Genomic DNA, 72,089 nt, shown 5'->3' on the forward strand with positions numbered 1-72,089 from the left:
GTGAAAACTGGGCACCAAAAAATCACCACAGACTATGTAGTAGTCATTTTATATCCGGTAAGATGCATTTAAGATATACTTAGAGGGTTTTGGGCTGACAAATAACCACAATTAAGATCTTTGCTAGGCTAATCGCTGACAACATACACGTATGTATGTAGTGAGAGTGCTATCGCTAAACCATATAAACATTAAAAGCCTTAACTCCATTGACAAACGACATGAAATACATTAGACTTGACAGTGGACGTTAGCAATAACAAAAGATTTTGAATTGAAAATTTCGTAACTCACCTTTCCAAGCACAAGATAGATTCCTGCCGAATTTTCGTGGACGAGGACCTGTTTCACCCAACCAGCAACGAAGTATTTATAAGCCTCCTAGCTCTTGAAGTTTTTCAAATTTTCGTGAGAATAGGCTGATTTTGTGTGGACAAGATAATTGTAAACATCAGCGTAGCAGATGTCAGGCAGACAGGACGAAGACAGTGGGTCGAAAAACATCGATTTGGGCATCAAATATGGATCTGGCGACTGTATAGAACGAAGCTTTTCCACATAACGCCTTTTATGCAACACATTCAGTGAGTTTACGGCATCAGAAAGCACCGGGTCTTCCATGAAATGCATTTTAAATTCCTCGATCAATTGAAACCAATGCTAATACAGAGACAAAATGACGGACAAGTGGGCGGAACCATACAGCGAGCACGTGGTTTTGTGACGTCGGTGGGTAGGGTCTATAGCCCATAGAGAGCACCCATGAATAGACAACAATAGCACTTTCATTAAAGGATGCTGCATTCATTACAAACATTGCCAGTCAGGTCATATTTATATTCACCGCCCTCAATCACAACAATGTTGATTAAAAGTGGGTTCAAATCCAGCATCAACTAACGCACATTGTTGTTATGCATAGCAAAGAAGCTTACACCGCCTGCAGCAAAAATAAAAACTGTCCCTCTGTCCAATGACATTGTCTTTTTTGTTCTATTAATTTTTGTTTGTTCGGTCAAATTGTTTGGCATATTATCGTCATGAGTTAATGTTGCTAATCAATTTGAATTTATTTTTATTTATTGATTTTATTACATTTTATTTTTCAGTATCAAATGGTCAAAAATGTACATTGAGTGTATTTTTACAGTTCAGATGTGTTTTTTTTTTTAAATTCAGGCAAATTAACGCACTTTCCTGTTACAAACAAAACAATGTTAATAAAGTTATAATTTATATATTGTGGTGACCCTTTGTTCACATAATTCACCCACCGCACTTGTGTGTCTGATTGGCCGAGCGCGTTACCGGCTGCGTCAGTCACGTGAGACAGACACTTAAGAGCTGCGCGCGTTCCGGCTCGAGAGAGAGTGCACGAGAGTTCACAGAGAGCATGCACGAGAGTTACATGGCTGGACACAGCACTTGATCAATAAAGACTCTTTAGCAAAGCATCCCGCTACACTGGTGACCCCGACTGCCTCGCTGAAGTCTCAGAGGCATTTTGAACTCTTTCGGCAATGGCGGCTATTAGCTTTTTCGAGCTTCCGATGTTTTCCGAGTCTTCTGCGGCCGCGTGGTTCGCTAACGCGGAGGAGCAGTTCGTCCTCCGTGGTGTTTCCGACGACACCATGCGCTTCTACCACGTGGTGGCCGCGCTCGGGTACTCAACGGCGGTCAGAGCACAGCGCTTCGTGGTCTATCCGCCGAAGGTGGGCAAGTACACGGGGCTCAAGGCGCACCTCCTCAGACTTTTTGAACCGTCGTACAAATCGACTTCAGAGGCGCCCAGGGTGCCCGCCTCGAGAGCCTTGCTGCCCGTGGTACCCGCCATAGATGGCGGCACTTCCGCCCCGGTTCCTCGCAGCCGTACTGCTGTCCCGGTACCCGCGCCACCGCCGCGCGCTTCCGCTCTGGCTCTTGCCGACGCCGAAGTTGCTGTCTCGCCTCCGGCCCCGCTCTCGCTCGCCTCGGCTCCGTCGCCGCTCTCCGTCGACGCCGCTGCGCCCGTCCCTGGCTTTCCCAGCTGCGGCGCCCTTGCGCCCGCCTGCGGCCTACTCGACGACGGTGCGTCCGCCTGCGGCCTAACCGACGACGCCCCGTCCGCCTCGGGCCTACTCGACGACGCCCCGTCCGCCTCGGGCCTACTCGACGACGCCCCGTCCGGCCCTGGTCTACTCGACGGCGTCCCGTCCGGCCCTGGTCTACTCGACGGCGTCCCGTCCGGCCCTGGTCTACTCGACGGCGTCCCGTCCGGCCCTGGTCTACTCGACGGCGTCCCGTCCGGCCCTGGTCTACTCGACGGCGTCCCGTCCGGCCCTGGTCTACTCGACGGCGTCCCGTCCGGCCCTGGTCTACTCGACGGCGTCCCGTCCGGCCCTGGTCTACTCGACGGCGTCCCGTCCGGCCCTGGTCTACTCGACGACACTGCACCTGCTCTTGGCCTTCCTCACGACGTCATTCCTGTGCCTGCGTCTCTGGCCGCTGCTGACGTCGCTCCAGCACCTGCGCCTCTGGAAGTCTCCGAGGTCGCCACTCTTCCGGCGCCGCTGGACGCCGCCGCCACTGTCCTCGCTCCTGCGCCTCCGGGAGTCTCCGAGGTCAGTCCTCTGCCAGCACCGCTGGCCTCTGCCGCTGACCTCGCTGCTGTGCCAGCGCCTCCGGAAGTCTCCGTGGTTGCACCTCGGCCAGCGCCTGCGAACGCCGCCGCCGACGTCTCTCCTCGTCCTCCGCTTCTGGACAGCGATGGCGTCGCTTAGTCTCTGGTTTCGGCGTTTCCACTGCTCCTGCTACGACCGGTCGACATGGTTCGTCTCGCCTGTCGCCCTTGTCCACGGCCGGGCGACTCCGACCGCCACGCCGGTCGCCCTCGTCTCCGGCCTCGACCAGTCAACTCCGGCCGCCGCGCCCGTCGCCCTCGTCTGCAGCCTCGACCGGGTGGTGCTGCTCATCGCTCGTCTCGACCGCTGCTGAGCAACGCGTGCCGCCTCTCTCGACGTCCGCTTCTCCGGCCTCGCCTGGGGGGTGCTGCACGGCGCGCTCCTCGTCATGGGCGTCCTCCAGACCGTTCTGCTCGGACGTCCCGCATCTGGCGTTCTGGACGGCCGCCTGATCGTCGCGTTCCGTCGCCCGCCGCCTGGCATCCTGGGCGTCCTCCTGACTGTTCTGCTTGGGCGTCTCGCGTCTGGCATCCTGGTCGGCCGCCTGACTGTCCGTTCGGTCGTCTTCCACTGACGTCCCAGCCGCGCAACCCTTCCGTTCCGTACTGTTGATTCGGGTTGCGCCTGGCGTCCTGTGTGGGTGAATTCTGGGGGGACCTGTGTGGTGACCCTTTGTTCACATAATTCACCCACCGCACTTGTGTGTCTGATTGGCCGAGCGCGTTACCGGCTGCGTCAGTCACGTGAGACAGACACTTAAGAGCTGCGCGCGTTCCGGCTCGAGAGAGAGTGCACGAGAGTTCACAGAGAGCATGCACGAGAGTTACATGGCTGGACACAGCACTTGATCAATAAAGAAACTTAACAAGCATCCCGCTTAAATATTTTAATTACATTATTATTATTATTTAATACGCTTATTTAAGCTGATCGATATTACCTTTCACTCTTTAAAATTAAAAAGGACACAACGTTATGCAGAGGTGCACTTAAAGTAATAATAATTTCATGAACAAATGATACTATTTGCAGTGGTAGCAGAGAGTTGGGGGGGCGCGAAGCATTTTAGTCATCCTGGAGGAGGGCGTAACAGTAAACAATTGAGAAGCACTTGTCTAAGATAATGTGGAGGAAATTATGAAGAGTTTACATTGAATGGCAGTACTAGCACACAATCTTCAAGTTTCTACGGAGGTAAAAAAAAATTCCAGTGGAAAATTCTTTGAGGATAACGGAATTTTATCTGGAATTATTTAGAGGAAGCCTATATGATTGCAGTTCTGTCTTTCCATTCTACGAGTTAAAATCTCATCGGTTTTTGGCCACATTCACTGGACAGTTATAGGATGTGCACACTTGGGAAACCACAATATTACTACTTTTTTGTTTGTAATTATTTTTTTAACTTCCCCTCTTTTTTTCTTAATTGATTTTGCAGGTTATAGGACATATTAATCGTGAACACTTTTAAATAATTAGTTTCACTTTTTATTTAACAAATACATTTGATCAGACATGGAGGACTTTTTATATCCAGTTTAAAAATACAATGTCAGTAGCAAACTTTTTTCTTTTTTTTACTCATGTTTGGTCAAAAAACAATTCATGTATAATCCAACAAATGACAGATACACCTTTTAATCAGCTAAATTTGAACAATTTGAAGATAAAAAAAAAGTCCCTCAATAAAAGATGATGAATACACCAGGAAAATGGGTATGTTCTTTCTGTTTTTGCGGTAGACCCAATTTTTTGCTCAAGACTGTCAAGTGAGTGAGTGTAGCCTCAGGTTTTTAATAAATTATTTGTGAAACTAATGTTTAATAATAGAAATATAAAACAATTTAAAAAATAACTACTGATTTGCTGCTGTGTGGGAGTCTGGCCTCCTTGGGGCAGTGTGGCGCATATATTATTAAAGTCAAGATTTAATTTTGTTAATTTAACTAATTTTTCAAATATTACGAGGAATATAAGTTTGAAGCAGTGTGGTATCACCTGTCTTTATGCTTTACTACAGCGTTTGTTTGTAAATATTCTTTATTTGAAGGTGAACACCACCATAATTTCTGCTGCTACAGCGTTTTATTTTATTTACTTTTTTTTAGGTGTTGAAATAAAGTTGATGTTTTTTTTACTTTACAAAATGTGCTTTTTTTTTTTTTTTTTTTTTTTACCCTAAGTGTAACCTTTCAGTTTTCTGTCAATTTCAACATTTAGATATGTATTTAAAAAAAAAAAAGACAACCGACATACTAGAAATAACATAGAACCTGTTTATTAAATTCAAAAGTGAGATTAAAGTGAGATAATGCTGAAAAATCAAAATGCCGTTGTGGTAAAAGACTTAACATAACAATGTCAACAATTTTTTATCAAACATTAACAAATGAACAACATTGAATTATTTTTCCATTTCAATGTCCTGGGGTTGCTCTTTTCGTTTGCGGTAGAGGAATATGGCAAGGACAACTATGACAATGAAGAGTGTGGTGATAGTGACAACGATTGCAGCGACTGCAGTGGTTGTCAGCAATCGTGGACTGCTCACACTGTTGTCCTGCAGTGAACAGTCCAGGTGAAGGTCACAGTGTTTGGTGCCCACCATACTTTCCACCGTGCAGCGATAGCTTCCACACTCCCGCTCGGTGATGTTGAAATGCAAGGTGGCTCCTGTGGGGTCCACAGTGGCCTGAGGAGGCAAGACCTTATTTCCACTGGTCTTGGACCAGATGTAATGCAAAGGTGGGGTGCCTTGCAGAGAGCTGCATTTCAGCGTCATACTGTTGTCTTCTTCGTCCACACTGCAGAGAGGCTGACTGGGTGCCTCTATGACTGTCAGGTCTAAGATCTTCTTGTCCAGTTCTGGTAACTTCTTCACCAGACAGCGGTACATCTCCGTGTCTGACGGACGTACATCTTTGATGATGATAGACGCGTCTCCGTTTTGGGGATCGGCTGATGTGAAGTGGACCCTCCCCTCCATTGGTTTGTACAAATCGGAATACAAGCGGCCGCCAGTAAACCAAATGATGGGTTGCTCCTCTCGGTCTGCAGACTCAATACTCCACGAGACCTCCGTGTACTGCTGAGAGTCCACGGTGTGAGTGTACACACAGGGTAGCTGGACACTTGACCCCCTGGCGACGTAGTAGTGGTTCATTTCCTTCTGGATTTCCAGAGGGCATGCTGGACAAATGTTGAAAAACACTCCCAGGAGGACAGAAGGCCAAAGGAAGTGCCACATCATCGCCATGTATACACCTGCAAGTAAAAGACAAAAACATACTGGAATTAATCAAACACATTTTAGGATTTTTTTTTTTCCTATCACTATAAAGCAGGGGTGGGCAAACCGGTCCTCGAGGGCCGCAGTGGGTCCTGGTCTTTGTTCCAACTGATTCAGCACACACAGTATAACCAATGAGGTTTCAGTGGAAACAAGGAGCACCTGACTGCAATCAACTGATTGCACTTGTAAGAAACCAGATTGGTGAAAGGCTGTCCTCATGATGGGTATGAACAAAAACCCGCATCCACTGCGGCCCTTTGTGGAATTAATTGCCCACCCCTGCTATAAAGCATAGACTTCACATCAGCAATCATGTTTTCATTATAAATGTAAAAAACAATGGAAAACAGAATAACACTGACATCAGTTAAATGTATTTTACCTCGATCCAAGTTTAAATGTTTTCAATCAGTCATGTTTACTCTTTAAATAAAAACTATACAATTGAAGACAGCAATTTTTTTTCCCAAGTGTTAAAATAAATGGAAAACACAAACACTGCCAGAATAACATGTTTTTTGCATGATTACAAGTATAAAAGTTATCAGTCATCAATGCTTAGACTATCAAATGAAATTAAAAGAAAAAAAGTTAACACTGCACTATTCAGCTTATGTGGAAACATGATCAATATAAAACACCACAATTCCAATGTCTCTCAAAACAAGTAAATAGGATTTCTTACTTGCTTATCTTTAGGAAGGAAGATGCACACCAACGACAGCAACACTTGTCTGCTTCTTTGGCATTTGGAGTAGTAATTCATCACGAAAAAGCAACTTATATCGGAAAGAGAAGATCAAAGCATCAAAGAGTTGAAAGGGCTCCTCTCATCGTGACGTCATGCTATTTGTTGACACGCCTCCGCCGCCATGACAGACGGCTTCGTGTACCGCGACTTCCGCTTTACTTCCGTACTTGCGCTCGCGTTTTCCGGTTTACACGTGCTCTAAACGTCGACACTAGGACGAATAATGGCCTTGTATCAAAAATTTGTCGCAAAATACCCAGGAGAAAATTATCTGTCCTAGTATAGACGTCAGGGCCATGGGTTTTCCTGTTTACACCACATACACCTCCAACAGACAAACAAAAACGCTTAGAAGAAACATGACAATGCACAAAGTGATCGCATGAAAACTTCAAGTCAAGGTTATTTGTATCATAGCCACTACTTTTCACAATGTCGTACTTTTTAATTCTATACGTATGACAATCAGTCTGTATATTTTTTAAGCAGTTGCATGGTCATGGTCTAATTTAACCAAAGGAGGGCGACATAACGAACTCAAAACTTTCTTTACTCGCGAAATATTTTTATCTTTGCATTCAGCCACCCCAACACACACATACACCGACGCACCCACTGTTTTACAATCACGGGGCTTTTCAAAGAAATGTCAAATCTCTCAATCTGACTCCAAATTAAGGGATTTTTTTTTCTTATTAAACAGCTTCAGAGACCTATACCCAAGAAGAAACTCATTCATCCAATGTTCAAAACAAGATTTAGTTTGAAAGTATCTGCATTTGTGAAGAAAAAAAATCACATTGATCACATAAACAAATATTTATTTGTGCCAAACATTTCAAACTTAATTGAATCTACTGTCCACTTTGAAAGATCAATTTGTTTGGACTGAAACCAGCTCCGCGTATTCCTCCAGAACAATTGCACTATATCACACTGAAAAAACAAATGTTCAAGATTATCAATGTCATTTTCAAAAAACACAAAACAATTGTGCACAAAATTAAAGATTTAAGTTGCCGGGAGTCTATGACCTGTTTGTTGCACACATATAGGCTGATATTTGTTAAATCAGAAAATACGTTTTCTAAAGTTAAGCATTTTAAATTCACTTCTGATGGCACTAATAGCCTATCAGCCCATAGAGAGCACCCATGAATAGACAATAATAGCACTTTCAGTAGTGGATGCTGAATTCCTTACAAACACTGCAAGTCAAGTATTATTTATGTTCATGGCCCTCAATCACAACAGTGTCTTCGTTGGGGCACGGGATGAACTTACTTACCTTTGGCACATAACAGGTGGTGGCAATAGCTAAATCACACTTGCAGCAAGTTAAAATGGACAGAACAGGTGGTGGTAATAGCTAAATCACACTTGCAGCCAGTTAAATGGATTCAAGTTGACTCAACCTCTGTCCTGTGTCCTTGTGTGTACCACATTGAGCATGCAGAGAAGAAAGAAGACCAAAGAACTGTCTGAGAACTTGAGAAGCAAAATTGTGAGGAAGCATGGGCAATCTCAAGGTTACAAGTCAATCTCCAAAGACCTGAATGTTCCTGTGTCTACCGTGTGCAGTGTCATCAATAAGTGTAAAGCCCATTTTTACTAACCTCCCTAGATGTGGACGGAAAAGAAAAATTGATGAGAGATTTCAACCAAAGAGTGTGCGGATGGTGGATAAAGAACCTCGACTAACATCCAAACAAGTTCAAACTGTCCTGCAGTCTGAGGGTACAAAAGTGTCAACCTGTACTATCCGTTGGCGTCTGAATGAAAAGGGACTCTATAGTAGGATACCCAGGAAGACCCCACTTCTGACCCAGAGACCAAAAAAAAAAGCCAGGCTGGAGTTTGCCTAAACATACCTGAGAAAGCCAAAAACATTTAGGAAGAATGTTCTCTGGTCAGATGAGACAAAAGTAGAGCTTATTGGGAAAAGGCATCAACATAGAGTTTACGGGGGGGATGAGGCCTTCAAAGTAAAGAACACGGTCCCCAAAGTCAAACATGGCGGAGGTTCCCTGATGTTTTGGGGTTGCTTGGCTGCCTCTGGCACTGGACTGCTTGACTGTGTGTTGGCATTATGAAGTCTGAAGACAGCCAACACATTTTGCAGCATAATATAGGGCCCAGTGTGAGAAAGCTGGGTCTCCCTCAGAGGTCATGGGTGTTCCGGCAGCAGGACAAGGACCCAAAACACACTTCAAAAAGCACTAGAACATGGTTTGAGAGAAAGCACTGGAGACTTCTAAAGTGGACAGCAATGAGTCCTGACCTGAATCCCATAGAACACATGTGGAGATATCTGAAAATGGCAGTTTGGAGAAGGCACCCTTCAAATCTGAGAGACCTGGAGCAGTTGGCCAAAGAAGAATGGTCTAAAATTTCAGCAGAACAATGCAAGAATCTCATTGATGGATACCGTAAGGGGTTGTTCGCAGTTATTTTGTCTAAAGTTTGTGCTACCAAGTATTAAGCTGAGGGTGCCAATACTTTTGTCAGGCCCATTTTTGGAGTTTTGTATAAAATGATATTGATTAAAAAAAATTTCAGTCTTATTTGTGTTTTTTAATTGCAAGCAAAATAAATGAAGATATTACTATCAAAGCATTTGTAAATGCAATCATTTTCTGGGAGAAATTGAGCATTATCTGACATAATTGCAGGGGTGTCAATACTTTTGGCCAGCACTGTATATAGCAATGGCTGTATTGTGAGATGGTGACCCGGCTGATGTCACATTCGCATTCTTCCTCAATCCAGGAAGTGTGAGATGTGCTTTAATGCTTTTGCACAATAACAGTATTAACAATATTCACAATAATAGTAAATGCAATAATGTGTGTTTAAAACTAGGTGTTATGATTGTTTTCTCTATTCACTTATGCTTTTTAGTGTTTACACAATGGAGTAAAGTTTCTGTTTTCAGTAAATGTCACCATAATGTTTCATTCTGGTTTCTGTTCTCAGTAAATGATACCATCTCGATAAAACAAAACTTACGCATGTGCAATGAATGCTCTCCAACTCCTTAATAAAAGGCTGGCGCTTCTCAGGGGAGGGTTTAGATAAGCTTGTTGCGTCCCCCACGGCACGCATCAATCTTTCTCCTGACGGCCGTCAGTGTTAAAAGCTTTATTTTCGTCTCAAGTCTGATTCTCTCTCCGCCCTCCTCTAGGTCTTTATTATTTTGCTAGATACAAGTAAGTTTAGACCCAACAGAAGTCACTAATTTCCATGGCGCGGGATTAAAAAAATTGAATAAGGCGGAAAACACAGACAAGACTGAAAAAGCAGTTTCTGCTCTTGCACACCTCTTTAAAAGAAACTGCTGTATTTTAAGCCAAAACAAGTGTTGTGTTTGATAGAACTATATGTCTATATGCTGCCATAGCAGATTCATGGCACATTAAGCCCCGGAACCATTTTTAATTTGTCCGTTTTACCCCAGAAGCCCCCGTTTACAGACGTCGCCCAATTGCTTTTGTTTCCACCCAGCAATAAAACGAAGGTAATTAATTATATTTTTATTCAAAATGTCTATCATTTTTAGCTTAGAAACATTAATTGGTGTCTAATATTTTTTTTTTTTTTTTTTTAAACGACTTTAAAAATTATTCACTCGCATATTTCAAACTTTTAAACAAATTACGTCACAATGAAAAAAATGGTGTCTGTAAAAAAAATCACAGATATCTACCTCATAACTGTCGCTTAATTGTATTTTTTTGTTACTGTCACATTTTCTCTGATATGTTAGATGATAATCGATCCAAACAAACAAACAAACAAAAAAAACGTTTAAAAGGGTAAATATATGAAAAAGAACATTTCGACCACTCTTTGATGTTTGCGATTTCTGCATCGCGACCCTTGTTATATTATCATGTTTCACCCATAAAATCCCCCCAAAATCCAGCTGTGGCCATTCACAGCTGTGTCTTGACACTCGTTGATACATGCTACATGGAGTTATTGAATTCAATTCAATTCAATTCAATTTTATTTGTATAGCCCTCAATCACAACAGAAGTCTCAAAGGGCTTTACAGAGGCAATATGATACACAGTTAGAAATGAAGCAACAAAGATATTCATCTTTGTTGCTAGATACAGTTCAAGTCCTGGGTATCCCCTATCCTTAAGACCCTTCATGCCGGCAAGGAAAAACTCCAAAAACTCCAGAGTCGATTGGGAGAAAAATGAGAAACCTTGGGGAGTACCACAGTCAGGAGAGATCCACTCCCAGGACGGATAGACAGGAACCCCAGAACTGCTAATGGGAATTAGCAAGCGAAGTTATAGTCCGTAAAAATACAGTGGAGTAAAGGAGCAAGAAGAGGTCCCTCTAGTTAGATGAGACGGGGGTAGCAGCGAGGACGTCTATCCAGCCAGGGGTCCGGACAGTCAGGAGGCTGTAGCTGAAAAATAGCCCCTCCCCAGAGGGGAGGGGGGAAAGGGGACACCAGGTGACTAGTGATGAAGAGACTAGACAACTAGATATTAACGTTGGAAAATAGAAATAAAGTAAGACAAGTGGTAGGTAGAGTAAGAAAAGGAGATAGAACTCAGTGGCTGTACTGCCCCCAGCATTATAGCTTCTAGTGCAGCTTAGACTAAACTGTGAGTCTACTCCGACTTCAACTAGCCTAACCATAAGCTTTGTCGAAAAGGAACGTTTTTAATCTAATCTTAAATGTGCAGACTGTCTCGGCTTCTTTAATACTAGCTGGAAGCTGATTCCATAAAACAGGGGCTTGGTGGCTAAAGGCTCTAGCTCCGACAGTACTTTTATAAACCCTGGGAACTACCAGTAGACCTGCATTCTGAGATCGGAGTGTTCTGTTGGGGCGGAATGGAACCGGAGCATCGGTGAGATAAGATGGCCCCAACCCATTAATGGTCTTAAATGTAAGAAGGAGTATTTTAAATTTAATTCTAAACTCGACTGGAAGCCAGTGAAGTGCCTGGAGCACAGGGGTGATGTGCTCTCTTGTATTGGTTCCTGTTAAAAGTCTTGCTGCTGCGTTTTGGACTAGCTGAAGACCTTTTAGAGAGGTTTTAGGACAAGCTGCAAGTAGGGAGTTACAGTAATCCAATCTCGATGTAACGAACGCGTGAATTAATTTTTCTGCATCGCTTTTAGATAAAATATTTCTAATTTTGGCGATGTTGCGCAGGTGAAAGAAAGCCGTTCAACAGGTTTGTTTAATGTGTGCTTTAAACGATAAGTCAGGGTCAAATAAAACTCCTAGGTTTTTAACTGTGGCGCTGGAGGCTACACTTACATTGTCCAGAGTGACTATCTGGGCAGCTAAAGAGTCTCTCACACTTTTCGGGCCTATTATAAGGACTTCTGTCTTTTCAGGGTTAAGTAGAAGATAGTGCTCATCCAGGTATTTATATCTCGGACGCAGGCGCTTAGTTTTTCTACTTGCCTGACGTGCTCAGGTTTAATTGATAAATACAGTTGTGTGTCGTCAGCGTAACAATGAAAGTTAATGCTATGTTTTCTGATGATATTACCTAGAGGAAGCATATACAGCGTAAACAAGATGGGCCCGAGGACCGATCCTTGCGGCACACCATAACTAACTCTAGAGTACGATGATGATTGCTGATTTACATTGACAAACTGGTACCTATTAGATAAATATGATTTAAACCAGCAGAGGGCTGCTCCTCTAATGCCTATGTCACATTCTAATCTCTGCAATAAGATATTATGGTCGATTGTGTCAAAGGCTGCACTCAGGTCCAACAGAACCAGGATCAAGACTAATCCAACGTCAGCGGCAAGTAGCAAGTCATTAGTTACTTTAACTAATGCGGTTTCAGTGCTATGATGAGCTCGAAAGCCAGACTGGAAATGTTCAAATAAACTATTGTCCTGTAAGTGCTGACAGAGCTGTTTAATTGCCACTCTTTCAAGGACTTTGGAGAGAAATGGTAAGTTAGAAATAGGTTTATAATTGGCCAAAATATCAGGATCAAGAGTAGGTTTTTTCAAGAGCGGTTTAATAACTGCATATTTAAAGGACTGTGGCACGTAGCCAGTAACTAATGAGGTATTTATTATATTTAAGATAGTGTCAATAGTTAGAGGCAGGGTCTCTTTAAAAAGTTTGGTTGGGATTGGGTCGAGGAGGCACGTTGATGGTTTGGAGGACATTATAATTGAAATTACATCGATTTGGTCTACAGTGGTAAAGTTATTTAATATTTTAGAGGGGTTTATAGGAGATTCCGAATTCTTTGTCTGCACTTTATCAGACCTAATAACTGGAAGTGATTCATTTATTTTATTTCTAATAGTTGCGATTTTATTGTTAAAAAATTTTAGGAAGTCATCACAGCTAAGGGTGGTTGGGATATGAGGTTCTATTGAGCTGTGACTGTTTGTCAGCCTTGCTACAGTGCTGAACAGAAACCTAGGATTATTTTTGTTTTCATCTATTAAGGATGAGTAATATCTGGTTTTAGCCGTACGCAAGGCCTGCTTATATGTCACTAAGCTGTGTTTCCAGGCAGAGAGGGTGTGCTCTGTGTTGGAACGGCGCCAAAGTCTTTCTAATTTACGTGTCGATTGTTTAAGAGAGCGTGTTTCAGCATTATACCAGGGAGAGGCTCGTCTCGGCTTGACAAACTTTAATTTGGAGGGGGCGACGACATCGAGGGTAGTACGAAACGTAAACATAACACGATCAACAAACTCGTCATTAACAGCAAGGCCGGACATTATTGCTTCATAATTAGATGACATGGAGGCAAATATAGGCTGAATTATCTGTTTATACTCTGAAACAGAGCGATCACCTAATGTCCTTTTCATCTGACTTCTAGTCACTAGTGGCGGATTATCTTGAAGCACAAACTGAAAGGTAATTAGAAAATGATCAGACAGTACGGGGTTGTGGGGATGGACACTAAGATCACTAATCTCCGTACCATAGGTTAAAATCAAGTCCAGGGTGTGCTTGTGACTATGAGTTGGTTTATTTACATTTTGAATGAAGCCAGTCCCATCTAGTAGGTCATTAAAGGCCTTACCAAGGGAGTCACCTTCATCATCAACATGTATATTAAAATCCCCTACAATTATAATTCTATCCCAGCTTAGCAAAATACTAGATAAAAAGTCAGAGAAATCTAACAAAAACTGTGAGTAGGGACCAGGGGGACGGTAAACCACTATGAAAAGAACTGGTTTTTGGTTCTTCCAGTTAGCATCTATAATTGATAGTGCTAGACTTTCAAAGGAGTTATAAATGTAATTAGCTTTACTTTTTGGGCTAATACCTAAACAAGAGTGTGATATTACTGCCACCCCCCCTCCACGGCCCGTGCTTCTAGCTGTGTGAAAATTCACGTGACTTGGGGGTGTGGATTCATTACGTCTAACAAAGTCATCCTGCTGAAGCCAAGTTTCAGTCAGGGCCAAAATATGAATATTATAATCCCCAATTAAGTCATTAACTAACAGAGATTTGGGCGAGATTGACCTGATGTTTAATAATCCGCATCTTATATATTTATTACGAGCTATTTTATTTTCACTGCTATCAGGGACTATATGTATTAAATTCTTTGGTCTCGTTCCTATAGTACTCTGTTTTCCCCTGTTCACTATATGAGGCACGGACACAGTCTCTATCTTCTGTCCTGAATTTTGGATTTGTGACAGCTCGGAAAGAGGCGAGTGGTCACTACTAACAGAGTTGTTTTACACTACAACACTGCGCCCGGGCCCCCACTCTGAAGTGTCACTTTGGGAGACTTAGTTTGGCGGCCAAATTTCGAGTTAAGAGAGCAGCACCGTCCCAAGTCGGATGAATGCCGTCTCGGCGCATGAGCCCGGGCTTGCCCCAAAACGCGTGCCAGTTATCAACAAAGACTATATCGTTTTCTGGGCACCATCTAGACAACCAGCGGTTAAATGATGAGAATCTAGAGTACATCTCATCATTGACCAAATTAGGCAGAGGACCAGAGAAAACTACAGTGTCCGCCATCGACTTAGCAAGTTCACACACCGAGGCTACGTTTAATTTAAGCACCTCAGACTGTCTCCGCCGGGCGTCGTTACCGCCTGCGTGAATCACGATACGGCGGAACCTCTTCCTACTCTGCTTTAAGAGCCTGAGGTTTCCTTCGATGTCACCGACTCTGGCCCCTGGGTAACACCTGACAGACACCGCCGGGTGCTTCACGTCTCTAACTATGGAGCTTCCAATTACGAGAGTGTCTGGTTCAGCCGGTGTGTCGCTGAGGGGGGCAAACCTATTGCTGACGTGAAGCTGCTGGTGCACTAAGGTTGTGCGTTTACCACTGCGCTTCCCCCGTACAGTCACAAATCCGTCCTTAATTTCCCCCGGCTGCACGGGGCTCGCTGGGGGGCTAACGGCGCTAGCAATCCTACTACCGCAAGCACGACCTGCGGGCCCTGCCACTACCTGGCTATAGCTAGGACTAGCTTTCGTCTCTAGGGTGCAGAGCCGTGCTTCTAGCTCAGAAACCCTGGTCTCCAACCCTGAGACCAAGCTACACTTCCTACAGCTACTACTGCCCTCGACGAAGGAGCCAGGGTGCTCGCTATACATACAGCACACTGAGCAGAAAAGACGGGAGGAAGAAGGCAGAGGGCTAGCCATAGCTCGGATAAGCTAGGCTAGCAAGATAGAGCTAAAGAGGAGAGTAGAGTAGTTTTAATCCACGACCTGTTAAATCGTGGGATAAAACAAATTAAGGAGCACTAGGAGAGCCGAACCAGCCTAGGATCGATTCTCCGATGTGTCCGTGGGATAAAACAAATTGAGGAGCACTAGGAGATTAGCGACTAGTAGCAGCGCTAACAAACAAACGATACACTCACCGGATGTGTGTATTCGAAACAAGGTAAGTACGTGATAATATCTCGTTAAAGTCATGGCGTCTGTAATTCTGCTCTCGCATGCTCTCACCTCCAGTTCGGGTTTTGCTGTTTAAATTTTTTTTTTCTTTTTTTTTTTTTTTTAAATGCCCTGCTGTTAAAAATTTTCTTCCCCCAGAAAATTAAGATTTTAAGCATTCCAATGATGTATCACACAGATGTAACACTGATAAAAGTACAGCTCATGGTTTTTTATTAAGAACTGTATTTTAGATGACTGTTGTGAACTGAAATATCCACTAGATGGCACTACATGATTAGGCATTACACTAAAAGTGGGGGTATGAGCATTGCATTTTGGGAAATGGAGATGCTATTGTAACGGTTAAATGTGTCTCATGTTGATGACGTGGGCAAGCGCGGGAGTCGAGTGCAAAAAGAGAGGGAAAAAGTGGTTGTTATTGAGTGGTTGGCGGTGCAATAAAGAGTCGGGACGGCTTCGCCCAAAAGAGCACAAGTCTACTGAGTTTTGTCTACCACGAAGAGTGTGCCCACAGCAACCCACACGGTCCGCTACATTGGTGGCAGCGGTGTTTTTGTGTGTTTCCGGATAGTGGATACTTTTTGCCTCTTCGGACTTTTGCTGGACTTTTCTAGTCGGCTGCTACCTGGCTAGCTGTGCTCCTGTTTTGGGCGGAATGTTCGGCGCTTTGAAACGCGGCAGCATGGATTGCGACATCGATGAGGATTATTGTGCTCCGTGGACGGATGCCTCGAGTGGCGTGAGAGTCGAACTCCCTGCGCCTTTTCGCGGGGACGGCGCCAAGCCTTTTGCTACTTGGGTGAAGCAGTTTGAGGCCGCCGTGCGCGCGCAGGCGAGGCCCGGGAGTTACGCTGCCGCTCTGGTGAGTCTTCTACCCACGAGGCTGGATGGCGCGGCTTTCCTGCTGTGGAACAGTTTGGGTCCGGACGTTCAATGTGACTATGGGCGAGTGAAAGAAAAATTGAAGGAGGCTTTCGGCCAACAACAATTCCTGTTGTATTTCCAAACTTGCGTCGGTGCGCGGCCTCGTCAGCCTAATGAGAGTTTGGACGTTTACGCGGCTGATATCTCCAGGCTTGTGGCCGAAGCTTTCCCGGACTATGACAAAGTTGCCAGGAGTGGTGAGACCTTTCGGCGTTTTCTTGCCGGTCTCGATCCTGCCCTGCAGGCTAAGTGCCACGAGCAAGGGGCCACTGACGTTGAGGAGGCGTTGATAATTGCGGGCCGTTGTGAACGGGCCAGGTTGGCTCTGAAGTCGAGCACACCTCCTGTTGCGCTCTCCATCCAGCAACCTGCTGTTGTGGCAACCCTCGGTTCATCTTCTCAGAGGGCGGAGGACGGAAAAGTGGACTCGACGGAGAAGCTGGTTCATATGCTGGGGCAGCTCAATTCAAGGATGGATGACTTGCAGTTGGAGGTGAGAGAGCTGAGATCGCAGTCTCGTGACGTCGGGCGTGGTGGTCGGCGTTCCCCTTTTCCGGAGGTCCGTCAACAGAGCCCGGGAGAGCGTCGCGAACATCGTCGTGCCTGTCGCTGTGATTGTGGTGGAGTTGGCTGCAGATCGACTTCCAGGGGCTTCCGAGCGGAGGACGACGTGAGGGGACGGTCCCCTGAACGTGGATCTCAACGAGGATTGGACAGGCGGTGGTCTCCACGCGCCCGCGACGCCGAGTTGGGTTCTGCTGGATACCAGCACGCCAGTGGGAGCCTTTCGCGCACTACGGAGGAGCAACGTGCAAGGCGCGGTGTCAGGTTTTTGTCACCCTCTCGACGCTCACCTTCCCCACATGGACATGGACAGGGAAACTTCCTGTAGCTGGTATCGGGACCCAGATGCCAGCGTTGTCGTCGCAGGGTCAAAGTGAGATTACTACAGCTACGCCTCCTCGTTCGGTGGGTGAGTCTGAGCCTACAGCTTATATCAAGGGACTGGTCGAAAACATTGACGTGACTGTGCTAATTGATTCGGGGTCTACTGTTTCATTGATTTCTGAGGAATTTAAGATGTCCATTCCAACCCTGCGTAAACGTGTGTTGAATACACTGTTCCCGTTGGCACGGGCGGTAAATGGGCAACCGTGGTCCTTCACATATCTTTGGGTGGTAGACCTTATGAACAAACAGTGCATGTTGTGCGGGGAGCTACACAAGCTGTATTGTTAGGTTTTGATTTCATGCGCCAAACCAACGCTATTATTGATGTTGGTCGGGGACATGTTATCCTTGGGGATGTTCAAATTCCTCTCTTGCTAGCTACTGACATCATCCCAAACTGTTGTAACATTTCTGTGTGTTCTAGCGTCACTGTTCCCCCCTGTTGCGAAATACTTGTGCCCGTCCAAGTGGAACGCTCTCACGTTATGGGGCCACCTTGTGACTCTTATTTGGGGTGTTTAGAACCGGAGGTGCGTGACAATATGGGTTTGGTGGTTGCGCGGTCAGTGGCTCCTGTGATTAATGGGTGCACTGTGGCACGGCTGCTCAACCCAACGGACCAAGAATTTGAATTACATCCTGGCACCCACCTAGGCATATGCCACCACGTCAAAACGGGTGACATACTTTCCCCTGATGAAGACGTAACTGTTAGGCAGCTAAATGCCCCCCTGCCAGACGTGTCTGATTGCCAGTTATCTGACATTGAGAAGCATCAGTTAGAGGCCTTATTGGTTAAACATCGGGGGGTCTTCAGCCAGACACGTAATGGCAGGAGCAATCCCGATTTGATCAAACATCAAATTCGAACGGGTGACCACCCTCCAATTAAACAGCGTGCGTATCGCACCTCTCCTGATAAGCGTAAGGAAATAAATAGACAGGTACAAAAACTTTTGGAGAGTGGTGTTATTGAGGAGAGCTGCAGCCCATGGTCCTCACCTGTAGTTCTCGTCCGCAAGAAGAATGATACGTGGCGTTTTTGTGTTGACTACAGAGGCCTGAATGCAGTGACTATTAAAGATTCTCATCCATTACCCAGGGTGGATGATTCGCTAGATGCCCTCGCGGGTGCCACCTGGTTCAGTACCCTAGACTTTTCGGATGGGTATTGGCAAATCGAGGTGGCACAGCAGGATCGGGAAAAAACTGCCTTTACAACAGGCCAGGGTCTATACCAATTTAAATCGATGCCAATGGGGCTCACGAATGCCCCAGCAACATTCCAGCGCGTTATGGAATTGGTGTTGAAGGGGCTGCCTTGGCACATTTGCATGGTGTATCTTGACGACATTCTCATTTTCAGTAGGTCATTTGAAGAACATCTTGCCGCGCTGGATGAAGTATTTTCTCGGGTTGGAGCTGCTGGCCTGCGGTTAAACGCGAAAAAGTGCTTTGTAGCTCGCGATCATGTCGTCTTCCTGGGTCATGTGGTGTCGGCAGAAGGTCTTCGCCCGGATCCCAGAAATACGGATAAAGTGAGGTTTTGGCCCGTGCCTCGATCGGCTACGGAGGTCCGCGCGTTCTTAGGACTCTGTTCCTACTATCGGAGATTCGTGAAAGGTTTTGCCCAGCACGCTTTTCCCCTCAGTCAGCTCACAGGTAAACATGTCCCATTTAATTGGACCACGGAGTATCAAGAGGCGTTTGAGTTCCTCCGAGCCGCTCTCTGTGCTGAGCCCATTATGAGGCACCCCGACTTTTCACATCGTTTCCTCCTGTATACGGATGCGTCTCTGGTGGCTGTTGGGGCTGTGTTAGCACAAAATACAGATGGTGGTGAGAGAGTAGTGGCGTACGCTAGCCGCTCTCTCACGGCCGTCGAACGGCGGTGGTCTACGTATGACCGAGAGTTGTGGGCGATAGTCTGGGCAGTGCGTAATTTCAGGCATTATCTTGGCTTTAGTCCTTTCACCATTATAACAGACCATCAGCCACTTGTGGGCCTTCGGCGACTGCCTATTGATCATGACCAAACTGGGCGTCGCAGTCGTTGGGCCCTCGAACTTGATCCCTATGACTGGGTAGTTGTGCACAAAGTGGGCGCTCAACATACTAATGCTGACAGTCTCTCACGTAGACCCATCCCTGGTTCAGAATTGATGAATGAAAATACTCATGCTGCGACCCACATTCTTGTCGATTCAGGTACCCAGACGGAGAGTGTAAACACCCGTGGGTCGGTGTGCGGTGTGGAGTCTCCTACCACTGCTTCTGGTGCGGATCCCTGTTTGAGTCCCGGTCTTTGTCCAAATTCAATCTCCCCGTCTTCTGGGGATCAGTCTCTAATTTATACTTTGTCCCATGATGGCTCGAATATCAAGGAGCTCCAACAGGGTGACGCTGACATTGGCCAGGTTTTGGGCTGGCTGGCAGAGGGCCGGAGACCCCCTCGGTGGAAGTTGAAGGCTGCCTCGCAGTCTTTGAGGAGGCTGTGGCGTGAATTCCACCGTTTGGCTTCCATCGACGGGCTTTTGTGCAGGTGCGTGTGGCTATCTGAGGTGGGTCAGACTTCTCAGGTAGTTGTCCCCACTGTGTTAGTTCCCGAGGTCCTCAAGCATTTACATGGCACTCCGTTAACCGCTCACCTTGCCTATGAACGTGTAGTGTCGCGTGCCAGAAGTGTTTGTTATTGGCCCACCATGTCTCAGGATATCAAAGCGTGGTGTGAGCAGTGTTATGCTTGTCAGCGGAGAAAATCACCTGTTCCCAAACATCATGCTCCTATTAGATCTTCACAGGCTGAACGGCCTTTCCAACGAGTGGCGGCCGATATACTCGAGTTGCCAATAACATCCAGGGGTAATCGATATGTGCTGGTTGTTGAGGACTACTTCACTAAATTTGTCAACCTCTATGCCATGTGTGATCAAAAGGCCACCACAGTTGCTGACTGTCTTTTCCAAAATTATATCTTGGAACATGGGGTGATGGAAACATTACACACGGATATGGGGAGACAATTTGAGTCAGATGTGGTGAGGAATTTGTGTTGTAGGCTCGGGGTGAAGAAAACGCATACCACACCCTACAACCCAAAATCTGACGGCATGGTTGAGAGGTTCAATAGGACACTGATTGATCAATTGGCAAAAATCCTTTTGTCCTGTGAAGGGGAGTGGGACTCGTTCCTGCTACAAGTAGCGTTTGCTTACAATACGAGCGTGCACTCGAGCACAGGTTTCACACCCTACTTCCTTACGCATGGCAGGGAGGCCCGTACACCGGTTGATGTGGTGCTTGGGGCGTCAGGGCATAGCGGACTAGGTGATGGGCCCCATGGAGACTTTGTTGAACATCTCCTCTTGCGTTTAGAGACTGCTTTTTGCCGAGCTAAAGATAACAATATTGTTGCGAGCGAGAAGCAAAAGGCCTTTTACGACGCCAAGTTGAGACATGAACCTTATGAGGTTGGGGATCTCGTTTGGCTAAATGACCCTCCAGAATTCCGACGTAAGCTGGCTCCTCATTGGAAGGGACCTTTCGTGATTAAGCGTCGTATGGATAAGAATGATGAGGTTGGAGTCACTTATGTAATTGGTAGTCCATTTGGGGAGGACAAATCGTTGCAAACAATTCATTATGACCGGTTGCGGCGTTACAGCCTGCCGGTGGCCGTCCCCGCAGGGATTTCAGAGGCACTGGTACCACCAGGGGGTACTACTGCACCAGGTAGTCCTACTGGCGGTCACCTATCTGGTGGGGACTCCTACAGCATTTTCAATCCCGATTCGACTTCCGATGTCGCTCCTGCCTCAGCGGACTCAGGTCCGAGTCAATCGCGGACCGGTAGGCTGCTAAGACCCCCCGTCTGGTCGAAGGATTATTTGTGGGGCTAATTTGTGCCTTTGCTGGGCCTTGTGTTTGTTTAGACTGTGTTATATAAAAAACAAAACAAAACAAACAAAAAAAACAAAAAAACAAAAAAAATTCTGTTGGTCTGTTTTCACATGTTCTTTTGTGTGTGATTTGTTGTTGTTTATGTACCAATGTTTTATTGTATTTGTTATCTGAGTGGGGGAAAAAAAAAAAAAAAAAAACGTATTCTGCATCGAAATGTGGACATTTCTTTTTGTGAGGGGAGACTCCTGTAACGGTTAAATGTGTCTCATGTTGATGACGTGGGCAAGCGCGGGAGTCGAGTGCAAAAAGAGAGGGAAAAAGTGGTTGTTATTGAGTGGTTGGCGGTGCAATAAAGAGTCGGGACGGCTTCGCCCAAAAGAGCACAAGTCTACTGAGTTTTGTCTACCACGAAGAGTGTGCCCACAGCAACCCACACGGTCCGCTACACTATGAATGCTAATGGAGAAACTGCTAATGCTAGCGCGAGCAAGACTCAGACAAAAGAGAAACTGGTAATAGTTTAGTAAATAAATAAATAATTTGTTCAATTTTATGTACGTGAAACCATAAAAGGTTGATTTTGTTGCAGACGAGTTCCAGACTGCACTAATGGGCGAATTACTTTGAGTTATTCTGTGTGATACAAGACTCCAGTGAGTTGCTATGCTGTATGCTACTATGCTAACAGCTATGTGATAGACACGTTTTCCTGTAGAGTTGAGTTACAAAATACTGTGTCTTTTCTTTGTCTAAAAAAAACCAATCGGAGGAAATTGGAAATATAGTAAGGTGTCAGGGTGCACCCTGCCTACTGCCCGAAGTTAGCTGGGATAGGCTCCAGCACCTCCGCGACCCTCGTGAGGAATAAGCGGCATGGAAAATGAATGAATGAATGAATGTTATTTTTTCATATACAAATATGTTAATGTTGTATGTAGATCCAATCTGGAAAGAAATTGCTACATGTGAGCTAGTATCTGTCACTGTATACTTTATGAACAAACTGTTTGATTTCAGAAACGACGTATTTTGACCAGTATTAGAAGTTATATGTGATGGATATAAAAGGGAGATGACATGCTATACATTATATGGTTGGTTGAAAATTAATTTAAGTCCTTAATATGCAGATTGTTTTTTTTTTATTGCTGGATCTACATCGGAGTGACAGCGCTGATGTCAAGGAGGATTCGGCCTGATTCAAGGCAGGATTGAAGACGACCATTTTTCTTCAACTTCAACGAACTTTTGGAGCATCACCCTGGGAGCAGATAAGCTCACCTTCACTACAAAATCTTTCATACATTATACAGTCACACTACCTGGGTAGTACACACACATACGCTGAATAGGAGAACGGACATTGAAGGACGGCAGCAATAGGCTGTGAAGGGACTATTCAACCAAGTAATATTTTTGATTTACATGGTTCAGGTGTTGTTATATATTGTTCTATAATAGTTTAATAAATGTTGTTTTTGTATATTTTTCTTAGTTGCTCTTGCTCCTTGAGTCGAACCTAACTATAATAAGGTGTTCCATTCTTAGCAGCACCAAAAGAGAACTACTGTGTTACACATGCATATCAGACAATTTTGAAATTTGGCCAAAATGGAGGTCTAAGAGCAGAACTTCAAGTCACCTGAGTGTTTTCCGCCATAAATAAATCGATCGCGTCCACACACATCCAAATGGTCCATTTCATTCAGGGGCATAAAATATCATGTGGAATATGATATAAAAATGCTTTTTTCTGTCATAGGCACTTTAGGCCTTTTCTGTTACACACAAAACAATGTTAATAAAGTTATACTTTATTTATTTTAATTATATTGTTATTATTTCGTGATACAATTATATAAGTTGATCGATATTAGCGTTTTCTCTTTAATATTAAAAGGACAAAACATTATGCAGAGGTGTACTTATAATAATAAAAAAAAATATCAAAAAATGATACTATTTGTTGCTGCTGAGAGTTGGGGGGCGCGAAACATTGTCGTCTTCCGGGGGGAGGGCGTAACAGAAAATAATTGAGAAGCACTGGCCTAAGACAAGATGGAGGAAATTATGAACAGTTTACATTGAATGGCAGTATTAGCACACAATCCTCAAGAAATTCCAGTAAAAATTCTCTTAAAATAACGGATATTTATTTGGAAGTATTTAGAGGCTGCTTACAGGTATATGGCTGCAGGTCTGTCTGTACGTCTAGGATGCTTTTTAGTCTTAATTGAGGTTGCAGGTTATAGGACACATTAAACGTAGAAACTTTTAAATGATTTGTTATACTTTATAATTAACAAATACATCTGATCGGTAATGCGACGACTTTTTATACCCATGGTATAATGATAAAATGCCAAGACCAAACTTTTTTTTTTTTTTTAAACTCATGTGCGGTCAAAACACAGTTTATGTATAATCCAACACTTAACACATAAACCTTTCAAATCACTAAATCTGAACAATTTGGAGATTTAAAAAACAAAAAAAAGTCCCTCAAAAATAGATAATAAATACATCTAGCTGTTTTTTCAAAGATAGCCCACCCAATTTTTTTTGCTCATGAGTGTCATATGAGTGAGTGTTGCCTCGGGTTTTCAATAAATTACTTATGAAACTAATGTTTAATAATTGCAATAAAAAACAATTTAAAAAATAACTACTGATTTGCTGCTGCGTGGGAGTCTGGCCTCTTAGGGGCAGTGTAGCGCACATATTATTAAAGTCAAGATTTAATTTTATTAATTTAACAAATTTTTCTAATATTAGGAGGAATATAAGCTTGAAGTAGTGTGGTATCACCTGTCTTTATAGTTTACTACAGCGTTTGTTTGTAAATATTCTTTATTTGAAGGTGGACCCCTCCATAATTTCTACTGCTACCGAGTTTTTTTTTTTTTTTTTTTTTACGTATTTATTTATTTTACATTAACTCATGATCAGTCCAGTTCAGTTTCCCATTAGGTGTTAAAATAAAGTTGATGTTTTACTTTTAAAAAATGTGTTTTTTTTCCCCCAAGTGTAACCTTACAGTTTTCTGTCAATTTCTACATTTATATATATATATATATATATATATATATATATATATATACATATACATATATATATATATATATATATATATATATATATATATATAAACACAACCGACATACTAGAAATAACATAGAACTTGTTTAATAGATTCAAAAGTGAGATAAAAATCAAAATGCCATTGCGGTAAAAGATTTAACATAACAAACAATGTCAACAATTTGTTATCAAACATTAACAAATGAACAACATCAAATTATTTTTCCATTTCAACGTCCTGGTGTTGCTCTTTTCGTTTGCGGTAGAGGAATACGGCAAGGACAACTGTGACAATGAAGAGTGTGGTGATAGTGACAACGATTGCAGCGACTGCCGTGGTTGTCAGCAATCGTGGACTGCTCACATTGTTGGCCAGGGGCAGCGAACAGTCTAGGTGAAGGTCACAGTGTTTGGTGCCCACCATACTTTCCACCGTGCAGCGATAGCTTCCACACTCCCGCCTGTTGAAATGCAAGGTGGCTCCTGTGGGGTCGACAATGGCCTGTGTAGGCAAGACCTTATTTCCGCTGGTCTTGGACCAGATGTAATGCAAAGGTGGGGTGCCTTGCAGAGAGCTGCATTTCAGCGTCATACTGTTGTCTTCTTCGTCCACACTGCACAGAGCCTGACTGGGTGCCTCAATGACTGTCAGGTCTAAGATCTTCTGGTCCAGTTCTGGTAACTTCTTCACCAGACAGCGGTACATCGCCGTGTCAGACGGACGTACATCTTTGATGATGATAGACGCGTCTCCATTTTGGGGATCGGCTGATGTGAAGTGGACCCTCCCCTCCATTGGTTTGTACAAATCGGTATACAAGCGGCCGCCAGTAAACCAAATGATGGGTTGCTCCTCTTGGTCTGCAGACTCGATACTCCACGAGACCTCCGTGTACCGCTGAGAGTCCACGGTGTGAGTGTACGCTCAGGGTAGCTGGACACTTGACCCCCTGGCGACGTAGTAGTGGTTCATTTCCTTCTGGATTTCCAGAGGGCATGCTGGACAAATGTTGAAAAACACTCCCAGGAGGACAGAAGGCCAAAGGAAGTGCCACATCATCGCCATGTATACACCTGCAAGTAAAAGACAAAATCATACTGGAATTAATCAAATGTATTTCATGTTTTTTTTCCTATCACTATAAAGCAGGAGGACATCTTTTTTTTCCCATTACAAGTGTTAAAAAAAAAAAAAGATAATAATGAAAAACACATCAACACTTCCATCAATAACATGTTTATTGCATTATTACAAGTGTAAAAGTTATCAGTCAGCTATGCTTAGACTATGAAATTAAAAGAAAAAAAAGTTAACACTGCACTATTTCGCTCATGTGGAAACAATTCTTATGTCTCTCAATAAAAGGAAATAGGATTTCTTACCTGTTTAACTTTAGGAAGGAAGATGCACACCACCGACAGCAACACTTGTCTGCTTCTTTGGCATTTGGTGTACTAATTATAACGAAAAAACAACTTATATAGGAATGAAAAGATCAAAGCATCAAAGAGTTGAAAGGGACCTGTCATCGTGACGTCACGCATTTTGTTGACACGCCTCCGCCGCCATGACAGACGGCTTTGTGTACCGCGACTTCCGCTGGCAAAAACTCGGACATGGGAGGAGTTCGGCGAGGCCATGGAAAACGACTTCCGGACGGCTTCGAGGAAATTCTGGTCCACCATCCGGCGTCTGAGGAGAGGAAAGCAGTGCACCATTAACACTGTGTATAGTGAAGATGGTGTACTGCTGACCACGACTCGGGACGTCGTGAGTAGGTGGGGAGAATACTTCGAAGCCCTCCTCAATTCCACCGACACGCCTTCCTTTGAGGGAGCAGAGTCTGGGGACTCTGAGGTGGGCTCTTCGATCTCTGGGGTTGAAGTCACTGAGGCGGTTGGTAAGCTCCTCGGTGGCAAGGCCCCAGGGGTAGATGAGATCCGCCCGGAGTTCCTAAAGGCTCTGGATGTTGTAGGGCTGTCATGGCTGACACGCCTCTTCAACATTGCGTGGACATCGGGGACAGTGCCTCTGGATTGGCAGACCGGGGTGGTGGTCCCCCTTTTTAAAAAGGGGGACCGGAGGGTGTGTTCCAATTATAGAGGGATCACACTCCTCAGCCTCCCCGGTAAAGTCTGTTCAGGGGTGCTGGAGAGGAGGGTCCGTCGGGAAGTCGAATCTCGGATTCAGGAGGAGCAGGGTGGTTTTCGTCCCGGCCGTGGAACAGTGGACCAGCTCTACACCCTCGGCAGGGTCCTCGAGGGAGCATGGGAGTTCGCCCAACCAGTTCACATGTGTTTTGTGGATTTGGAGAAGGCGTTCGACCGTGTGCCTAGGGGAGTCCTGTGGAGGGTGCTCCGGGAGTACGGGGTACCGAGCCCCTTGGTAAGGGCTGTTCGGTCCCTGTACGACGGGTGTCAGAGTCTGGTCCGCATTGCCGGCAGTAAGTCGAATTCGTTCCCAGTGAGGATTGGACTCCGCCAAGGCTGCCCTTTGTCACCGATTCTGTTCATAATTTTTATGGACAGAATTTCTAGGCGCAGCCGAAGCGTTGAGGGTGTCCGGTTTGGTGGCCTCAGCATTGCATCTCTGCTTTTTGCAGATGATGTGGTGCTGTTGGCTTCATCAAGCCGTGACCTCCAACTCTCACTGGGGCGGTTCGCGGCCGAGTGTGAAGCGGTTGGGATGAAGATCAGCACCTCCAAATCCGAGACCATGGTCCTTAGCCGGAAAAGGGTGGAGTGCCCTCTCCGGGTCGGGGACGAGATCCTGCCCCAAGTGGAGGAGTTCAAGTATCTTGGGGTTTTGTTCACGAGTGAGGGTAGGAGGGAGCGGGAGATTGACAGGCGGATCGGTGCAGCGTCTGCAGTGATGCGGACTCTGCACCGGTCCGTTGTGGTGAAGGAGCTGAGCCAAAAGGCGAAGCTCTCGATTTACCGGTCGATCTACGTTCCTACCCTAACCTATGGTCACGAGCTGTGGGTCGTGATCGAAAGAACAAGATCCCGGATACAAGCGGCCGAAATGAGTTTCCTCCGCAGGGTGTCCGGGCTCTCCCTTAGAGATAGGGTGAGAAGCTCGGTCATCCGGGAGGGGCTTGGTGTCGAGCCGCTACTCTTCCGCGTTGAGAGGAGCCAGTTGAGGTGGCTCGGGCATTTGGTTCGGATGCCTCCTGGACGCCTCCCTGGAGAGGTGTTCCGGGCATGTCCCACCGGCAGGAGGCTCCGGGGTCGACCCAGGACACGCTGGAGAGACTATGTCGCTCGGCTGGCCTGGGAACGCCTTGGAATCCCGCCGGAGGAGCTGGCTGAAGTGGCTGGGGAGAGGGAAGTCTGGGCTTCCCTGCTAAAGCTGCTGCCCCCGCGACCTGACCCCGGACTAAGCGGAAGATAATGGATGGATGGATGGATGGACTTCCGCTTTATTTCCGCACTTGTGTTCGCATTTTCCAGTTTACACGTGCTCTAAACGTCGACACTAGGACGGATAATGGCCATAAACGTGTAATTAATTGCACCTTAAACTTGAAGTGTGGACAGGTATAAAAATAGTTGCAAAATACCCTGGAGAAAATGATCTGTCCTAGTATAGACGTCAGGGCCATAGGTATTCCTGTTTACACCACATACACCTCGAACAGACAAACAAAAACGCTTAGAAGAAACATGACAGAATGTACAATGTGATCGCATGAAAACTTCAAGTCAAAGTTATTTGTATTATAGCCATTACTTTTCACAATGTCGTACTTTTGAATTCTATATCTATGACAATCAGTATGTATATTTTTTAAGCAGTTGCATGGTCATGGTCTAATTTAACCAAAAATGGGCGACATATCAAAACTCAAAACTTTCTTTGCTAGCGAAATATTTTTATCTTTGCATTCAGCCACACCAACACACACACACACCCCTACGCACCCACTCTCTTACAATCACGGGGCTTTTCAACGAAATGTCAAATCTCTCCATCTGACTCCAAATTAAGGGATTTTTGCTAATTAAACAGCTTCAGAGACCTATACCAAAGAAGAAACTCATTCATCCAATGTTTAAAACAAGATTTTGTTTAAAAGTATCTGCATTTGTGAAGAAAAAAACAAGTATTACAAATCACATTGATCACATAAACAAATATTTATTTGTGCCAAACATTTCAAACTTCATTGAATCCACTGTCCACTTTGAAAGATCAATTTGTTTGGACAAAAACGAGCTCCGCATATCCCTCCAGAACAATTGCATTATATCACACTGAAAAAACAAATGTTCAAGATAATCAATGTCATTTTCACAAAACACAAAACAAAATTGTGAACAAAATTAGATTTAAGTTTCTAGGAGTCTATAACCTGTTTGTGGCATGCATATAGGTTGATATTTGTGGTATCAGAAAATACATTTCTAAAGTTAAGCATTTTAAATTCACTTCTGATGGCACTAATAGCCTATCAGCCCATAGAGAGCACCCATGAATAGACAATAATAGCACTTTCAGTAGTGGATGCTAAATTCCTTACAAACACTGCAAGTAAAGTATTATTTATATTCATGGCCCTCAATCACAACAATGTCTTCGTTGGGGCACGGGATGAACTTATTTACCTTTGGGACATAACAGGTGATGTCAATAACTAAATCACACTTGCAGCCAGTTAAAATGGATTCAAGTTGACTCAACCTCTGTCCTGTGTCCTTGTGTGTACCACATTGAGCATGGACAGAAAAAAAAAGACCAAAGAACTGTCTGAGGACTTTAGAAGCAAAATTGTTAGGAAGCATGGGCAATCTCAAGGTTACAAGTCTCTCCAAAGATCTGAATGTTCCTGTGTCTACCGTGCGCAGTGTCATCAATAAGTGTGAAGCCCATTTTTACTAACCTCCCTAGATGTGGATGGAAAAGAAAAATTGATGAGAGATTTTAATCAAAGAGTGTGCGGATGGTGGATAAAGAACCTCAACTAACATCCAAACAAGTTCAAACTGTCCTGCAGTCCGAGAGTACAACAGTGTCAACCCGTACTATCCGTTGGCATCTGAATGAAAAGGGACTCTATAGTAGGATACCTAGGAAGACCCCACTTCTGACCCAGAGACAAAAAAAAAGTCAGGCTGGAGTTTGCCAAAACTTACCAGGTCTAGCGCCCCCTAGTGAGAACAGGAAATGCCTTTTTTTACGAGACAGGTTCCTCCTCCAAGGGAAAAAAATCTGTTAACCTCAAACCTGCATCAGGGGAGCCTTAAGACCTGTGTTCAGGTGCCTGATGAAAAATATTGAGGTTTCGTTGAGGCGGAGGGGTCCAAACAGGAAAGTGAAAATGAACGTCAACAATTTGTCACGCAAAAAACTTTGAACAGTCATAACTCGGCAGATATACAACATATCTGCGCCAAACTTCCCGTGTTTATTGAGAGTCATACCCTGAAGGTTCTTGTAGGGGTCATTTGCATCAACTCTACAGTGCCAACTAGTGGCGACAGAAAGAAGTTTTAAAAAAGGCCTTTCCTATTGGGTTTTTTCAACATAGAGCAAGGAAATTTGGGGAGTAGATACCTTATGCAAAACTGCTCCAAAAAGTCTCTTGCACCCATATTCCAAATCCAACAGGAAATCGGGTATTTTGGATCGAATGTGAAATTTTCATGGGTTCACAGTAGGAGTTTACATTTGGAGGCTTGAATATGCACAAAAACTCGTAAAAATTTGCACATACATGCGGCTTTGGATAACGTTCGATAATCTTGCAATGTTACGAAAAAATGTAACAAAATGCCTCAGTGGCGCCCCCTTGAATTTTTCAAAAAGGCGTTTCCTATTAGGTTTTTTTAACATAGAGTGATGAAATTTGGGGAGTCGATACCTTGTGCAAAACTGCTCCAAAAAGTCTCTTGCACCCGTATTCCAAATCCAACAGGAAATCGGGTATTTTGGATCGAATGTGAAATTTTTATCGGTTCACAGTAGGAGTTTACATTTGGAGGCTTGAACATGCACGAAAACTCACAAAAATTTGGACATACATGCGGCGTTGCATAACGTTCAATAATCTTGCAACGTTACGAAAACATGTAACAAAATGGCTCAGTGGCACCCCCTTGAAATTTTCAAAAAGGCCTCTCCATTTAGGTTTTTTCAACGTAGAGGGATGAAATTCGGAGAGTCGATACCTTGTACAAAACATCTCCAAAAAGTCTCTTGCATGCGTATTCCAAACCCAACAGGAAATCGGGTATTTTGGATTGAATGTGAAATTTTTATCGATTTACAGTGTGCACATTTTACACCTTGGCACCTAGGGAATTAGTTTGATCATTCTCAAAATTGGCGAGACTGTTCATGAGGCATATGAAATCTTAAGTTATCAAAATGGTGTGTTTTCATTCACGGGCCTGACCTGGGCGGGGTGCCAAAGTCGGCCATTTTTTCGCCAAAACACCGAATTCGGAAAATGACTGATAACTCCCTCATACAACGTTCAATCTATTTTAAATCTGGCATGTGTGTGAGGTATACCAGCCTGAGCAGGACTGGATTGAAAATTTACCATTTGTGCTTGGCGCCTCCTAGTGGGAACAGGAAATGCCCTTTTTTTACGGGACACACACCTCCTCTAAAGGGAAAAAATCAATCTTCCTCAAACCTGCATAAGGGAAGCCTTAAGACCTGTGTTCAGGTGCCTGATGAAAAATATTGAGGTTTCGTTGAAGCGGAGGGGTCCAAACAGGAAAGTGAAAATGACCGTCAACAATTTGTCTCGCTAAAAACTTTGAACAGTCATAACTCGGCAGATATACAACATATCTGCGACAAACTTCCCGTGCTTGTTGAGAGTCATACCCTGAAGTGCCTTGTAGGGGTCATTTGCATCAACCCTACAGCGCCAACTAGTGGCAACAGAAAGTCACTCGTTTTTCCAATACATGTCCAGTTCTTTTCAGTTTTTTCATTGTAGTTTCAAGACCTATTAAAATACTTATTTACGGCCCATGTCCACGTGTCTGTCTGTTGCCGTGACGACCCTTTGTTTGCCATTTAAAGGAAATATTTTTTTTCCAAAGAGTCAGGCAGCTTATAGAGCCACAATATTTGGCACACTTGGTCGAATTGGCCCAGTTAGAAGATTAATTTTGGTTTTGAACAAGGGCTTGGCTGCACAGCTCAGTAGTGGCTCCTTTTTTGTAGTACCCTCTCCAATAGGGGTTTTTATCTCTTGGGTGTGGTAATGTAAGAGGCGACTTTCGAGCATGTTAGGTTCTAATGAGATGATTAGAGAGGAGGATCTGCCACCACCCTGACCTGCACACAGTCCGAGTTGCGTGACGTCCGAGTTGCGCTAGATTGCGAGGGCCCGTTCAGTCCTGCTTGCAGGCCTAGTTTTTTTTGTTACTGTCGCAATTTCTCTGATGTTAGATGATAACCGATCCAAACAAAGAAAAATTGAAAAAATAAACTTTTAAAAGGGTTAATATATGAAAAAGAACATTTCAACCACTCCTTGATGTTTGCGATTTCTGCATCGCGATCCTTGTTATATTACCATTTTTCACCCATAAAATCCCCCAAAAATCCAGCTGTGGCCATTCACAGCTGTGTCTTGACACTCGTTGATACATGCAACATGGAGTTTTTGGCTCGAAACAAGGTAAGTACGTGATAATATCTCATTAAAGTCATGGCGTCTGCAATTCTGCTCTTGTGTGCTCTCACCTCCAGTTCGGGTTTTTCTGTTTAAAAAAAAGTATTTTTTTTTTTTTTTTAAATGCCCTCCTGTTCAAAATTTTTCTTCCCCCAGAAAATTGAGATTTTAAGCATTCCAATGATGTATCACACATTGCCTGGTACACCAGACTCACCGCTGTTCCAGCTATTGAGTCTGGCCACCATTCACGCGGATACAATTTCCAGGGATGAGCAAGCCACAGCAAACAGACAGCGGAGTGGACCAATCAGCGACGGGCAGACGTGACGTTAGTAAAATGACGAGGGCAGGACGAGGGACTTGCGCGCGGAAGTAAACATATGAAGAGAGCGGAGTTTATTCAATCTGGCTAGCGCGAGACAGACTGTTGTCAATGACTCGTGTCGATGTGTTTTTGATCATTTAAAACTGATTTTACCTTGGAACATATTCTCGGCTCTCCCGTTCACCATCTGTGTTGTTGTCGAGACGACTTTCGACGCGCAAGAGTGACGTTGTTCGTTAAGAACACGTCACGCAAATAAACGAATCTGATTTGTTGATTGATTTTGTACCTGCCCGAGAGGCCGTTAATGGGCTGGTTCCCAGACCTTTCTCTCTGTGTTTGAAAAATACAGGGAGAACAGTCTGGCAGAGCCAGGCAATATCACACATGCATATCAGACAATTTTGAAATTTGGCCAAAATGGGGGTCGAAGAGCAGAACTTAAGTAGCCTGAGTGTTTTCCGCCATAAATAAATCGATTGCGTCCACACACATCCAAGTGGTCCATTTCATTCAGGAGCATAAAATATCGCGTGAAATATGATATAAACATGCTTTTTGCTGTCATAGGCACTTTAGGCCTTTTCTGTTACACACAAAACAATGTTAATAAAGTTATACTTTATTTTAATTATATTGTTATTATTTAGTGATACAATTATATAAGTTGATCGACATTAGCTTTTTCTCTTTAATATTAAAAGGACAAAACATTATGCAGAGGTGTACTTATAATAATAAAAAAAATATAAACAAATGACACTATTTACAGTGGTTGCAGAGAGTTGGGGGGTGCGAAACATTTACGTCTTCCGGGGGGAGGATGTAACAAAATAATTGAGAAGCACTAGCCTAAGACAAGGTGGAGGAAATTATTAACAGTTTACAATGAATGGCAGTACTGGCACACAACCTTCAAGCTTCCGTGGAGGTAAAAAAGAAATTCCAGTAAAAATTCTCTTAAAATAACGGAAATTTATTTGGAATTATTTAGAGGTAGCTTACATGGTTGCAGGTCTGTCTGTACGTCTAGGATGCTTTTTAATCTTAATTGAGTTTGCACGTTATAGGACACATGAAACGTGGAAACTTTTAAATGATTTGTTTTACTTTTTAATTAACAACTACATTTGATAAGGAATGCAACGACTTTTTATATCCACAGTATAATAATAAAATGCCAGTACCAAACTTTTTATTTTTTATTCATGTTTGGTCAAAAGACAGATTAGGTACGTATAATCCAACACTTAACACATAAACCTTTGAAATCGCTAAATCTGAACAATTTGGAGATTATCCCAAAAAAAACAAAAAAATCCCTCAAAGAAAGACAATAAATACATCTAGCTGTTTTTGCCGTAGTTAACTATCAAAGAGAGCCGACCCATTTTTTTGTTCATAAGTGTAATGTGAGTGAGTGTTGCCTCAGGTTTTCAATAAATTACTTATGAAACTTGTTTAATAATAGCAATATAAAACAATTTTTAAAAAAAATAACTACTGCTTTGCTGCTGTGTGTGAGTCTGGCCTCCGAGGGGCACTGTGGCGCACACATTATTAAAGTCAAGATTTCATTATTAATTGAACTAGTTTTTCACATAGGAGGAATATAAGATTTGAAGTAGTGTTGTATCACCTGTCTTTATGGTTTTACTACACGACTAGTTTTTTTTGTTTTTTTTTTGATATTTTTAATTTGAAGGTTAACTCCATAATTTCTACTGCTCGCGAGTTTTATTTCATTAATTTTTTTCTGTATTTATTTATTTTACAGTTAATGATCAGTCAAGATCAAAATCAGTTTTCCATTAGGTGTTAAAATGAAGTGGATGTTTTACTTTAAAAAATGTGCTTTTTTTCCCAAGTGTAACCTTTTAGTTTTCTGTCAATTTCCACATTTAAACGTGTATGAAAAAGACAACATACATACTAGAAATAACAGAACTTGTTTAATAGATTGAACACATGAGCATTGAGATTTAAATCAAAATGCCATAGCGGTAAAAGATTTAACTTAACAAACAATTTCAACAATTGTGATATCACTTATCGAACATGAACAAATTAACAACATCGAATTATTTTTCAATTTCAATGTCCTGGAATTGCTCTTTTCGTTTGCGGTAGAGGAATGCGGCAAGGACAACTGTGACAATGAAGAGTGTGGTGATAGTGACAACGATTGCAGTGACTGCCGTGGTTGTCAGCAATCGTGGACTGCTCACGTTGTTGGCCACGGGCAGCGAACAGTCCAGGTGAAGGTCACAGTGTTTGGGGCCTACCATACTTTCCACCGTGCAGCGAGAGCTTCCACACTCCCGCTCGGTGATGTTGAAATGCAAGGTGGCTCCTGTGGGGTCCACAGTGGCCTGAGGAGGCAAGACCTTATTTCCACTGGTCTTGGACCAGATGTAATGCAAAGGTGGGGTGCCTTGCAGAAAGCTGCATTTCAGCGTCATACTGTTGTCTTCTTCGTCCACACTGCACAGAGGCTGACTGGGTGCCTCCATGACTGTCAGGTCTAAGATCTTCTTGTCCAGTTCTGGTAACTTCTTCACCAGACACCGGTACATCTCCGTGTCTGACGGACGTACATCTTTGATGTTGATAGACGCGTCTCCATTTTGGGGATCGGCTGATGTGAATTGGACCCTCCCCTCCATTGGTTTGTACAAATCGGAATACAAGCGGCCGCCTGTAAACCAAATAATGGGTTGCTCCTCTCGGTCTGCAGACACGATACTCCACGAGACCTCCGTGTACTGCTTAGAGTCCAGGGTGTGACTGTACGCACAAGGTAGCTGGACACTTGACCCCCTGGCGACGTAGTAGTGTTTCCTTTCCTTCTGGATTTCCAGAGGGCATGTTGGACAAATGTTGAAAAACACTCCCAGGAGGACAGAAGGCCAAAGGAGGTGCCACATCATCATCATGTATACACCTGAAAGTAAAAAACAAAAACATAATGGAATCAGTGACATGTATGGTTTTTTTTTTTCAACTAACACTATAAAGCATAGACTTGAACAGAAATTACTTTTTCATTACAAGTGTTACCAAAAAAAACAATGGAAAACAGAAGATCACTGACATCAGTTACATGTATTTTGCCTCGTTACAAGTTTAAATGTTTTCAATCAGTCATGTTTACACTTTAAATAAAAATATACAATTGAGGACAGCAATTTTTTTTTTTCAAGTGTAAAAAAAGAATGGAAAACACATAAACACTGCCATCAATAACATGTTTTCTGCATGATTACAAGTGTAAAAGTTATTAGTCAGCAATGCTTAGACTATCAAATGAAACAAAAAGATAACGGAACAATGCACTATTTAGCTCATGTGGAAACATATGTGTGGATCAATACACAACACCACAATTCTAATCTTTCACAAAAAAAAAAAAAGGTTGGATTTCTTACCTGCTTATCTTTAGGAAGGAAGATGCACACCAACGACAGCAACACTTGTCTGCTTTTTAGGCATTTGGTGTAAAAATTCATAACGAAAAAATAACTTATATAGGAACGAGAAGATCAAAGCATCAAAGAGCTCAAAGGGCTCCTCGTGATGTCACTCTTTGTTGACACGCCTCCACCGCCATGTTAGACGACTTGGGTACCGCTACTTCCGCTTTATTTCCGCACTTTTGCTTGCGACTTCCTTTTTACACGTTCACCAACACTAACGCATCTCACCATCAAGATGATGCTGAACAAGTTTGCAAGCTACCCATCGACCTCAAATACCATAAGCCATGGAAACACCACGCAAGGAACCTACCAAAGTAGCAGAGTTAGAAAGCTATCCTGTAAGGATTACTAAACCAACTCCATGTTATAGTGATGAGTAAGCATGATTTAAAAAAACAGAAAAGTTGCTTGTAAGTTTGATTTGCAATTTGAAATAATACAACTGTCAAGAAAAAATCATGTAAATGACTACATGTTTCGAAACAGAAATCTTCGTATGAAGGAGAGGTTATGTATGGACCTGTTATACAGTTTTATACCACTAGGTGGTATCAGATTTACGTGTTCGTTATGCTGACAATGGGAAGTACAAAAGAAATAATAAATGGAAGGGTGAAGCAGCCAAGTGTCTCCGTATGTGTAGCTCTGTGTCGAGTGTTTACATTTAGGCGTAAAAATGAGCAACATAACAAAAGTAAATAATATATGGCAGAAAGATGTGAGGGCAGAAAAAGGGTAGATAAAAGGGAAAACGAGGTGGGGTGGTAATGAGTCATGACCCATCTATCAGTCGTGGTGGGCCAGAACACTGCAGGGGTGGCAGTATGACACATGGACACGCACACACTCAAGGATGCTGGCCGTCATGCTGCTTCTCTCTATTCTACAGTGTAATGCACAGGCAAATGGAACACAGCACAGGGATGACATTGGGCCACAACCAGTGAAACACACCATCCAAGTGTGGGGCCTCATGACCAAGGATAGATGGTTACACACAGACAGCTGCAGGGAGACAAAGGGAGCACTACAGTAGAGCTGCACACACCTCATTCATATTTTATTAGGCAGCATATGCAAGGGTTAGGAAAAGGTAAGGAAGACTACCTGGCATGAGGGACTGGGGGGTATTTAAAGCCACAGTAAACAGGCAGCCTTGTTTAAAAAGCCAAGCCCTGAATGTGACCATCTTTCCACTAAGGCGTTGATCACAGCAGGGTTACCATGCCAACAGATTAGGGACTCCTAATTTAGCTCCTGACTAGTAGGCACAGCTACACATATGCAGACTTGCCATCAAAGTCTGTGCTGGATACTGTTAACTAATTGGTTAACGATTGACGATGGTAGATAAACCAGCTCTGCTGTAAAAATGAACTGCTTTTACAATATCCACATTGTAACTTGGCATGTTTCCACTAAGAAAAGTGAAACTCAGGAAACAGATCGGCAACCTTCCCAGATAGCAGACCGACGTTAAATAAACGTTGATTTTCCATTAAAATCATCAGTATGGTTGGCATCGAAATTTTCAAAAGTTGAAACAACGTTGTTCTATGGTATGTCGGCGATGGTTGGGTTAACATTCTTTTATAGTTGATGAACTAATGTTGACAAATAGTTGATTTATGATTGACCAGGAAATATGATTGGAAAGTCATTGAATTATGGATGAGCGAGCGTTTTGGTCGAAAACATATCATTGATTCAGCGTTGTTCCAATATTATTGATAATCAAAATTAGTGCTGCAACGATTAATCGAATTAAATTTTGTTGCTTCGAGTATTCGTTTAACTAAAGGGGCGTGGATACACTGCCCTCTGGTCTGCCTCTTTTCACATGGCTGAATCCAACTGCTTCCCGTTAAGACCATCGTAAGTTAAGTTTTTGTTTGAGCTAATGTTTTTTAATGCATTCATAGTTTAGTTTGTAGGTATATTTAGCTGTTTTTGTGGGAATATGTCTCTGAAACATTTGTTAAGAGCATTGTAAAAAAAAAAAAACTAGCATTTTATAGCATTTAAGCAGGCGGACTTTTTCTAGGTAAGTTATCCAATTGTTCTTTTGCCGTGCGTGAATCCTCTTTTTTTTTTTTTTTTAAATATACCGTTTAAGGCTCAGCTCAGGTATTTTAATTTTTCATGTTCCTTATCCGATTACTCGAACCAACTAGTCCATCGATTAATCGACTACTAAAATATTCCGATAGCTGCAGCCCTAATCGAAATAACGTTTAGGTTTTGTAAGGATTTCAACGTTGAAACAACATTAATTGAGGGTGCAAAAGTGACATTGATTCAATGATATAAGATCAACAGCGAAATATATATATATATTTATATACAGTATATATATATATATATATATATATATATATATATATATATATATATATATATAAAAGTTGTAAACCAATAAAACTGCTACAAAAATCAATTAAACGAACAATAAAATATATTTTTATAATGGTCAAAATTGTTTTTCCAACAGATCATGTGACTAGCACCTGAGACAGTTACTTTGCATATAATTAAAAAAAAAAAAAAAATATATATATATATATATATATATATATATATATATATATATATATATATATATATATATATATATTAGGGGAGGGCAATTTTATTTTTCAAGTGAATTTTTTCTTTGATTTAAAATATTTTTTGATTGAAGCAACTTTTTTTGGGATTGAATGATTTAAACACAGATGTCCTACCCATAAAATGGTCAAAACACAAAAAGGATTGCTTCAATCAACGAAAACTTTTTCAATGAAAAATTAAGTGTTCAAATGCAAATTTTTCAATCTCAAATATTTTTTCGCATTCAGAAACTTTATCTATGATTGAAATTTTTCTTTTTTTGATTGAGGGGATTTTTCTTTTTGAAAATATATTTTTCATGAAGCAACTTCTTTTTTGGTTGAAGACAAAAATGTCCTAGCCAAAATGTGGCCCAAACACAAATCAACTTTACTTCAATCAAAAAAGTGCTTCAATGCCCAAAAAAAAAAAAAAAATCAAAGGAAAAAAGCTTTCACATGCATTTTTTTTTTTTTTTCAGTTTCAAATTTATTTTTGCATTCAGACACATTGTTTTTTTTTTTTTTTTATTGATGCGAATTTTTTTTGGGGGGGGGTGAAAATATATATTTTGATTGGAGCAACTTTTTTTTGATTGAATAATAAAAACACAAATCTACCTCCATATGGCTCCGCCCATGGGATACAATTTTTGACTGGGGTAACTACATTGGCACGACACCGGCAGGCGCACCATATTCAACGGATGATGATCTTGGCGAAAAGTATTGCCTAAGCAGCCTGATTTAGAATTCCCCTCAAGAATGATTGGAAACAAAAAACGCTCATTGTCAACTTATTATTATTATAAATATTCTTGTAAGTTAATTTTATAGCCGACACTGCGTTTCGGGGTCATCAACATGTTGTGTCAAGTACATGTCAAATAGTCTGAGCACATTGTTTGCATCCTGATTAGCTTCTGGCTACTATCCCATGTACAGTCCAACATAAAATTCCAACCTCCTCCTCTTCCTCCAACTTTTCAAAAACTTGGATCTCCTCCCTTGCGCTCGATCTATCACTTATATCGCTGTTTGAATCATTTTTTGAAGGGCTTTGTATGGCGGCCTTATGGAGCGCTGCCATCGCTGTTCTCGGTGTGACGTATCACTTCCGGGTTTGTCCCCTTTCAGGCTCGAACTTCAGAAACGCGATTATTTTGTCAAATATACAACATATAAATTATTTTTTCATGCTTTATTTGTTGGACAATGTTTAATTACTTTAATTGTGACCCTATTTGGCATGTTATGAAATTACTTCACACTACAGCTTTAACAACACTGGTCATAAAAATGAAGTCTGCAGAATGAAAAGTGATGAAAGCGGAGATTTTATTCTGCCAATTTGTTGCCGAATACAATTTGGCCGCAACTATTGCTGATCACTTCTCAGAATTAGCAAAACAAATGTTCCCTGACTCAAAGATTGCATCGGTAAGTTAATTTTATCAATTGACATTAATTTATAATTGGACACACTAACGAACTACCTTCAAGTCAAACTGAATTGCGAGATGAAGTGCCATGAAGTGCAGCCATCAAAAGACATGATAAAAATTGTTACATTCGTACATACACACACATACATACACTAGAAGTGCTACATACAATGATAACAAAAGTCACTGTTAAATTTTAGTAATCATGATGTAGCTGAAGATATTGATTGTTCTTTGATTGGTTATATGTTACAATATTACCAATAAATTCATATTATTTAAATACAACATACTTAAATACGTTGTAAGATTAGTCACCAATTTGTAAGGGTATACGTCACTATTTGTAAGATTGCCAACGGCCTCGGGTTGACAGGTATGCATATGGGCTTATATTTGTGGCATCAGAAATTAAATTTTCTAAAGTTAAGCATTTCAAATTCAATTTCTGATGGCACAAATAGCCTATAGACCCTACCCACGTGACGTCACAACTCCGCTCTCCTGAATGGTACCGCCCAATTGTCCGTCAAAACATTTGTTAACCTGTTACGGCTACGTACATTCCTCCTATTTACGGCGTGTTTTTCTGCTCCTTAACATTAATCATCAAAATGGTGAAGGCGTGTGTGGCTGTTGGTTGCACTAACAGAGAAGATGGAAGGAGAGACTTGAAGTTTTACCGTATTCCGAGGGATCCAAAGAGGAGAGCGAAATGGACGGCTGCAATTCGACGTGAAAACTGGGCACCAAAAAATCACCACAGACTATGTAGTAGTCATTTTATATCCGGTAAGATGCATTTAAGATATACTTAGAGGGTTTTGGGCTGACAAATAACCACAATTAAGATCTTTGCTAGGCTAATCGCCGACAACATACACGTATGTATGTAGTGAGAGTGCTATCGCTAAACCATATAAACATTAAAAGCCTTAACTCCATTGACAAACAACATGAAATACATTAGACTTGACAGTGGACGTTAGCAATAACAAAAGATTTTGAATTGAAAATTTCGTAACTCACCTTTCCAAGCACAAGATAGATTCCTGCCGAATTTTCGTGGACGAGGACCTGTTTCACCCAACCAGCAACGAAGTATTTATAAGCCTCCTAGCTCTTGAAGTTTTTCAAATTTTCGTGAGAATAGGCTGATTTTGTGTGGACAAGATAATTGTAAACATCAGCGTAGCAGATGTCAGGCAGACAGGACGAAGACAGTGGGTCGAAAAACATCGATTTGGGCATCAAATATGGATCTGGCGACTGTATAGAACGAAGCTTTTCCACATAACGCCTTTTATGCAACACATCCAGTGAGTTTACGGCATCAGAAAGCACCGGGTCTTCCATGAAATGCATTTTAAATTCCTCGATCAATTGAAACCAATGCTAATACAGAGACAAAATGACGGACAAGTGGGCGGAACCATACAGCGAGCACGTGGTTTTGTGACGTCGGTGGGTAGGGTCTATAGCCCATAGAGAGCACCCATGAATAGACAACAATAGCACTTTCATTAAAGGATGCTGCATTCATTACAAACATTGCCAGTCAGGTCATATTTATATTCACCGCCCTCAATCACAACAATGTTGATTAAAAGTGGGTTCAAATCCAGCATCAACTAACGCACATTGTTGTTATGCATAGCAAAGAAGCTTACACCGCCTGCAGCAAAAATAAATACTGTCCCTCTGTCCAATGACACTGTCTTTTTTGTTCTATTAATTTTTGTTTGTTCAGTCAAATTGTTTGGCATATTATCGTCATGAGTTAATGTTGCTAATCAATTTGAATTTATTTTTATTTATTGATTTTATTACATTTTATTTTTCAGTATCAAATGGTCAAAAATGTACATTGAGTGTATTTTTACAGTTCAGATGTGTTTTTTTTTTTTAATTCAGGCAAATTAACGCACTTTCCTGTTACAAACAAAACAATGTTAATAAAGTTATAATTTATATATTTTAATTACATTATTATTATTATTTAATAATACGCTTATTTAAGCTGATCGATATTACCTTTCACTCTTTAAAATTAAAAAGGACACAACGTTATGCAGAGGTGCACTTAAAGTAATAATAATTTCATGAACAAATGATACTATTTGCAGTGGTAGCAGAGAGTTGGGGGGGCGCGAAGCATTTTAGTCATCCTGGAGGAGGGCGTAACAGTAAACAATTGAGAAGCACTTGTCTAAGATAATGTGGAGGAAATTATGAAGAGTTTACATTGAGTAAACTAAGTAAGTTTCTACGGAGGTAAAAAAAAATTCCAGTGGAAAATTCTTTGAGGATAACGGAATTTTATCTGGAATCATTTAGAGGAAGCCTATATGATTGCAGTTCTGTCTTTCCATTCTACGAGTTAAAATCTCATCGGTTTTTGGCCACATTCACTGGACAGTTATAGGATGTGCACACTTGGGAAACCACAATATTACTACTTTTTTGTTTTTAATTATTTTTTTAACTTCCCCTCTTTTTTTCTTAATTGATTTTGCAGGTTATAGGACATATTAATCGTGACCACTTTTAAATAATTAGTTTCACTTTTTATTTAACAAATACATTTGATCAGACATGGAGGACTTTTTATATCCAGTTTAAAAATACAATGTCAGTAGCAAACTTTTTTCTTTTTTTTACTCATGTTTGGTCAAAAATCAATTCATGTATAATCCAACAAATGACAGATACACCTTTTAATCAGCTAAATTTGAACAATTTGAAGATAAAAAAAAAGTCCCTCAATAAAAGATGATGAATACACCAGGAAAATGGGTATGTTTTTTCTGTTTTTGCGGTAGACCCAATTTTTTGCTCAAGAGTGTCAAGTGAGTGAGTGTAGCCTCAGGTTTTTAATAAATTATTTGTGAAACTAATGTTTAATAATAGAAATATAAAACAATTAAAAAAATAACTACTGATTTGCTGCTGTGTGGGAGTCTGGCCTCCTTGGGGCAGTGTGGCGCATATATTATTAAAGTCAAGATTTAATTTTGTTAATTTAACTAATTTTTCAAATATTACGAGGAATATAAGTTTGAAGCAGTGTGGTATCACCTGTCTTTATGCTTTACTACAGTGTTTGTTTGTAAATATTCTTTATTTGAAGGTGAACTCCACCATAATTTCTGCTGCTACAGAGTTTTATTTTATTTACTTTTTTTACGTATTTATTTTACTTTAACTCAAGATCAGTCCAGATCAGTTTTCCATTAGGTGTTGAAATAAAGTTGATGTTTTTTTTACTTTACAAAATGTGCTTTTTTTTTTTTTTTTTTTTTTTTTTTTTACCCTAAGTGTAACCTTTCAGTTTTCTGTCAATTTCAACATTTAGATATGTATTTAAAAAAAAGACAACCGACATACTAGAAATAACATAGAACCTGTTTATTAGATTCAAAAGTGAGATTAAAGTGAGATAATGCTGAAAAATCAAAATGCCTTTGTGGTAAAAGACTTAACATAACAATGTCAACAATTTTTTATCAAACATTAACAAATGAACAACATTGAATTATTTTTCCATTTCAATGTCCTGGGGTTGCTCTTTTCGTTTGCGGTAGAGGAATACGGCAAGGACAACTATGACAATGAAAAGTGTGGTGATAGTGACAACGATTGCAGCGACTGCAGTGGTTGTCAGCAATCGTGGACTGCTCACACTGTTGTCCTGGGGAAGTGAACAGTCCAGGTGAAGGTCACAGTGTTTGGTCCCCACCATACTTTCCACCGTGCAGCGATAGCTTCCACACTCCCGCTCGGTGATGTTGAAATGCAAGGTGGCTCTTGTGGGGTCCACAGTGGCCTGAGGAGGCAAGACCTTATTTCCACTGGTCTTGGACCAGATGTAATGCAAAGGTGGGGTGCCTTGCAGAGAGCTGCATTTCAGCGTCATACTGTTGTCTTCTTTGTCCACACTGCAGAGAGGCTGACTGGGTGCTTCTATGACTGTCAGGTCTAAGATCTTCTTGTCCAGTTCTGGTAACTTCTTCACCAGACAGCGGTACATCTCCGTGTCTGACGGACGTACATCTTTGATGATGATAGACGCGTCTCCGTTTTGGGGATCGGCTGACGTGAAGTGGACCCTCCCCTCCATTGGTTTGTACAAATCGGAATACAAGCGGCCGCCAGTAAACCAAATGATGGGTTGCTCCTCTCGGTCTGCAGACTCAATACTCCACGAGACCTCCGTGTACTGCTGAGAGTCCACGGTGTGAGTGTACACACAGGGTAGCTGGACACTTGACCCCCTGGCGACGTAGTAGTGGTTCATTTCCTTCTGGATTTCCAGAGGGCATGCTGGACAAATGTTGAAAAACACTCCCAGGAGGACAGAAGGCCAAAGGAAGTCCCACATCATCGCCATGTATACACCTGCAAGTAAAAGACAAAAACATACTGGAATTAATCAAACACATTTTAGGATTTTTTTTTTCTATCACTATAAAGCAGGGGTGGGCAAACCGGTCCTCGAGGGCCGCAGTGGGTCCTGGTCTTTGTTCCAACTGATTCAGCACACACAGTATAACCAATGAGGTTTCAGTGGAAACAAGGAGCACCTGACTGCAATCAACTGATTGCACTTGTAAGAAACCAGATCGGTGAAAGGCTGTCCTCATGATGGGTATGAACAAAAACCCGCACCCACTGCGGCCCTTTGTGGAATTAATTGCCCACCCCTGCTATAAAGCATAGACTTCACATCAGCAATCATGTTTTCATTATAAATGTAAAAAACAATGGAAAACAGAATAACACTGACATCAGTTAAATGTATTTTATCTCGATCCAAGTTTAAATGTTTTCAATCAGTCATGTTTACTCTTTAAATAAAAACTATACAATTGAAGACAGCATTTTTTTCCCCAAGTGTTAAAATAAATGGAAAACACAAACACTGCCACAATAACATGTTTTTTGCATGATTACAAGTATAAAAGTTATCAGTCATCAATGCTTAGACTATCAAATGAAATTAAAAGAAAAAAAGTTAACACTGCACTATTCAGCTTATGTGGAAACATGATCAATACAAAACACCACAATTCCAATGTCTCTCAAAACAAGTAAATAGGATTTCTTACTTGCTTATCTTTAGGAAGGAAGATGCACACCAACGACAGCAACACTTGTCTGCTTCTTTGGCATTTAGTGTAGTAATTCATAACGAAAAAACAACTTATATCGGAAAGGAAGATCAAAGCATCAAAGAGTTGAAAAGGACCTGTCATTGTGACGTCACGCTATTTGTTGACACGCCTCCGCCGCCATGACAGACGGCTTCGTGTACCGCGACTTCCGCTTTGTTTCCGCACTTGTGCTCGCGTTTTCCGGTTTACACGTGCTCTAAACGTTGACACTAGGACGGATAATGGCCTTGTATCAAAAAATAGTCGCAAAATACCCTGGAGAAAATTATCTGTCCTAGTATAGACATCAGGGCCATGATTTTTCCTGTTTACACCACATACACCTCCAGCACACAAACGAAAACGCTTAGAAGAAACATGGCAGAATGCACAATGTGGTCGCATGAAAACTTCAAGTCAAGGTTATTTGTATTATAGCCACTACTTTTCACAATGTCGTACTTTTGAATTCTATATGTATGACAATCAGTCTGTATATTTTTTAAGCAGTTGCATGGTCATGGTCTAATTTAACCAAGAGAGGGCGACATAACAAACTCAAAACTTTCTTTACTAACGAAATATTTTTATCTTTGCATTCAGCCACCCCAACACCCCCCCCCCCCCCCCCCCCCACGCACCCACTCTCTTACAATCACGGGGCTTTTGAAATAAATGTCAAATCTCTCAATCTGACTCCAAATTAAGGGATTTTTGCTTATTAAACAGCTTCAGAGACCTATACCAAAGAAGAAACTCATTCATCCAATGTTTAAAGCAAGATTTTGTTTGAAAGTATCTGCATTTGTGAAGAAAAAAACAAGTATTACAAATCACATTGATCACATAAACAAATATTTATTTGTGCCAAACATTTCAAACTTAATTGAATCCACTGTCCACTTTGAAAGATCAATTTGTTTGGACTGAAACCAGCTCTGCATATCCCTCCAGAACAATTGCACTATATCACACTGAAAAAACAAATGTTCAAGATTATCAATCTCATTTTCAAAAAAAAAAAAAAGCAAAACAATTGTGCACAAAATTAAAGATTTAAGTTCCCGGGAGTCTATGACCTGTTTGTCGCATGCATATAGGCTGATATTTGTTTCATCAGAAAATACATTTTCTAAAGTTAAGCATTTCAAATTTACTTCTGATAGCACTTATAGCCTATCAGCCCACAGAGAGCACCTATTAATAGACAATTATAGCACTTTCAGTAGTGGATGCTGAATTCCTTACAAACACTGCAAGTAAAGTATTATTTATATTCATGGCCCTCAATCACAACAATGTCTTCGTTGGGGCACGGGATGAACTTATTTACCTCTGGGACATAACAGGTGGTGGCAACAACTAAATCACACTTGCAGCCAGTTAAAATGGATTCAAGTTGACTCAACCCCTGTCCTATGTCATTGTGTGTACCACATTTAGCATGGAGAAAAGAAAGAAGAACAAATAACTGTCTGAGGACTTGAGAAGCAAAATTGTGAGGAAGCATGGGCAATCTCAAAGTTACAAGTCAATCTCCAAAGACCAGAATGTTCCTGTGTCGACTGTGCGCAGTGTCATCAATAAGTGTAAAGCCCATTGTTACTAATCTCCCTAGATGTGGACGCAAAAGAAAAATTGACGAGAGATTTCAACCAAAGATTGTGCGGATGGTGAATAAAGAACCTTGACTAACATCAAACAAGTTCAAACTGTCCTACAGTCCAAGGGTACAAAAGTGTCAACCCGTACTATCCGTTGGGGTCTGAATGAAAAGGGACTCTATTGTAGGATACCCAGGAAGACCCCATGTTGAGAGAAATGGTGGAGGAAATGTTTTGTATTCATAAATGTGTACTCAGTTGATGTTGAAATAATGTTCCTATTGCTTGTTAATATTGACATATTATCTTTTCGCCACAAGATGGCAGGATGGGACTTAATTGTCTAAAGTGCTACTTTTATTACTTCCTTGTGTTTGACTTTGATTACTTTGATTTATGGGATTGCCTGTAAAGACAGCAATGTGAGAGGATGTATCCGCATGTCAATGGAAATTAAATACGCCGAGTTTTGGCTAAAAGACAACTTATTCTCCGTCAATTCTTCCTACGAATGCAACGTTGAGCTGCAACCACCTCAACAGGTTATGGGCCCAGGAGTCATTCGCAGGTAAAGTCAGTTTCCACCATGTAGAAGGTCGCGAAGGACAGCGTGCTCACGGACTGCTGATTAGCGGAAAAAGCTAACAAGCAACATGGATCCACGAGGAACAAGTGGGTAACTTCGACTGGCATTTGACGGAGATGAAGCTAAATATGAACTCTGGGAAACTAAAATGTTCGGACATTTTCATCTGATCGGGCTAAAGAACACAGTGCTGGTAGGACCAAACACTGAAGCCGAGAGAGAAATGATGAAATGAAAAATGTGGATGCGTATGCTCAAATGATACAACTTCTTGATGATAAAAGCCTCTCGTTAATAATGAGAGATGCGCCAAATGACGGAAGAAAAGCTCTGAAAATATTAAGGGAATATTATGCTGGGAAGGGAAAACCCAGGATTATAAACTTGTACACCATGGTAACATCTCTTCAAAAGGGAACCGAAGAAAGGATAGTGGATTACATAATAAGAGCTGAGACCGGCATCACAGCATTGCGAAATGCAGGTGAAACAATGGCAGATGGTCTACTTATCGCAATGGTCTTGAAGGGGCTGCCAGAAAGTTACAAGCCATTTACAATTCATGTGGCGCATACCAATGAGAACATGACATTTGCAGAATTCAAAACCAAACTCTGAAGTTTTGAAGAAACGGAAAAGTTAAATGCAGCAGAATCAAGTGACAGAGTGATGAAGACTAAAGCAAGAGCTTCAAAGCAAGCCACAAAAGCAAACGCTCGTGACCGGGTCAAAGACGACACAGAGTTGGTGTGCTTCAAATGTGTGATCAAAGGCCACCATGCAAAATCATGTCGACAAAAGACATGGTGTAGTCGGTGCAAAACGGACACGCACAAAGACACCACTTGCAGACGCATGGAAACACCGGACGGAGCGAGAAAAATTGCTGAAGATGGAGATCCTGACTTCGCGTTCAAGGTGAGAGATGAACGGTCCGACACCAGGCGGCAGGATACACACAGCATCCGGGAACAAGGTCTGATGGTGGACACGGGAGCGACATCTCATATCATCACTGACGTGACCAAGTTCAAAAGCTTCCAGGAGATGTTCAAACCAGAGAATCACAGCGTCGAGTTGGCAGAAGGTACACGGTGCAGTGGAGTCGCACTAAAAAGAGGAGATGCAGAGTGCTACCTGATCGACAACAGAGGACAGCAGCGCAAGGCAACACTCAAACGCACTCTTCATACCATCGTACCTACAAGACATCTTTTCGGTGAAAGCAGCAACATCGAGTGGAGCCACGGTACTTTTCAAAGAAGGTGAAGACGCACTGATAACCAAAGACGGTACGAAATTCAATATTCATGTGTATGGCAAGCTGTACTTTTTGCATACAAATGGTGAGTCTGACAAGTGCAATGCATGTTATGATATTCACACATGGCACCAAATATTAGGCCACTGCACCAAATATTAGGCCACTGTAATTATGAGGATGTGATAAAATTACAGAAAGTAGTTGATGGAATGCAGATTAAGGGAAAAGAAACACGACCTGAACAAATGTGTGAGATATGCATACAAGGAAAATTTATCCAGATTCGAAATAGAGACCCAGATACTCGAGCAGATACACCCTTAAAATTGGTACACTCAGATCTTGCGGGTCCTATAACTCCAGAATCGATTGATGGTTACAAATATGTGCAGTTATTCACAGATGATTACTCTGGTGCAATTTTCACATATTTCCTGAAAAAGAAAAGTGACACTGTTCTAGCAACAGAAAAATTTCTCGCAGATACAGCTCCTTATGGGAAAGTAAGGTGCATCCGATTTGATAACGGGACTGAATATACTTGCAATGAGTTCCAAACATTGTTGAGAAAAAGTGAAATAAGACACGAAACATCAGCGCCGTATTCCCCACACCAGAAAGGGACAGCTGAAAGAGGATGGCGTACACTATTTGAAATGTGTAGGTGCATGCTAGTCGAAAGTGGGCTACCAAAATACCTATGGCACTATGCAGTACAAACCACAGCAATGGTACGCAACAGATGCTATGATAGACTTACAGGGCAAACTCCTTACCAGATGTTGACAAACAAGAAACCAAATATTTCCAGAATGCAAAAATTTGGGTTTGTATGTTACACATACAAACAAGACAAGGGAAAATTGGATTCTAAGTGTGGCCGAGGACAGTTTGTTGGCTATGACAAAAATAGTCCAGCATATCTAGTCTACTATCCAGACACAAACAAAGTACAAAAACATAGGCTGGTAAATTTTGTGAACAAGGAAGTCATAGAAAAACAGACACAGACATGTGACATGGATCAAGATGAAGAATACAACATGATGGGGTTGCCAAGGGCTAATCGAGCAAGTGTAGAGGTGAAAAACAGAACTGAAGATCCTGTAGAACCAAGTGCAAATAGTGAGAGTCCAAAGCAGGGGTGGGCAAACTATTCCACAAAGGGCCGCAGTGGGTGCGGGTTTTTGTTGCAACCCATTAAGAGGACACCTTTTCACCAATCTGCTGTTTTACAAGCGCAATCAGTCGATTGCAGTCAGGTGCTTCTCATTTCTGCTGAAACCTCATTGGTTAAATTATCTGTGTTGGCTCAGTTGGAACAAAGACCAGGACCCACTGCGGCCCTCGAGGACCGGTTTGCCCACCCCTGGTCCAAAGGAAGTGACACAATGTGAACTTGAGAGTAGAAGGTATCCTTCAAGAGAGAGGAGAAAACCGAGTCATTTAGAAGACTTCATAACAGAAGTCAGAGATAGTGATGGAGTTTATACCACTGTAGACTACTGCTACAGGATGGTAGTTGGTATACCTCAAACATATGAGGAGGCCATGAGTTCCAATAACTCAAAAGATTGGTCAAAAGCCATGGATGAAGAAATTCAGTCACTAAACGAAAATAAAACATTTACCTTGACAACACTGCCAAAAGGAAAGAAAACAGTGTGGGGTAAATGGGTTTATGCACTCAAAAAGGATGAAGATGTGAGAGATAAGTACAAAGCACGTTTTGTGGCTAAGGGATTTAACCAGAGAATGGGAATAGACTATGGAGAGACATTTTCACCCACAGCAAATTTGACAAGTATAAGAGTGGTGTTACAGAAAGCGGCACAAGAGAGTATGTTGTTACATCAGATGGATGTTAAGACAGCATACTTAATTGACGTATTGTCCAACATATGACATGATGGCTGATATCATGACAAAACCTGTAACAAAGTTTAAATTGAAGAAGTTTGACAGTGCTATTTTTGGAATTTGAAATGTAAAATTTCATTTGGTTGTTAAAAAGGCATCAACATGAGAACAAGTGGGGGTGTTGAGAGAAATGGTGGAGGAAATGTTTTGTATTCATAAATGTGTCCTCCGTTGATGTTGAAATAATGTTCCTATTGCTTGTTAATATTGACATATTATCTTTTCGTCACAAGATGGCAGGATGGGACTTAATTGTCTAAAGTGCTACTTTTATTACTTCGTTGTGTTTGACTTTGATTACTTTGATTTATAGGATTGCCTGTGAAGACAGCAATGAGAGAGGATGTATCTGCATGTCAATGGAAATTAAATATGCCGAGTTTTGGCTAAAAGACAACTTATTCTCCGTCAATTCTTCCTACGAATGCAACGTTGAGGTGCAACCACCTCAACACCCCACTTCTGACCCAGAGACCAAAAAAAATAAAAAGCCTGGCTGGAGTTTGCCTAAACATACCTGAGAAAGCCACAAACATTTTGGAAGAATGTTCTCTGGTCAGATGAGACAAAAGTAGAGCTTTTGGGGAAAAGGCATCAACATAGAGTCAAAGTCAAACATGGCAGAAGTTCCCTGATGTTTTGGGGTTGCTTACTGCCTCTGGCACTGGACTGCTTGACCGTGTGCATGGCATTATGAAGTCTGAAGACTGCCAACACATTTTGCAGCATAAAGTAGGGCCCAGTGTGAGAAAGCTGGGTCTCCCTCAGAGGTCATGGGTGTTCCGGCAGCAGGACAAGGACCCAAAACACACTTTAAAAAGCACTAGAAAATGGTTTGAGAGAAAGCACTGGAGACTTCTAAAGTGGCCAGCAATGAGACCTGACCTGAATCCCATAGAACACGTGTGAAGATACCTGAAAATGGCAGTTTGGAGAAGGCACCCTTCAAATCTCAGAGACCTGGAGCAGTTGGCCAAAGAAGAATGGTCTAAAATTCCAGCAGAGCATTGTAAGAATCTCATTGATGGATACCGGAAGGGTTTGTTCGCAGTTATTTTGTCTAAAGGTTGTGCTACCAAGTATTAAGCTGAGGGTGCCTAGACTTTTGTCCGCCCCATTTTTGGAGTTTTGTGTAAAATGATAATGATTTAATTTTTATCGGTCTCTTTTGTGTTTTTTAATTGCAAGCAAGATAAATGAAGCTATTACTACTAAAGCATTTGTAATTGCAATCATTGTCTGGGAGAAATTGAGCATTATCTGACATAATTGCAGGGGTGTCAATACTTTTAGCAAGCACTGTGTATAGGAATGGCTGTATTGTGAGATGGTGACCCGGCTGATGTCACATTCGCATTCTTCCTCAATCCAGGAAGTCTCTAATTTCCATGGTGCGGGAGTCAAAAAAATGGAATAAGGCGGAAAACACAGACAAGACTGAAAAAGCAGTTTCTGCACTTGCACTCCTCTTTAAAAGAAACTACTGTATTTTAAGCCAAAACAACTGTTGTGTTTGATAGAACTGTATGTCTATATGCTGCCATAGCAGATTCATGGCACATTAAGCCCCGGAACCATTGTTAATTTGTCCGTTATACCCCGGAAACCCTCGTTTACAGATGTCACGCAACCGCTTTTGTTTCCAACCAGCCATAAAACGAAGGTAATTAATTATATTTTTATTCAAAATGTCTATCATTTTATAGCTTAGAAACATTAATTGGTGTCTAATATTTGTATTAGAAAAAAAAAAAAGAAAAAAAAAGAAAAACGACTTTAAAGTGCCTGTGACACGAAAAAGCATGTTTATTTCATAATACACGCGGTATTTTATGCCCCTGAATGATATGGGCCGCTTGGATGTGTGTGGAAGCGATCGCTATTTTTATTTAGTTTTTTGAATCCCGCGCCATGAAAATGAGTGACTTCCGGCTTCGGTCTTGCATTGAGGAGGAGGGCGCTGTGACGTGTACGGTAGAAGACGTCCTCTTCACGCTACAGTGTACTGTTGTGTATGAGGACGAAGGATTCAGCTGATTTTGCGGATTAATACGTTTATTTTTCGCATCACGCCAGCCAAACGGCTGCAGAAAAATCATTCTGTATGAGGGAGAGGCGTATGCGCCTTTTTGGAGTTTCAAAAGGTTCCCATTCACCGTGGATATTTACTGTGGGACCATTGGACTTATGAGGAAGTGAGTAAACATCTTGTTTTGTATTATGTCAAAAACGAATACAGCGATTACAAAGTAAACACTACAAACTTCCTTTAAATGAAGGACTACTTACGTTTGATCATTGATAGGCATGTAAAAAGCTCTCCTAATGGTCATTAGCAGCACCACGTTAGCTGCACAACAAATCCAGCCACCCTCCTCCGGGGAACGAACTGTAAATTTCTCTCCGCCGGGCGGTTTACCGATCCACTAAGACAATTGACAACCGGGTCGTCATGTCAAATAATCCAGGATAGTTATGTGTGATTTTCCACTTCGAAGACTTTGAAACATCACTCGGTTTGGGTTAGCATGTCGGCTAGCTGTCACGGCTTCTGGTTTGTTTACATTCTCCGAAGCCGGGGAAGGGAAATGACATATGTCCGATTTAGGTGTCATAAAATATCGTTCGGGAGGTGCGACAGTAAAGGTGAAGTCGACATTTTTGACCATTATGGAGTAATTTTGCCATGTCGTCCTGAATAAATGCATTTTTATTATTTCATATTCCATTCAGCACAAAACTGTTATTTGTCATGAACATGCCATTTATTTAGCAATTGGGGAAAATACTTGGATAAAAAGAATATCCTGTAAAAATATTGAAGTAAAGAGACAGAAACAATGACATTTTGCCGCTCTCTTCGTCGCGTTTTCCTCGTTGTGAATAGTTCCCCCTCGACGGGCTGACTGGTCCTTCTCAAGCCATTTATATAGCTATTGGGGAAAAATACTTGGATAAAAAGAATATCCTGTAAAAATATTGGAGTAGAGAGACTGAAACAATGACATTTTGCGGCTCTGTTCGTCGCGTTTTCCTCGTTCTGAATAATTCCCCCTCAATGGGCTGAATAGTAAAACCGATGAGCCCAGTCTACCGCTGACGTCATCCACCTGTTGGGGACGCTAAAGCCCTATAATGGTAGGCGTGGCTAACCGGCAGATTAAAAGACTAATTTCTCGTCATCTGTGCTTTTCTAAATTGTTGTATATAGTCCAGTACTTCTCAAATAGTGGGGCGCGCCCCCCTGGGGGGGCGCAGAGCGATGCCAGGGGGGGCGCATGTGTCCTCGGGGAACATGCTTTTTTTTTGTTTTTGTTTTTTTTTTTGGCCGTACTGGAATAACGTGTACTTGCACATCCACTCAGTGGGTGGCAGTGGCGCTCTCATTTACAGAGTGCGTTCAGTATTTTTGAACTAAGGAAGAGCACTCAGCACACAGAAAACAGATATGAAGAGCAGTGCGCCGCCGCCGTTTTCCGACCGGACTCACTCACGCAGCGACCCACGGTCTTGTCGGGTTCTCATGTCGCCGCCCGAGAAGTGCCATTTTCGGCTTGGGATCGTCACGTCGACCGCCCTCACCTACGGTTCTACCTCGGCCGCCGAGAATGCGCCTTTTTCGTGCCGTTTCCTTTTAGCTTTGACTTTTAATACAGTGTGTGATGAGGAAAGACCACTGTTTACTGTGTCCAAAAATATTTATAGCGGACAGCCAGAAGCCAAATCAATTAAGACGCCACTTAAAGACATTCGACCCCAATCTCATTGATAAGCCGCTTGATTGTTTTTCAGCGAAAACGTGCCGAATATTGCCAACAGTCGTCCTGCTTTGTCAGTGTTATATCAGTAAACCAGTGAGCATTGATCGCATGCTCATTGCAAAATAACTCCACACCATTGCAAAGGAGGTAATACTGAGTGTGAGCAACAAAAATAAAAACTGTCCTTCTGTCCAAGGACACTTTTTTTCTTTTATTCACTTTTGTTTTTTTCGGTCAAATTTTTTGGCATATTATCCTCATAAGTGAATGTTTCTAATCAATTCGAATTTGTTATTATTTACTGATTTTATTACATTTTATTTTTCTGTATCAAATGGTCAAAAATGTACCTTGAGTGTATTTTTACAGTTTGAACGTTGACTTTTTTTTAATTCAGGCAAATTGATGCTCGTCAAGTCTTTGTTACAAACAAAACAACGTTAATAAAGTTATACTTTATTATAAGTTGATCTATGTTACTTTTTTTCTTTATTAGAAAAAAAGGACACAGAGTTAGGCAGATGCGTATTTATGATAGTAATTTTATAGACAAATGATACTATTTACAGTGGCGGCAGATAGTTTGGGGGGGCGCGAAACATTTACGTCTTGCTTGGGGGGGCGTAACAGAAAATAATTGAGAAGCACTGATATAGTCGAATCGTCTCAAAATATGATTCTAATTCACATAATAATGCCATTTAAGACTTTTTTCCCCGTGTCATATGCTCTTTAAAAATGATTCACTTGCATATTTCAAACTTTTAAACACATTACGTCACAATGAAAAAAATGGTGTCTGTAAAAAAGTCACAGATATCTACCTCATAACTGTCGCTTAATTGTATTTTTTTTTTTACTGTCGCATTTTCTCTGATGTTAGATGATAATCGATCCAAACAAAGAAAAATTGAAAATATTGGGAAAAAAAAAAAAAAAAACGTTTAAAAGGGTAAATATATGAAAAAAAACATTTCGACCACTCCTTGATGTTTGCGATTTCTGCATCGCGACCCTTGTTATATTCCCATGTTTCACCCATAAAATCCCCCAAAAATCCAGCTGTGGCCATTCACAGCTGTGTCTGACACTCGTTGATACATGCTACATTTACGCTACGTTTTTGGATTGAAACAAGGTAAGTACATGATAATATCTCGGTAAAGTCATGGTGTCTGTAATTCTGCTCTCGCGTGCGCTCACCTCCAGTTTGGGTTTTGCTGTTTAAAAAAAAGTTTGTTTTTTTTTAAAAAATGCCCTCCTGTTCAAAATTTTTCTTCCCCCAGAAAATTGAGATTTTAAGCATTCCAATGATGTATCACACATGCATATCAGACAATTTTGAAATTTGGCCAAAACGGGGGTCTAAGAGCAGAACTTCAAGTCATCTGAGTGTTTTCCGCCATAAATAAATCGATTGCGTCCACACACATCCAAGTGGTCCATTTCATTCAGGAGCATAAAATATCGCGTGAAATATGATATAAACATGCTTTTTGCTGTCTTACGCATTTTAGGCCTTTTCTGTTACACACAAAACAATGTTAATAAAGTTATACTTTATTTATTTTAATTATATTGTTATTATGTAGTGATACAATTATAGAAGTTGATCGATATTAGCTTTTTCTCTTTAATAGTAAAAGGACAAAACATTATGCAGAGGTGTACTTATAATAATAATTTAAAAAATTATAAACAAATGATACTATTTACAGTGGTTGCAGAGAGTTGGGGGGGTGCGAAACATTTACGTCTTCCGGGGGGAGGGCGTAACAGAAAATAACTGAGAAGCACTAGCCTAAGACAAGGTGGAGGAAATTATGAACAGTTTACAATGAATGGCAGCAGGGGCGGACTGGTAATCTGTAGCTTCTGGAGGATCACAGAACGGCCGGTGCTCTGGACGGTCGGCGGCCGCCATACATACTACGCTGTTTTAATCTCCTCTCTACTCTGTGATTATCTACAGTTCGCATCCAATCCGACAGGTGGCAGCAATGCACCTGGCTGAAAGACTTGTTGTGGCCCACGAAGGGTTGAGATGGAGAGGGTTACTTGCTAGGTGTATTAGCAATTGGCAAACATTTTAGCTGTAATACAACGTATGCACACGCAGCAGCAATATTAATTCAGAAGAAATATAACAAAATATTAATAAAATGAATTGTTTTACTTTCAAGTTTAGGTAGTTAAATTGATATATATTTTTTAATCATTTATATATCGTTTTGTTTTCTGGTTAATACTTTCCAATGAAGATTACAGGATTTGTCTTGAAATGTTTATTGTATTTTCATTGGAATTTATTATTTGTGTGGCAAGATTAATTATGGCATAAACAATGAAGTCATTTTATAGACACGGGATAGGTGTTATTATAATCAATTGGATACATAAAACTTGCTTTGAAAAATAAATTATTTTATTTGTTTATTCAGGTTGATTATAGAGCTAGGGCAGAAGATGAATCCAACTACAGTTCATCCTTGCAGTACTTTGAGCGCCCCAAGTCAGACAGTCACAGTCTAGACCTGGGGTGTCCACACGTTTTGCAAAGGGGGTCAGATTTGGTGTGTTCAAAATGTGGGGGGCCGACCTTGGCTGACGTCCTTTACATAGAACAATATACAGTGCCTTGCAAAAGTATTCGCCCCCCTTGAATCTTGCAACCTTTCGCCACATTTCAGGCTTCAAACATAAAGATATGAAATTTAATTTTTTTGTCAAGAATCAACAACAAGTGGGACACAATCGTGAAGTGGAACAACATTTATTGGATAATTTAAACTTTTTTAACAAATAAAAAACTGAAAAGTGGGGCTTGCAATATTATTCGGCCCCTTTACTTTCAGTGCAGCAAACTCACTCCAGAAGTTCAGTGAGGATCTCTGAATGATCCAATGTTGTCCTGAATGACCGATGATGATAAACAGAATCCAAATGTGTGTAATCAAGTCTCCGTATAAATGCACCTGCTCTGTGATAGTCTCAGGGTTCTCTTTAAAGTGCAGAGAGCATTATGAAAACCAAGGAACGCACCAGGCAGTTCCGAGATACTGTTGTGGAGACGTTTAAAGCCGGATTTGGATACAAAAAGATTTCCCAAGCTTTAAACATCTCAAGGAGCACTGTGCAAGCCATCATATTGAAATGGAAGGAGCATCAGACCACTGCAAATCTACCAAGACCCGGCCGTCCTTCCAAACTTTCTTCTCAAACAAGGAGAAAACTGATCAGAGATGCAGCCAAGAGGCCCATGATCACTCTGGATGAACTGCAGAGATCTACAGCTGAGGTGGGAGAGTCTGTCCATAGGACAACAATCAGTCGTGCACTGCACAAATCTGGCCTTTATGGAAGAGTGGCAAGAAGAAAGCCATTTCTCAGAGATATCCATAAAAAGTCTCGTTTAAAGTTTGCCACAAGCCACCTGGGACACACACCAAACATGTGGAAGAAGGTGCTCTGGTTAGATGAAACCAAAATTGAACTTTTTGGCCACAATGCAAAACGATATGTTTTGCGTAAAAGCAACACAGCTCATCACCCTGAACACACCATCCCCACTGTCAAACATGGTGGTGGCAGCATCATGGTTTGGGCCTGCTTTTCTTCAGCAGGGACAGGGAAGATGGTTCAAATTGACGGGAAGATGGATGCAGCCAAATACAGGAACATTCTGGAAGAAAACCTGTTGGTATCTGCACAAGACCTGAGACTGGGACGGAGATTTATCTTCCAACAGGACAATGATCCAAAACATAAAGCCAAATCTACAATGGAATGGTTCAAAAATAAACGTATCCAGGTGTTAGAATGGCCAAGTCAAAGTCCAGACCTGAATCCAATCGAGAATCTGTGGAAAGAGCTGAAGACTGCTGTTCACAAACACTCTCCATCCAACCTCACTGAGCTCGAGCTGTTTTGCAAGGAAGAATGGGCAAGAATGTCAGTCTCTCGATGTGCAAAACTGATAGAAACATACCCCAAGCGACTTGCAGCTGTAATTGGAGCAAAAGGTGGCGCTACAAAGTATTAACGCAAGGGGGCCGAATAATATTGCACGCCCCACTTTTCAGTTTTTTATTTGTTAAAAAAGTTTAAATTATCCAATAAATTTTGTTCCACTTCACGATTGTGGCCCACTTGTTGTTGATTCTTGACAAAAAATTAAAATTTTATATCTTTATGTTTGAAGCCTGAAATGTGGCGAAAGGTTGCAAGGTTCAAGGGGGCCGAATACTTTTGCAAGGCACTGTATTTAAGCAAATTTCAGCAAGCCATTGTGTGTGTCACATTTGCTTTATTATTATTTTTTTAATTAATAATTTCAACAATCTCGCAACCAGCCTTTGTGGCTTACTCTTTCGACTCTCGGGCTCTTGCGAAATACTGCTGCTGTGAAATTAAACTAGCTTCAAGTTGCTCCAGTTTATCACTATGTATCTTCCCTGTAATCTTGTCATACATGTCAGCCTGTCTTGTTTGGCAATATCGCCTCACATTGAATTCTTTAAAAGCAGCGACTTTGCAAATGAGGCAGACACAGTTGTTGCATATTTTAGAGAAGAAATAGTCCAATTTCCACCTATCCTTGAAGCGTCGGCCATCGCAATCAACTTTCTTTTTTTTGTTGATTGTCGCCATTTTAGAAAATTGGGAGTAAAGGGTCACACGGGGTAATGTTGTGTGGAGTGCCGCAGCCTTTTAGTGGGTAAATGAGGAGCAGCATTTAGTGTGTAAGCTACTTCATATGCTGGTTGCAGTAATTCTGACCAATTTATTAAGTCTGTGTGTGGGCCAGACGTTATGGATTTTATGACAGAGGCTTGGGGCCGGATGAAATTTGTCCATGGGCCACATCTGGCCCCCGGGCCTGACTTTGGACATGTCTGGTCTAGACACATTTTCCTCATTTTTCTCTCAAAATGAACGAAATTGATGCATTTTACAATAAAATATTTTTTTAAAGTCTCCCGGGGGGGGGGCATGCCCCCGGACCCCCCTCGAGGGTCTGTATACAGCGATTCTTGTGGGCTGGGCTGAGTCAAACTCCAGGGCTGCTTTTTAGTCCCAGTCCGCCCCTGAATGGCAGTACTAGCACATAATATTCAAGCTTCCACAGAGGTAAAAAAGAAATTCCAGTAAAAATTCTCTTAAAATACAGTGCATGTGACACGAAAAAATATGTTTATTTCATGATGTAACTGATGTGTAAAATGGTTAAAAGTAATTTTCACCAAAGTTCGTTTTTTTCTAAATTGCATTTTTCAAAAAATAGTCATTAGCTTCTTCATATTTGTGAGTGTTGTTATAGGGAGTACTATTATTTATTTTCATTTAATTCATCTACATCACCTTTGACTTCGTCGTGATGAACGCTAAATAAGAAAGTTAAGTTGCTTTTCAATGTAGCATAGCTTGTTCAGAGAGTATTTGTGTTTCATAGAACTTGGGTACAGCGAGTGTAATGCTCTTTTTAAGACATTTAAGCCGACGAAGCCGGAGTTAATTCTCACGGTCCCGCCACATTGTTTTTCCTTTTAAGGTGCGCATGAGGGCTAAAGCCAGAGAGGTCGCTGTATTCATTTTTATTTTTTCTATCAAGTATGTGTGCTCCCTTGTCTTTATTTTGTACTATTTGTATTTTTACTATTGTAATTGTTCAAATGTTCATGTTCCAAAAATTCTAAAATAATTGTTGAAAGTCAGGAAGGGGAAAATTTGTGTTTGTTGTATAATGTTTTAGTTTTGAAGTTGTGCGCAGTAAAATGTATATTTCAGTTGTTACCAAGACTGCAGAGAGAGGCAGGTGCACATGAGAGCTTCAGCCAGAGAGGTCGCTGTATTCATTTTTATTTTTTCCATCAGATGGCTGTGTGAGTCAATAAACTCCTTCTGGCTGGCAACAAAGCGACCTCCTCCTCGTCATCATTTGTCAACACAACACAACGCAGAAGTTTTATCTAGCCAGGGGTCAGAAAGACACCGGCTACAATGGTGCCGTGACCCGGATGCACACCGCTTCAGCGTAATTCATCTTCTGGAGCTGTGGATCAATGCCAATTTGCCAAGGTTGCTACTCAGTTTTGGTGAATTTGAGAAGCCTCCATATTGGCATTTGGAAAATGTGTCAATAGAGTGAGAGGAAAAAAAAGTCAAATTTGTGAACATCTGGACTGTTTTCAATTTTTTGATGTTAAATTGTTTTGTTTTTTTGTCCCCCATATAGAATTGTAAAGGTATTTGTTTAACGAAACGTACAAAATGGCACACTTTAATGGAAAAATAGATGACAACAACATGCCAAGTGGTCATTTTAGTTTTGGCAGGGGAGAACATTTCAGAAATTTGCCTTGTACTCCAGCTAAAGATACGTCTTATGTTGGTTCGCCAAATTTACGCTCCACAAGCATACCAATTCCAGCCAGGTCCATTACACATTCGAACCTTCCAGATGTAAATGATTCAGCATTAAATAACCTCTTAACACATATTGCTCCGCGGGTAGGAAACACCATAAGAGAGCAATTGAAAGTTGAGTGTGAGGGAATGGATGTTCAAGGCTCACAAGTTCAAAGTAGTGTAGACCTGAATGCTAGTGAACCAACTTACCTCAATTTAACCAGTACAAAGTTAGTCCTCCATTCAGATGTCAGTGAACCTCCAGTCTTCAGAGGAGATGTGTCTGACAAGAACACAGTTTGTGAATGGCAAGAAATGATGGAATTGTACTTAAGAAAACGAGGTATACCCCTTAAAGAACAGTACCGTGAAATAATGTCAAAGTTAATGGGCAAAGCTAAAGATGCGGTGAGGATAACATTGAGAAGCAGTCCCTCTGGGAATCCTCAAGAAGAGCCAAAAATTATCTATGACATCTTATGGCAGCATCTCAGTGATGTGACCTATTCCTGCATGCCTATGGCTGATTTCTACAGCACAGTCCCAGTGGCGGGAGAGTACCCCGTTAACTATTGGCCTCGACTCAGCAAGGCAGTTGATGCAGCAGAAGAGGGCTTGAAGAGGCTTGGATGACATATGGAAGACTCATGTCAAGAGGTGGCAATGATGTTTGTTAAATACTATACAGATCCCACGTTTGCAGCCCTTTTTAAATTCAAGGCTCCAGATAAGTGTTCAAGAACACATTGATCGCCATCACAGTGAAATGAAGGAACGTGCTCTCTCCAACCAAAGCACAATAAGCCAGTAACTATGCATGCGCAGTCGCCTGAATTTAACGAACCAGAGCAAAGCCGCCAATCAGGACAGTCTTTCACGTGCTGCGTCACCAGTAGGTAGATGGCGAGATAGTGTAAAGTGCTTTGAGCACCTTGAAAGGTGGAAAAGCACTATATAACACCATAACGAAGTGAAAATAGTGCCCCGCCCAATGCTCACAATGATGACTGCATGAAAACATTGGTCAGCCTCTTTGAAGAAGCACTCTCACAGAGGGATCAAGGTGTTCGCCAGTCTGTCACTCCTGACCCATCATTCCAAAAATCCTGTAGGGTCTGTAAGTCAATGGAGCATTCTACGCTAACACGTTGCTGGCAGAAGCATCTATGTTTGGCATGCTTTGAGCCAAATCACATTAAGAAAAATTGTCCAAACCGCCGCTCAGATCAAGCTCGAAATTCTACAGTCTCACCGAGCGGGCCCCTTTTAAACTAGTGGGTCCGCATTTGGCGAGGGGAAGTGCGGGCGGAGAAGAAGCCCTCGACAGTAGTGTGGATGAGCAACAGTATTTGAAAGTTTGTGCAGCAGCACCAACTAGTGTTAAAGTGATTTTCCAAAATACCCAGAAGCTTGAGCCTAATGACGAATTGTTTCATACTCCTGTTATTGTTAATAACACATTTCAGTTGCAGGCTATGATCGATTCTGGATCCATGGCTTGCACCTTAAGTGAGGAGGCAGAAATGAAAATGTACTCTCAAAGCCCACCCTTTTGACACAAAATGTTGTGCTAGTTGGATGTGGAGGGAAATTAACCGAGCCCAAATGTATGTATGAAGTTGAAATGAAAATGTTGGGAGAAACTTGTCTTGTCCCTGTTCTTGTAGTAGCTGGCCAACGTGACGACTTGATTATTGGCACCAATGTCATCAGATTTCTCATGCGTCAACTAAAAGTAACCAATGACTACTGGTGTCTTGTTTCCAGTGGTAGTCTTCTCCCAGAGTGCGAGCAGTTCCTCGATCTTATGGCAAATTCATCCCGGTGGAGAGGTGATGAACTTCCAGGTAGGATTGGTCCTGTAAAGCTACAGTAGTCAGTTACCCTGTTAGCAAAACGTGAGCATTTAGTCTGGGGAAAGCTGCCAACATATGTTCCCATGTCGCCAGGCAGTACAGTAATAGTTGAGGCCACTTCATCCAAGTCCATGCCTCGCAACATCATGGTTGGCAGAATTATAATGTCGCACTTGTGGTCGGATTAAAAAGACTTGACAGAGAGTGATGGTTGTGCTTCATTTATTGGCCTGAAATGACAAGAGCCACAACTCCATCACGCCACATCACCTCGAGACATTTCCCAATTAGGACCCAACAATGAGCTGTTTACATGTGAAATGTATATAAATAACATTTTCCCACCTGAAATGACAAGAGCCACAACTCCATCACGCCACATCACCTCGAGACATTTCCCAATTAGGACCCAAACGAAGCCCCTCCCGAAATGCCTGCACCTGCCTGCGTGAGTTGCCCTTATATCTCCTGACAAAAAATGCTATTTATTAACTCTTGTCCTTACACATGGCCAATTGTACATTCAATAAAACTAACAAAAAATCTAATGGGTGGTGTTTTACAATTATTATCACATTAACTGAATACCGTTTGTCCCACACACTCCCCCACAAAAATAATGGCGTCCCGACATTACACAGTCAACAAACAAGGGTCTTCGACTCAAGAGTCACTGTCAAAAGAGAGGGAGCCAGTTTGTAGAAAAGAGGCACCAACTGTCGATCAACAATCCGTAACATGGCGTATATCTCCCATTTGTACCATGTCCATTGGAAGAAACCGCTGGCCAAGCGATATCTAAAGAAATGCTCTGTGTCACAGGCAAAGTACCTCCACTGAAAGAATATCTATACATCTCTAATGTATGACTCTTATTAACAAGCATAAAAGGTAATTACCTCAACATGTGTAAAGCTTGTTGTGGACTGTATGCTCAAACTGTGTTGTCGTAACGTACCACAATAACACTATGTGTGATCACTTAGCTTACAGCTGAACAACACCTGAACCGAATATAGAACACATGAACTAATAAACCAACACAGCAGTGTAATTACACATTTCTGCGTGTCAAAGAAGGTTGACCTAAAGTGTCGTAAGTGAGTGTTTCAGGTGGCATTCTATGTCTGAAAGGATACTGTCTTAAGTTGGCTGGCGGGAGCCCAGCATCCTCGTCTGCTTCATCAGATGATGTGGATGGGCTCAGGTCATCAGGACTGGCATGGGATGCTTCCAGAGTAGCATCCTTCAGCTCGGACCCTGTGACGTCATCAACGACCATGGGACCATCTGATGCAGCCTCGGAGTCACCTCTTGGAAGTTCACCGTCGATGCTCGTTTCGTGGTGGTGTCCAGGGGATTTTTGCGGGTGAAATTCCTCAGCATTTGCTCTCAGCTGACTCCTGGATGATCTTGAAATGATGGCTTGCCACTCTGCTTCATTGTCAGAATCCTCCGTGCCACAGTTCTCACTTTGTTTCACATTTCCCTGTGGTTTGGCAGATTTTGTGTGTGCTGGCTTAACATCTTCATCAATTGGCAAATAATCACACGGCAGCAACAAGTTTCTGTGAATGACACGTGTCTTTCCTGGACCGGTCTCAGGCTTAATCACATACACGGGGATGTCCGGTTTCTTCTCGACAACCACATGAACTTTCTCCTCCCAATAAGACCTGAGTTTACCTGGGCCACCTCGCTCGGAAAGATTGCGCACGAGAACTCTGTTTCCTGCTTGTAGCTCTGCACCATAAACTCTTTTGTCATAGTATGCTTTTGATCTAGCCTGTGCTTTCACGTCACTTTTTGAAGCTATTTTGTATGCCCTTAACATGCGTTCGCGCCACTTGTTTGCATAGTCACAGTGGGATGTACTTCCTTCCTCATCACCACCTTGGGCCAGACCAAACATTATGTCAATTGGCAGTCTAGGGCTTCTACCAAATAGAAGAAAATGAGGCGCGAACCCAGTTGCCTCATTTCGTGTGCAATTGTAGGCATGCACCACTTTGTCCAGCGAGCTTTTCCAGTCAGCCTTTGCCTTCTCAGGGAGGTTTCGCAGCATGGTAAGCAACGTGCGATTAAACCTCTCAACCTGGCCATTCCCAGCTGGATGATATGGAGATGTATGGGAGCCTCGAATGCCACAGTATTCTTTAAGTTTGTGAAACAGCTTATTTTCAAACTCCCTACCTTGATCATGATGAAGCTTAGCAGGGAACCCGAACTTGAGCACGTAATCACCAAACAGTTTGTTTGCTGCTGTTGTCGCCGATTTATTGGTGCAAGCATATGCCTGAGCAAATCTTGTAAAATGATCCATGACCACTAACACATACTCATAGCCCCCTTTACTCGGCTCTAAGTGTAAAAAGTCGATTGAAACGAGCTCAAATGGGTATGTCGTGACAATGTTGTTTAAGGGTGCTCTGGTGGGTTTGTTCGGGCGCTTACGCTTGAGACAGCTGCAAACCTTAGTCACATAGTGGTTCACGTCGCGCTGCATGCGCGGCCAGAAGAATCTCTCGCGAATAAGAGCTAATGTTCGCTCTACTCCAAGATGCCCCATATCTTCATGTAGCTCTTTGAAGACAATTTGGTGGAATACTTTAGGTAACAGTAGTTGAGAAGAAGTGGCGATTTTCCTATAGATGAGTCCATTCTTGTCAAGATACAGTCTTTTCCTTTCCTTTCTCAGTACTGTGATGTCATCATGATGTCCTCTTCCGTGGCTCTGAGGCCAGTGCTTTGTTAGAAGGAACTTTTTCACTTTTCCAAAGACTGGATCTTCTTCTTGAGCTTTTCTCACATCTTGCTCTGAAATAGTGGCAATAGGCGACATGATGCAATCACTCACTGAGCAGGCCGTCGAGATCGTGACCGGACACATCCAAGGTTCGTGCTTGACAGACTCTACATGTACAGCTTGGGTTATCGTACCTATCACATCCGGCTCAACCCCTCTGGAACATGAAAGGATGTACTGGTCCATATCAAGAGGCATTCGAGACAGCCCATCAGCATCGCCATTTGATCTTCCGGGCCGATATTTAATTGTGAATTCAAAATCGGCCAGTTCAGCCACCCACCTGTGCATTGTGGCATTGAGTTTAGCAGAAGACAGGACATAGGTTAGCGGATTATTATCGGTGTAGACGACAAAGGATGGTGCGTAATAAAGATACTCTCTAAACCTCTCACAAATCGCCCACTTTAATGCTAAAAACTCCAATTTGCCAGAATGCAAATGGTAGTTCTTTTCTGGTGCCGTCAATGTTCTAGAGCCGTACCCAATAACTACTAATTTTCCTTGCTGTCTTTGATAGAGTACTGCCCCCAAACCCTCTTGAGATGCATCACAGTGCAGCACAAATGGTTTCTCAAAATCAGGGTAGCCTAATATAGGTGGGTGCAGTAAGCAGTCTATGAGGTCACAAAGCACAGTTTGGTGTTGCTCAGTCCATATGATGGGTTGACTTGAAGATAACTGATTGGTCTTGTTAGTTTTCTTGCTTCTTCTCTTCATCTCGAGCTTGTTTGGGGAAAATTTGAGCGCGCTTTCAGTCGATAACAAACTGTACAGGGGTTTGGCAATTCTGGAGAAATTCTGAATATATGGCCGGTAATAAGAAATGAACCCTAAGATTTTTCTCAGTTCCCCGACGTTTGTTGGCTTGCGGTCCTTCAGGGCTTGGACGGGTGCCAACTCAGTTGGATTCATTGTATATCCGTCTTTGGACACAATCTTTCCCAAGAATTTGACTTGGTTTTTAAAAATTTCACATTTTCTTGGGGTTAATTTTACACCATGTTGCTGGTAGCGACGCAGTACAGCTCTCATGTCTTCCACATGGTCATCAAATGTTTTGCTGTGAACGAGATTATCGTCGAGGTAGGGCTGGCATGTTTCATCCCTCAAGCCTGCTAGACACTCTTCCATGCTGCGTTGGAATTCCGCAGGGGCGGAGGAGAGACCAAAGGGAATTCTCACCCATTCATACAGACCCCAAGGTGTTATGAAAGCGGTGAGCGGCCTGCTTCCTTCTTCCACGAACCCTTGGTGATAGGCTTTCCCCTGGTCTAAGACCGAGAACCACGCGCTGCCACACAAACTGTTTAGAATATCCTGCACACGAGGAATAGGGTGTCTATCTGGTATGGATTTAAGGTTCAATTCCCTATAATCCACACACAGACGGAGCGTCCCATCCTTTTTTCGAACACATACAAGTGGTGAAGAGTAAGGAGAGCGAGACTTTTGTATCCATCCTCTGTTTAGAAGATCCTCCAAATATTCCTTCACCTCCCTGTGAAGTGGCTTTGGTACTGACGTGTATGTACGGGTGACTGGTATATTGTCTTTGAGCCTAATTTTTAGTTTTAATGATGGAATACAACCAACATCATGGTCTCCTTTAGAAAAGGCGTTGCACTCTTCTCTTAAAACTGTCCGTACTTTGTTCTGCTGTTCTGGTGTCAAATGGTCAATAGCCACAGGTGGATCCCACCATTCTTTTTGGTTTTCTCCATTTTCAACATCTTCATTTGCTTTGGGAGTGATCTTGTCATTGTTGTTTACAGCGATAGGTGAGTGACAATCATCTCCCGGTTCTGACTGTCGAGGTTGCACACTTGCTGGATAGACCGCTTTAACTTGTTGGAGCTGGCCGATTACTGTACGTGGTGTTAGGGTAATACTATGACTACTGTCATTTGTAACGGGTACTGAAACTTTTGACCAGCCTCCTTTATGCCAATTTATTACGGCTTCAGTTAAAGTCAGTCCCTCTGGCCACTTTGAGCTATCTACTGGTTCAAACAAAGCATCTTGCCCTTCTGCACATGAATAGCTGCGTACACCACATTTCACCAGCTGCGTTTGACCAGGGGCAATAGTGACACTGGGTTGCCCTACTCTAACTACCCCCTCCCTCATGTCATCACTTTTCTTGACTAGCTTGATGAACATTTCTGTCTTTTTGCAGTCAAGTGAAAATGCCTTTTGTACTGACTCTGTCATGAAATTCGGGTATTGATCCATGCCATTTTTGATTAACTGCTCAATAACATTATAGCCAATGATGGGTGGCTCAGCAACACCTGGCTCATTTGAGATGAGTACCGGGGCTAGCAGTTCTTGTGAGCATTGGTTTGAAGTATTGAGCTTGAACTTCACCTCCACCCAACCTGAGAAAGGAATGGCTGTTTGGTTAGCTGCCTTACCGATTAGTGTCTCGTCCCCCTCCAGAAGCTCTTCAAGGCTGCGCGGTAGTACATGTGGGAGGTAAGTACTACGCCAGCTTTCATTGACAATAGTTACTTGCGAACCGGTATCCCATAATGCTTCTGTTGGTACGCCATCAAAACAGCAACTCACCATACATTTTTTTCCAATAAGCGCACGCAGTTTGGCTTGGCGGTGTGAAATTGGGTTGATAAAAGTGGCATTCACTCCGTGGTGTGTACTGGTATTATTTTGTAGCTGAGCTTCGAGTTGTTTTATTCTCGCTAATAGCAGCTCTTGTACCTTACTGTCTGTTTCTGTTGATGTTTTGGGCGTGTATGGGGACGGCGCCACCTTTTTGATGTTTACAGTCTCGGGCCTGTTGCTTGCTCCCCGCGTTCCTCGGCACCCCCTTGAGAAGTGTCCAGTTGATCCACATTTAAAACAGTGGTCGCATTGATCACTTCGCCCATTTTTTTCACAAATTGGGCATGCTCGGCGTTGGATGCGTTTTACATTGGGAGTGGCACGTTGTTGGCAGCCCTCAAAAGTTTTCTTCATTTCAGCCATTTCCTCTCTGAGCAAATTTACTGTTTCATACAATTCAAGTTCTCTTGAACTGTGAGTTACTGGCGTTTTGCGCATTTTGGGTTTAACCGAGTCCATCCGGTCATGTGACCCCTCTTTCATTTCCAAAATGGAGTTACTCTGAATTGAGCTTGCTTGTGTTTCTGTTTGTATCTCAGTAACTTTTGGAGTTCGGCTAACCGCATTTTTCCGTTGTTTTGTCTGGCGCTCGGACTCGACACTTGCAGCCTCATTCATCTTAGCAATAAGATGGTCATCTGTCACAGTGTGATCATCTAAATAAGGTTTTAGCTGGAACTTGATATGGTCACTTATAAGTCCCGTGCTGACGGACCTTAAGAATTTCTTTTGTATCACATCAGGACTGTATTGGTCATCCGAGCCAGATTCTTTTGCAGAGAGAAGCAATCTTTCTTTCAATTCTATGGCTCTGAATAAGAAGTTTTGTGGAGATTCACGGCAGTCCTGAGTAACGTTAACTAATTTGTGATACAAGTCCATGGAGCTATCTTCTTTAAAATGCCCCTTTAATATTGTTTTTAATTGGGCTAAAGTGAGGTCACTCTTCACTTCAAGCATGTCCCTCAAACTTAAGCCTGGGCTGATGGCTTTTACGACAGCTTCAACAACTTCATCTTCACTGTGCCCTTTCATTACACCTCTCTCAATTTGGTGCATTAGATTTGTAAATGAGAGCTTGTCTTTCTGTCCTTTTTCCCCAATCTGTCCACTTACTTTGAATTCTCTTCTAATTGTGACTTCTTGTAGCCTTTGTGGGGTTAGACTGGGACTTGTGTAAGTTAATGGCACATTTTGTGACGAAGTACTGGCTATCCTGTCGCTCAGCCTGTGTTTTGTAATTTCAGCAGCAGTTGTGTCAACCGACCGTTGATGAGTTAGTGTTAGCAAAGTGTCCAAATACTCTTTTGCAACTTCATCTTCTTCCTCCTCAATAACGCTGTCTGTTAACTCCATAATCGCGTTTATAACGGCCCGCCTGGTCGCTGCGTTTCCATAGTCAACTTTAGCACGTACACACACCTCTTTGAGCTCATCAAACCTCAGCGTCCACAACTGCTGCGCGAGTTGCTCTGCGTGCTCCTCGAGACTCATCCTGTCGTGTGCTGCGGTGCCGCGCCTCCCTCCTTAATGCGCGTGACCGTCGGCGGCCGCTTTGAAGTTGTTCGTCACTTTCTTCGGCGGAAAATACTCTCAGCGTCACTTTGGTCGGCGGGAAATATTCTCACAAGCCTTAATCCATCCCGGACGAGCCCCCAAATTATGTCGCACTTGTGGTCGGATTAAAAAGACTTGACAGAGAGTGATGGTTGTGCTTCATTTATTGGCCTGAAATGACAAGAGCCACAACTCCATCACGCCACATCACCTCGAGACATTTCCCAATTAGGACCCAACAATGAGCTGTTTACATGTGAAATGTATATAAATAACATTTTCCCACCTGAAATGACAAGAGCCACAACTCCATCACGCCACATCACCTCGAGACATTTCCCAATTAGGACCCAAACGAAGCCCCTCCCGAAATGCCTGCACCTGCCTGCGTGAGTTGCCCTTATATCTCCTGACAAAAAATGCTATTTATTAACTCTTGTCCTTACACATGGCCAATTGTACATTCAATAAAACTAACAAAAAATCTAATGGGTGGTGTTTTACAATTATTATCACATTAACTGAATACCGTTTGTCCCACAATAACACCATTATGGGGTGATGGATGGATCCCAATGAGAATTTCAAACATGTCAGATCGCCGCGGTTCATTGAGGAACTGTAAGCTGGCTGATGTGTCTCCTTGTTTGGCAGTGGAAGATTTTGAGGTCTCTCAGAATACCAGTCAACCAGAGATGGTCAAGCAAGAACTTCCCACTTGTGTCAAAACTGACGATTTACAGCAGCGACTTCAGCAGCTTGGGCTTGCAGACATTAACGTTGACAACGGTCATGTTGGACTCTCAGGGAAGAAGAAATTAGTCAATTTGCTCGATAAGTACAATGACATTTTTTCCAAACATGCACTGGATTGTGCAGAGGCACTTGGATTTGTCCACCGCATCAGACTCACCGACGAAAGACCATTTCGACATCCTTACCGGCTAGTTCCACCTGCTCATTACCAAAAGTTAAGGCAGGTTCTCTCCGAGTTGGAAGAGCAGGAATTAATCAAGAAATCAGTGAGTATCCCTCACCTCTGGTATTGGTGTGGAAAAAAGATGGGAGTTTGAGACTTTGCACAGATTTCAGATTGCTAAATGCACGAACTGTGAAAGACGCCCACCCGTTGCCTCATCTATCAGACTGTCTAGCTGCACTTGGAGGAAATATGTATTTCAGCACAATGGATTTGACCTCAGGTTTTTACAACATGCCGATGGCAGAAGAGGATAAGAAGTACACTGCATTCACAATGCCAATGGGGCTTTATGAATACAACCGAATGCCGCAGGGGTTGTGCAATAGTCCCGCCTCATTCATCCGAATGATGATGAGTATTTTTGGTGACCTGAACTTCAGTAGCCTCTTATGCTATCTCAATGACTTGCTTGTGTTTGCTGCGACAGAGGAAGAAGCATTGGCAAGGTTGGAAACAGTGTTCCATCGACTCAGACTCAATAACCTCAAGTCCAAAGAAATGCCACTTAATGAGGTCTTCTGTAAAGTTTTTGGGTCACATAATTGATGGCAATGGAGTTGCAGTGGACCTAGCTAAAGTCGAGGTGATTTCCAAAATGTCCAAAGATCATCTAATTGAGGATGATGGTTGCACACCCTCAGTGAAAAGAATAAAGTCATTCTTGGGGATGGTATTTTAGTACCAACCAGAGGTTGCGCTAGACTTTTTCGTTGTCTGTCATTTTGACTGACAGGGTCATAAAAATCTGGTCATAATCTATTTTTACCCGTCACTTAAAATTTTAAAATGATGATAATGACATTGTGGCGACCCTTTGTTTGGCATAATTCACCTTCCGTACTTGTGTGTCCATTTGGCCGAGCGGGTTAGCGGCTACGACACAGTCACGTGACAGAGACACTTAAGAGCCGCGCGCGTCCCGGCTTGAATAGAGAGTTCACAGAGAGCAGCAGAGCTACAGCAGCTGGACACAGCAATTCGAGCTAACAAGACTCTTAACATTGCATACCGCTTCAACATATTCAATAGTATTTAGTTTTCATTCATTTTAAATTAATATTCTGTCCGAACAAGCTTAACAGAGAATCCACACCGTGCCATCACACATCAAGCAGATGAATATGTAACTTTTTCTCCGCAGTGACAAAAACAGCTGACTGTGGCCCCAGTAGGTAGGCTACATTATGGAACAATTAAATTAACAGTTCACCTGCTGTGGCCTGAACGGAGTCTTACACCTTCCTCCTGGTGCGCATGGACTTAAATTGCGTGCCCGCTTGTGCAGTCCCTGTTTTTTCACCTCTTTTATCAACACCATTGTCGTTTTGGGGCTTTTTGAAGAAACTTCGGACACTCAGTTGCCTTGACATTTTTCAGAGTAAGGCCAACGACTTCATGCATCAAGAGAGACAATAGCTAATTAATATGCTCACTCGCCACCCTGTGGTCTGGGGTGTGAATTGCAACCTGTCAAAATGACAGGTGGACTTCAGTTTTTTCCGTCACCGTTTTAAAAAATCGGTCAACGACGGAAAATATTCGGTTAACGTGACCCCTGGTACCAACATTTCATCCCAGATTGCTCCTCTTTGGGCAAGCCCTTATTTG

At 42.2% G+C, this 72,089-nt stretch overlaps 4 protein-coding genes across 4 annotated transcripts; all 4 read right to left on the reverse strand.

Annotated features, from left to right (window-relative positions):
• Positions 1 to 14,467: 14,467 nt before the first annotated feature.
• LOC130917595 (uncharacterized) lies at positions 14,468 to 15,625 on the reverse strand. Its single transcript, XM_057839174.1, has one exon. It carries the CDS (start codon positions 15,357 to 15,359, stop codon positions 14,472 to 14,474), a length of 888 nt encoding a protein of 295 aa, XP_057695157.1. The 5' UTR covers positions 15,360 to 15,625; the 3' UTR covers positions 14,468 to 14,471.
• A 9,071-nt stretch (positions 15,626 to 24,696) lies between these two features.
• On the reverse strand, positions 24,697 to 26,098 carry LOC130917113 (coxsackievirus and adenovirus receptor homolog). Its single transcript, XM_057838201.1, has 3 exons — positions 26,069 to 26,098; positions 25,863 to 25,934; positions 24,697 to 25,377 (listed from the first exon to the last, which is right to left on the reverse strand). Exons 1-3 carry the CDS (start codon positions 26,096 to 26,098, stop codon positions 24,697 to 24,699), a joined length of 783 nt encoding a protein of 260 aa, XP_057694184.1.
• An 8,430-nt stretch (positions 26,099 to 34,528) lies between these two features.
• Positions 34,529 to 35,952, reverse strand: LOC130917114 (coxsackievirus and adenovirus receptor homolog). The gene is made up of 2 exons (XM_057838202.1): positions 35,876 to 35,952; positions 34,529 to 35,391 (listed from the first exon to the last, which is right to left on the reverse strand). Exon 2 carries the CDS (start codon positions 35,381 to 35,383, stop codon positions 34,529 to 34,531), a length of 855 nt encoding a protein of 284 aa, XP_057694185.1. The 5' UTR covers positions 35,384 to 35,391; positions 35,876 to 35,952.
• Positions 35,953 to 43,494: 7,542 nt separating this feature from the next.
• LOC130917115 (coxsackievirus and adenovirus receptor homolog) lies at positions 43,495 to 44,349 on the reverse strand. The gene has a single exon (XM_057838203.1). It carries the CDS (start codon positions 44,347 to 44,349, stop codon positions 43,495 to 43,497), a length of 855 nt encoding a protein of 284 aa, XP_057694186.1.
• Between the last annotated feature and the right edge of the window lie 27,740 nt (positions 44,350 to 72,089).

This window comes from Corythoichthys intestinalis, chromosome 6, assembly GCF_030265065.1.
Source record: "Corythoichthys intestinalis isolate RoL2023-P3 chromosome 6, ASM3026506v1, whole genome shotgun sequence".
NCBI classification, from domain to species: domain Eukaryota; kingdom Metazoa; phylum Chordata; class Actinopteri; order Syngnathiformes; family Syngnathidae; genus Corythoichthys; species Corythoichthys intestinalis.

What these genes read in the sequence shown, in the direction of transcription:
- LOC130917114 (XM_057838202.1), bottom strand. Translation starts at nt 35,383, where the DNA reads ATGATGATGATGTGGCACCTCCTTTGGCCTTCTGTCCTCCTGGGAGTG.
- LOC130917113 (XM_057838201.1), bottom strand. Translation starts at nt 26,098, where the DNA reads ATGTCCGAGTTTTTGCCAGCGGAAGTCGCG. An exon ending in TTTTGCCAGCGGAAGTCGCG is followed by an intron (nt 25,935 to 26,068) that starts GTACACAAAGCC and finishes CGTTATAATTAG; the next exon opens with TACACCAAATGCCAAAGAAG. An exon ending in TCCTTCCTAAAGTTAAACAG is followed by an intron (nt 25,378 to 25,862) that starts GTAAGAAATCCT and finishes GTGGACTCTCAG; the next exon opens with CGGTACACGGAGGTCTCGTG.
- LOC130917595 (XM_057839174.1), bottom strand. Translation starts at nt 15,359, where the DNA reads ATGGCTAGCCCTCTGCCTTCTTCCTCCCGTCTTTTCTGCTCAGTGTGC.
- LOC130917115 (XM_057838203.1), bottom strand. Translation starts at nt 44,349, where the DNA reads ATGGCGATGATGTGGGACTTCCTTTGGCCTTCTGTCCTCCTGGGAGTG.